Source organism: Mauremys mutica, chromosome 18 (assembly GCF_020497125.1).
Source record: "Mauremys mutica isolate MM-2020 ecotype Southern chromosome 18, ASM2049712v1, whole genome shotgun sequence".
NCBI lineage: Eukaryota > Metazoa > Chordata > Testudines > Geoemydidae > Mauremys > Mauremys mutica.
In genome coordinates this window covers 28,028,706-28,100,794 of record NC_059089.1, presented here as the reverse complement: position 1 = coordinate 28,100,794, position 72,089 = coordinate 28,028,706, and positions in this window count along the sequence as shown.

Sequence of the window (72,089 nt, the reverse complement as noted above, 5' to 3'; positions counted from 1 at the left end):
GTGGGGGTGTGGGCAGTGATGAGCTGCCAAAACCTTAACAACCGGTTCCCTATAAAAAGTTCTGATTTAAGGGGAGGGGAGCGGAGGAGGGGCCGGGTTAGGGGGAGACATACTCATGGGGCCGGGGGCCCCTGCAGGGCCTGGGGCAAATTGCCCCACTTGCCCCCTCGGCAGCCCTAGAGCTTGCAGCCCCCTCCCCCCTTACCTTGCCGGCAGCTCAAAGCAGCAGGACGACTCCAGAGCTCAGCTGAGCTGCCCAGCTGGTGCCGGTGGCTGGCCACGCTGCAGCTGGGGGGAAGCGGGGGAAGGGCCGGGGGGGCCTCAGCCTTCCCAGCTGGGAATCCTGGGAGCAACAGGATGGTCCGGCCCGTGGACTGGAGTTCTTTGCCCACCTCCTGGCCCTTTAACAACCGGTTCTCCACGGAGGTCTAATTTTAGCAACCGGTTCTTGAGAACCTGTGGGAACCGGCTCCAGCTCACCACTGGGTGTGGGCTAATACGAGAATGTAAGGAGGAAGCCATAACTCACTGGGGATGACTTGTTCTTCCCCCCATATGATGGGTGGCGTGAAACCTTTTCTCCTTTCCAAGTGGATGGTAGAAAATGAAGCGCTCCAGCTGCCTGTGCCTTGCTGCCCTTGTGCAGTTGTCTGCCAGTTGTGCGTGCCGATTGCTATGAATGCCACCATCTGGTGTGCCACGTGGACATCATAATCTTTTCTTAATTACATTAGCAGTGCAATCAGTTACTGCATTACAAGGCCGGCGATGAGCTTTTAAATCTTGGTGGAAATCATAAATAATTGCACTAAGTACCAGGCGCCAGATGTGAGTGCCAACGTCAGTTGCTCTAGATAAATAGTAACCTTACAACAGTGTTAGATAACAGTCCAGCCACTGCTTTTCATGGCTTAACAGGGACTGCACTCACATTTTTTTCCACAGTCTGTATCCACTGTGGGGGATAAAAAAAACACAAACAGGATTTTTCAAAATGTTAAAAAAAACCCAGCAACACAGAAGAAAAACATGTTCCCAGTTTGGTGCCTTTGAGCGCAGCGCGGCCAGGTTCCCAGGCAGCCTGCATTCCACCTGCCTCATGCTTGGGAACGGACATGCTCTCATCGCTGCCTGCGGGCAGCCGCCAGGGACCAGCCAAAGCCCAGAGAGATGCTCAGCGACTTGCAGCCATTTGCAGCAGTGGCAAGTTGGTAACTCGGCCCTAACTGAAATCCAAGCATGGGTCTGTAAAGAATAGAGAGGTCACTGTTAGCTTCCTGGCGGCTGGGGGCTGAGCACTGCTTCCACTTGACCACTCCTCGCCACCCCACCGCCATTCCAGAGTGAGTTTCTTAGGTCAGATTGAAAACATGGACTCCTGGACTCCCTACCCTTGGCCTTATCCTAACACACGACAGCCTTAGTGCAAGGCAGGCTGCAGCAAGCTGAGCTCCAGAGAACCAGGCTGGGTTCTAAGCCCCTGCTGCAGCCTGCCATCATGGTGACATCTGGCCATGGTGACAACAGGGCCCCTGGCCCATGGAGTCAGCAGCCTGGCTGGGGCAGTGCAGGGGGATTCCCTTCCCACCTCTGAATGCCAGCTCCAGGGGGCACTGGAAGGTTGACTTTCCTCAGGCCAGCCACGTCCCCACCACCAGGAGGAGGCAGAAGCTCCGTCATTTTGGAAAGAAGTGGAATCAGCCCATTGTCAGTTATTGCAGGACGTATACGCTGCGAGTGTAGATAATTTATTGGATGCCATTGAGAAAACATCAGGTGGCTGGTAAATCTCTCCAGGGAGTTGGCTCTCTCTCCGTGTGTGTTCATACTAGCATGGCTTTCCGCCGGTGTGGGATAGAATGAAACACACATGGCGTAATCCAAGGGGAGATAGTAACAACCGGTGCCCAAAGAGAGGGAGAGGCTGTGAGGCTGCGATGTACAGCAGAGCTGGGACTGGCCGAGCACTGGCCCTGGGATCAGTTCCTTCCTGCCCCCCACCAGCCACAGTGGGGGCTGCTGAGGTTCTAACCCATCATATTGCGGAGAGAGCGTGTACAGTCTCTATAGAGTGGGGCAGGAAACCCTACACAATGTTGTCATTTCCTGTTGCATTCTGCAGGACTTGCCCTGGGGCAGGTGGGGAGCTGTAGCATTCCTGCTGCTGGGCTCCATCCTGCAGCCTTGGGGCCACCACTCCTGCTGTCTGCCAACCTCCCTCCACCGAGGCTGCTGGGGATCCTGGGTCAAGGTGATTCTCCTGGGTCCATGCAGCTCATATGTTGGAGGGAGAATACTCAGGTACAGCTATTCAGTGGGAGACAGACCCAGAGAGCAGCAGCGCTGACAGAGCTGGGGGCCTGCAAACAGCACACTAGACACGAGTTTGCAATGCAATAGCTGCAAAAGAGGCGGAGGTGATTTTTGTACTGGAAATGGACGTTACAAAGCGGGGAAGTAATAGACCCTCACAGTTGGACCTGGGGAGGCAAACTCGGGCATCCTGCATTCAGTGCTGGGCTCCACACTCCCCAGACTCAGGGGCTCGGAGACCAGCAACCGGTGGAGTGGGATGGAGAGAGTTCTGAGGGGAGTTCTCAGCCATGCCAGCACGAAGGGGGCAATGCTGCAGGGGTCCTGGCAGCAGAAGGAGAGGGTGGTGCAAAGGGGACCACCAGGAACAAAGGGGACCGCTGGGAGCAAAGGGATGAAACTGAGAAAAGTAAAGGGAGGCTAACGAGCTCCATGACAGTGAGCCATTTGGTCAGGCTGGGGCACTGCCAGGGCGTGGGGTAACTCCATTGCTTGGGACGTTAAAACTAGACAGGACAAAGCTGCAGCCTATGCTGTGTAGGAGTCACTTGGCTCACTCAGGCCCGGGGGGCTGCTGGGGGAGAACCTTCATGGAGGACATGGCATCTGAAGAGTATTCATCTCCTGAAGAGCCAAGGCAAGGCAGAGCTCTCACCCTGCTGAGGTCCCCAGAGTGGGAGCAGTGGCATTGGGGATGCATCTCTGGAGCAGCAGGGGATGGAGGTCCCTGAAAAGGGGGTAGCAGTTTGGGTCGACAAGGGGAGCCCCTCCATCAGCTGATCCCCACTTTGAACCCTGAGGAGTTGGCATTAATTTCTGTAGCGTGAGTAAGATCTTCTGTTAGCTCCAACTGTGTGTTTCTTGCGGCATAATGCAGTGAGGTAGCAGCCAAGCCATGTGGGATGGGATGACAAGATCTTGCAGTGCAGAGCAGTGAAGATAATGGCACTGGCACCAATAGGATTGCTGGGCTTGGGCCCCCACAAGGGGCAGGGTGGGAAAGCCTCAGAGACACAAGAAGCTCTTTTGGGAAAGCAGCTACTTCCTACACTGCCTTGACCCTTTGTCCCTGGCAGGCTCTTTTCAGCGGTGACCCTGCAGCTCACTGTAGCAGGGTTCTAGAAACAGACAAAGGCCACTCAGAACTTCCAAGTGCAGGAAACGTCCCAGCTGGGCAGAAGAGGCTGATGAGCGACTAGGCCAGGTTGTCCAGGGACAGGAATGGCTGGTTGCCACGTGTGGAAGGAACTTGAAGCTGAATGGGAACCAAGAACCTGGCAGTGTTTAAATAAGCAAAGGTTTTGAGCAAAGCAGAGGTTAATGTACTTTATTGTTCAATGTCATGTTTATAGTGGATGTTGGAGAAAAAAAATGTGATTAATTGCCCAGAAACCCACGGATCTACAATTATTTGGTTGTTGTGAACAAATAAAGGACTACAGTATTCATCATATTCAAATGAGGCAGTAAAATAAATGATGGCATGCCGTTTATGAACAAAACCTAGCCGTGTTCCCTCACACTCTGAAAATGTACTCGAAAAATTGTAAATGAGATACAGCCATTGTCGAGGGCTCACTGGTGATTTGTCTTGGTGGAATGTTTTGCAGTGCTGACCCATCAGTTGCCTGTTTTAATTTATGTCACAATATGCACCTTCATTATGCACTTTATGAAAACGAAGTGCCAATTTGTAATAAAGACTTGTTTTCAATGAAATCTCCTCTTTTTGGTAGGTGTTCTGCTTTTCATTAGCACCCATTTCACCAGGCCTAGTTAAAGAGCACAGGTACAGACTAAATATGTCCGATCATTCATCATAATTTTGCTTTCCACTTTGTCACAGCTTGGGTATTTAAGGAAGATCGATGATACAAGATGTTGTCTCCTTTTCAGACTCTTTATGCTCTGGTAAGTGTGTCCGATGCAGAATTATTTTGCCACTTTATTATTTTCTAGTGAGTGTTTGTCAAAGCCCGCTTTACCTCTTGCTATGGAGTTGGTTGTTTGCTGTCACTCATGTATGTCTCAGAGACTGCAGCAGGAGCCAGGCGCAGCCTTGCATAGTAGCTCTATCAAGAGCTCACCATAGAATGTAGCAAGCGCTCTGTGTGAACTCCTGGATCCACCTTGAAGTTTCCTGGATCTCACAGCTCAAAGCCAAGTAGCATATTTCTCAGGCACCTCGTTCTTCTTTACCTGCGTGCAGAGATCCATATGCAAACATACATTTCAAAGTGACACTGCCAGGCTGTCTGGCCACACCTGGACCAGCACCACAATGGTTAGCTAAGCGCTCATACGAGGAACTGGGGACAGAGCTCTTCACTTTTACCTCCCAAGACACAGGCCTCGTCCCTTGACCTAAGGACTATTGCCCCACTGTGACGGGTTGGATCACAGAAAGCCTCTTGGAAGCTGCCACCTGATGTGCCAAGACTACCTCTGCTCCTGCCTTCCCTGCCAGCTCAGGACTCCAGCACCCTGTCTTGCTGAGCCAGACACTCCCGTCTGCTCCAACACAGACTCAGGGTCTGAATTACCTGCCCCAAAGCTGCAGGTTTACCTGAAAACAGCTCACAGAAGTGTGCTTGTCTTTAACACTCAGATGCCCAACTCCCAATGGGGTCTAAACCCAAATAAATCCGTTTTACCCTGTATAAAGCTTATGCAGGGTAAACTCATAAATTGTTCGCCCTCTATAACACTGGTAGAGAGCTGTTTGCTCCCCCTGGTATTAATCACTTACTTTGAGTTAACTAATAAGTAAAAAGTGATTTTATTAAATACAGAAAGTAGGATTTAAGTGGTTCCAAGTAGTAACAGACAGAACAAAGTAAGTCACCAAGCAAAATAAAATAAAATGCGCAAATCTATGTCTAATCAAACTGAATACAGATAAGATCCTCACCAGTTCCAGAATGCTCCCTTTTACAGGCTAATCTCCTTTTAGCCTGGGTCCAGCAATCACTCACACCCCTTGCAGTCACTGCCCTTTGTTCCAGTTTCTTCCAAGTATCCTGGGGGGTGGAGATGCTCTCTCTTTAGCCAGCTGAAGACCACCATGGAGGGGTCTCCCAGGGGTTTAAATAGACTTTCTCTTGTGGGTGAAGAACCCCTCCTCAATCCTATGCAAAGTCCAGCTCCAAGATGGAGTTCTGGAGTCACCTGGGCAAGTCACATGTCCATACATGACTCACAGTCTTTACAGGCAGAAGCCATTGCCCACATGGTATCTTGTATGTCTCCAGGAAGACTTCTTATGTGGACTGGAGCATTCCAAGGTGCATTGTTGCCCAAGAGCATCCTGATCGGGTACTTAACCCTGAGAATTCCTTCCTAAAGAAGCTGACCAAATGCCTCACAAAGCTTACTTAGAAATCAAGCAAGTATACAGCCAATATTCTTAACCTCAAGTACAAAATGATATATGTGTACAAATAGGATGAATAGATACCGTAGACCATAACCTTTACAGAGAGATGCTACATGGCGCAGGCAGCACAAACCATATTCCAGTTATGTCATATTCCCATAAAGCCTTATGGGGTACTGCATCACACCCACAACCATCTAGTTGGGGCTCATTTCCCTTTTCCTGTGACAAACACCAATGGGGGAATGTGGGATCTACATGGCTTACACCAGAAAGCTGGGAGACGCTGAGGCTGGCTGTTAACCTGGCAGCAATGCGGCTGCCTCCATGGTGATGTATTTCCAGCTCTGGACTTACAGGTCTAATAAAACGAAGAGCTGATGAACACTTCACTCTCTATTAGCTGTTTCTATTAGTTGTGTTTCTTACCCTGGTTGACTTGCGTCGTTAGCCAAAATTTGGGGTCTAGCAAGTTGTTTCCATCAGGAGAAGAAATTCGTGTTGGCGTCAGGTATTTCATTGATGCAATCCTGGTTATTTACAAAGAACGAACGCAGTTCCATTTCCCTGCACACACCAGGAATCAAACAGCAGGAGAGAGTTTCCTGGCTCACAGTTCCAAGCCCCTTTCCAGCCAGCACTTAGCACAACAACTCTCTGTCTAGGATTTTCTCAGGGCCACGTTCCCAGTACTTCATCTGACTGTTCCTCTGCCCTTCTGTTGCTTCTCTCTCAGCTTCTCTGCTGTTTCTCCTGCTTCTCTCAAAAAGACAAACGTTCACAGCCTCAAGAAACAATACCCAGCCAAACCCCTCTGGCCTCATGGGTGCATGTGTTTTGGTGGAGGCTGCTATTGTTTCAGATATCTAGTTCCATAAAAGAGCTTAATTGTTTCTTACACGTATCAGTAATGAAAGGCAGCTGTTATGCCCACCAGTTTCACTGAGCTTTAACCCAGCCTGCTGGTCGGAAGCGTCTGCCGTCTGAACAGGCACTTCACGGAGCTCCGCAAATAAAGAGCCCAGGCCAGCAGTGAGCGACAAGGCCCAACTGCACATCAGCAGGGGCTGTGCCACCAGAGCAGCTGTGGTGACCCCGAGGTGCCTGGCAGCTGGAACGCTACAAGCCTGGCGTTTGGGCACCAGGCCTAGAAAGCATGTAAGTCAACTCAATAGGGCTTAGTGGTGCCTTGGGCTGGTGTGCACGCCCTGAGCAGGGGGAGCCATCGGCCTGAGCGTAGCCACCACAGTGTGCAGCCCTCCTCCCAACGCACGGAGAACATGCTCCCCCCACCCCACTGAGCACCAGCAGCAGAGCAGGGGAGACAGCCCTGGTGCGTGTTAGTGAAGCTGTGCAGGGGGAGGCGGGAGGGAAATGGCTGGCTGTGCTGGGAATGGCAGTGCTCTGGCACATGGTCTGTACCTGTGCTGGGTACAAGGGCAACGCTACACTCAAGAGCTTCCCACAAGCACCTCCGTCATCACGTAAGGTCATCCTCCTGGTGGGCCCAAACCACCAAACCCAACATTCCCAGTCAGCTCACTCACTCCAGAGAGCTCAGCCCAGACGCCGGCTCCATCTCCCCCTGCTGCAGCACAGTCGGGGCTCCATCCGCAGCAGGAGCAAGGAGCTCTGATCTCTGATGTGGCTCTAAGCGGACAGGAGCTAGCACTATGTTGCAGGGGTTGCTGGGTTCTCCTAACCCACCCCACCTCTCAGAGAGCAGCTTGTCCCCGTGGAAACCATAGAAAGGAGCATACACTCTGGCAAGTCAAGTGTAAAAGTACAATTTGGCAGGCCAAAAAGGAATTTGAAGAGCAACTAGATGAAAAGACACAAAAACTAAAAACAAACAAAAATTAAGTACATCACAAGCAGGAAGCCAGCCAAACAATCAGTGGGGTCACTGGGTTATTGAGGTGCTAAAGGAGCACTCACAGGAGACAAAGCCATTGCAGAGAAGCTAAACGAATTCTTTGCATCAGTCTTCACTGCGGAGGATGTGTGGGAGATCCCCACACCTGAGCTATTCTTTTTAGTAACAAATTGGCGGAACTGTCCCAGATTGAGGTGTCAATAGAGGAGGTTTTGGACCAAATCGATAAAAAGTCACCAGAACCAGATGGGATTCGCCCAAGAGTTCTGAAGGAACTCAGATACGAAGTTGCAGAGCTACTAACTGTGGTATGTAACCTATCGCTTAAATCAGCCTCTGTACCAGATGACTGGAGGGTAGCTAACGTAACACTGATTTTTTAAAAGGCTCCAGAGGTGATCCTGGCAATTACTGGCTGGTAAGCCTAATTTCAGTACTAGGCAAATTGGTTGAAACTATAGTAAAGAACAGGATTATCAGACACATAGATGAACACAATATGTTGGGGAAGAGTCAACACAGTTTTTGTAAAGGAAATAATGTCTCACCAATCCATTAGAATTCTTTGAGGGGGTCAACAAGCAGGTGGACAAGGGCGATCCAGTGGACATAGTGTACATAGATTTTCAGAAAGTCTTTGGCAAGGTCACTCACCAAAGGCTCTTAAGCAAAGTAAGCTGTCATGGGATAAGAGGAAGGTCCTCTCATGGGTTGGTAACTGGGGTTAAAAGATAGGAAACAAAGGGTAGGAATAAATGGTCAGTTTTCAGAATGAAGAGAGATAAATAGTGGTGTCCCCCAGGGGTTTGTACTGGGTCCAGTCCTAGTCAACATATTCATAAATGATCTGGAAAAAGGGGTAAACAGTGAGGTGGCAAAATTTGCAGAAGATACAAAATTAATTACTCAAGATGGTTAAGTCCAAAGCTGACTGCAAGAGTTACAAAGGGGTCTCGCAAAAGTAATGCACCTTGAAAAAAATAAGACTAACTATAGATATAAAATGATGGGGTCTAAATTAGCTGTTACCAGTCAAGACTGAGATCTTGGAGTCATTGTGGATAGTTCTCTGAAAACATCCACTCAATGTGCAGCGGCAGTCAAATAAGCTAACAGAATATTAGGAGCCATTAGGAAAGGGATAGATAATACAACAGAAAATATCACAGTGCCACTGTATAAATCCATGGTACGCCCACACCTTGAATACTAGGTGCAGTTCTGGTTTCCTCATCTCAAAAAAGATATATTAGAATTGGAAAAAGTACAGAAAATCGCAACAAAAATGATTAGGGGTCTGGAACAGCTTCCATATGAGGAGAGATTAAAAAGGCTGGGGCTGTTCATGTTAAAAAAAGGACAACTAAGTGGGGGACATGATAGAGGTCCATAATATCATGAAAGCTGTGAAGAAAGTGAATAGGGAAGTGTTGTTCACTCCTTCACATAACAAAAGCATTAGAGGTCACCTGATGAAATTAATAGGCAGCAGGTTTAAAAACACCATAAGGAAATGCTTCCTCACACAACACAGTCAAACTGTGGAACTTGTTGCCAGGGTATGTTGTGCAGGCCAAAAGTATAACGGGGTTCAAAAAAGAACTAGATACGTTCGTGGAGGACAGGTCCTCCAATGGCTACTAGCCAAGATGGCCAGGGACATGACCCCATGCTCCGGGTGTCCCTAAACCGCCAACTGCCAGAAGCTGGGACTGGATGAAGGGGGTTGATCACTCGATAAATTGCCCTGCTCTGTTCATTCCCTCTGAAGCAGCTGGCACAGGCCACTGTCAGGAGACAGGCTACTGGGCTGGATGGACCATTGGTCTGAGCGAGTGTGGCCATTCTTACCAGCAGCGTCCAAGAAATGAGGGCTCGGTTCCTGCTCCACCGAGCTCACTTTTGACGTAGGCAGGGCCAAGCTGTGTGACCTTCACTGAGCAAAGCTCCCAGGTGCTCCGTGTGGCTTCAGGGGAGCCTGCTGGATGGAAGCCAGCAGGATTTGGCCTCGTCGTGAGCACAGGGAGGCTGGAAGCACCCAGGGCAGCCGTGGGGACCCCTGGCCTGACTCTGGTTTAGGGAGGGATTCAGCATGGTACATGGGTGACCAGCCCAGCCACGCTGCTACTGACCTCACTGTGTGGGTGCCAATGCGGGACTCTCTTCCCCCTCCCACAGGCCCCCCTCACGCCCTGTCCGGAGTCGAATACCTGGCCCTGGGGCCTGCCCTGAGGGAGGGCAGTGACACGCGCCTGCACCCGGAAACCGGCCTTGACTCCTGTGCTGGCCCCTCACCAGCGGGTCTCAGGGTTCGCAGAGAGAGACATCGCAGCTAGGAGAGCTCCCGAGACGAGCGGGTACCCTGCGGTTCTTGCTAACCAGCAGAGCGCCAGAGCCAGAGCCCTGCCGACCCCACCCCCACCCCCACCCGAGGAAAAGGCCAGCCCGGGTGGTGCAAGTTCTCTGCCAGCCTCGTTAAACTCGTTAAACTCTCGGTCTCAGCTGTTGAAGAGTTGATTGTGCACAGCTGGGCTCTGGCAGTTGTTCAGTGGCATTGCTGACTTCTCCTCAGATTGGCACCCAGCAGCCAAGGGGCACAGATGTGCAAGTGTAGGTAGGACCGGAGAGGAGAGGTGCCAGGGCTCATTGTTTCATGGCAAGGACAGCCTGGGCTGCATCCCTGATAAGCAGCTGCAGCCCACTCAGGGCATTTGCTCTCACTGGGTGCATGTGAGCCCAGGAGCTGCCCACTTCCCTTTGGTGTTTTATTTGCTCATGCTCAGATCCCAGACCTAATCCTTCCCAGCTCCTCCTCCGAGCGCCTGGCTGTGAAATGCCGCTGGGGTTCCTGGTGCGACACCCACTCAGACTCCCTGAGGGCTGCTCCCACCCGTCTGCTAAGTTCCAGCCTTCCAGCAGCTGGGCCTGTGCAGCAGAGGTGGAAGGGGAAGGACTGGGTGCCCAGAGGGGCTCCTCTCGCGGCTGGGGCCTGCCCTGATGCTGTGCTAGTCTGCAGGAGACACCTTGCTGGTTACTGGGGCACTAGCTCCGGCAGGCAGAGACCGGTGTGCACCCACAGGGCTGAACACGCTTTGTCTTTGTTTCACTTGCATCCAATTTGCATGAAGCTCTGCTCCAAGTGCACCCACTGCTGACATCTAGTTTTGGCCACAGGCAGTTTTTGTGGTCGCACAGCCCAGGCCAGGAAATGTCACAGACAAAGGGGAGCCCGAGGCATGAAGGGGGCACTCAGGAAGGTTCCGTTATTCTGGGCAGGGTTGGATGAGGACAGAAGTGCCAGGAAAGGGAAGATGGGTCAGTGAAACACCCCCCCCGCCCTCCAGAGGAGGGACACAAACTGCTGTGCAATGGTTTGTTCCACTTCTAAAAGGGTTTGCAAACCCCCCCACCCACCACAGCTTCCCTCTCTGCACTTTAAGTATCATATAATTTAGATTAACAGATATTTTGCAGGTGCCATCATCCCTGACAAGATGTAATTATTTTTAACAAGAAAAAGTTGTTTTTTTATGACTGCTCTTTGCATACAGAGCTGTTCCTGCGCAGCCTTCATGCTGAGGAGAACGCTTGCAACACGGCCTTAGAGGGTCCTTTTCTAGGTTGTGTATAATGTTTATGGTGATATTGTGACTTTTGAAGACACCCTTGAACAGACTCTGCAAATCATTTTGGGTGGTGAGGGGTGGGTATCGTGCAAACCGCTATTCTTTGGCACCCTGCTGCTGTGAGATTTCCGCAGGGAGCTCCTGGCACCCGCCCCTACCGAACACTGGGAATGGCGCCTTCGTATTCAGGGACAAATGCCCCATTAACTTAGCTCGACTGTTTGAAGTATTCAAACCCGGAATCCTCTCGTTTTCTGCTACAGAACAACAAAGAAAAGCTGCCTAAAATAAAACTTGGCTCGGTCGCTCCAGGAGCCTGGCGGACATCAGGCAGAAAGTTCCCGGGGCTACATGTGGTCCACGTGGAACAAAATGCAGTGGCCTCACTTCTCAGCAGGCAAGTGACTAATGGTTTGAGATGCCTCTGCTTTGGGCAGCTCCAACTTTCAGGGTTACAGCTCATGATTTTATCCCAAGTCTGGGGATATTTAGTGTTTTGTTTAGTGACTCCGGGCTCCTGGGTCAATTGGTTGAGAGAATCGCAGCGCTAAAAAAACCCCCCCAAAGCAAACCATGTCCCGGCCCCTGGCTGGACCACATGAGACCAGGGTCCACTGACGGCCTAGAGACCAGAAAGCAAAGAGCAAGTACCCACCAGTTCTCCGCTTTTAACGATCTCGAGATTTCTAAGCTAGATTTCATGCTTCTTGGGCCTGACCCGGGATCTCTGGGCCCCTCGGCTGGAGACAGAGTGAGAGACGCAGTGGGAGGGCTGCGTTTCACAGTGGGGAGGGGCACGCAGCAATGTCTGAGAACCAGGCCCCTGTAAAGGTGTCTGAAGCTGGGCCCCCCAGTCCCTTGTCACTTTGGACACCGTGGCCATTCTCCGTGGTGGACGGGGAGACAATCTGCTGTGGTTGTGCCAAAGAGGGTCACGATGGTGCATTGTCACAAGTGCTGCCGCTGTCAGAAAGTGTCACCAGGTACTTCACAATGTCAAGTTTTGGGTCTGGGCATCTTCGCTGATGAGCACAGAGGGGCCGATGCAGAACTCTTAACAAGGGCAAAACATCCCTGACCTCAGCGAGATCACCCAGCTGCAGCCAGCCCTGTATCTAGCCAGGCCGTCGCAGTCTCTTGAGCAGGAAGTGGTCAGCGGATGGTGGATAACTTCACAATAACCCCGGCACCTTTTCCCTTCTGAGCACAAGGCTTCCTGTTGCACAGGCTGTGGGGTTGCTTTTGAAACTCAGATCGTGTGTTCACCACATGGTGGTGCTCTCGAAGCCAGCGAAGGCCCATGCAGAGCCCAGCAGGCTCAGTGCTGTTCAGTAACAGTGCGAACAAACCCTGCCTGCAACAGTCACATTCCCCCCAATTTGTTTCTCTTCCCACCCATCCCTGAGGCTCCGGGCCAAGGCCAGCACTGCGTGTGCCAGCGTCCCCTGCCCGGCTCTAGTCACTGCTCCCTACAGCTTTACAACCCCAGCCAAGCCGCCCCCAGCTGGGCACTGCGATCCCTGGTTTGCTGATGGGCAAACTCTGGCCCAGCAAAGTGACTCGTCTCAGGCCATGCCCTGAGCCAGCGCCAGGATTCCCCAGCCCCGGGTTTCTCACAGTGCCAGCTCTGGACTAGTCATTCGCTGCAGCTCTGCAGAGGGGCCTGATGTCTCTGGGTAAAGCCCCCCAGGATGAGGCCCTGGGACTGGCTGGGTCTGTGATTCAAGGGAGAGAGAAGGTGCCTCGTCTGTCATCTGAGGGGACATGGGTTCCAGATTTTATTTTTCCTGCACCAGCTGGAGACATCCTTTGCACCTGGAGCTGAGCAGAGGGCCGTGCTCCTGAGACCGCTGGGGTGGTTGGCCCTGACTCAGCAAGGCTCTTCGGCACGGGGCAGTGCCACCCAAATCCATGGCACTACACCGGGCCGAATGAGCATCAGTATCTTGCTGAACTGGGGCTCCCCCATCACTGGGGAGTCATGCAGGAAAGGACCCTGAGCTCTGCTCATGGGAGCCACAAGGCAGCGAGGAGTCCCAAAGGTTATCTGTGGTAACGTGAGTCTCCCTCTCTGCCTGCAGGTGGTGAGCTGGGCAGTAATGGGCTAGGCAGCGCATCCGGGGGGTCATTCAAGTGACACATTTTGCTGATGTTTTCTAGGGTAGGTTTACACTTACCTTCCGGGTCGACACGGTGAGTTCGACTTCTCGGAGTTCGAACTATCGCGTCTGATCTAGACGCGATAGTTCGAACTCCGGAAGCGCCGCGGTCGACTCCGGTACTCCACCACTGCAAACGGCGGTGGCGGAGTCAACGGGGGAGCCGCGGAGTTCGACCCCGCCGCGTCTGGACGGGTGAGTAGGTGGAACTAGGGTACTTCGAATTCAGCTACGCTATTCACGTAGCTGAATTTGCGTACCCTAGTTCGACCCCCCTTCTTAGTGTAGACCAGGCCTTAGTGAAGTATTGGATTAATCTGGCTTTTGCTGTTTGCTCAGCTCCAGCCTCAGTCTTGCCTGGGCCAACACCATGCAGAAAACCCCAGTCACCCCTGTGCTCAGAGAGAGGGAGCGGATTCTTCCCTCCTCCAAGCCAGCCCTCGCTTGGTCTAGGCCCTGCGATATCATCTGACTCTGTCTCTTTTACTGAATGTGCAAACAAGGCCAAACACCGGGCCAGGGGCTGGCGACACTGAGATCCTGATCCTGGTCTGGGGAAGTGACAAGGCTCTAGGTCTCAGAAAATCAGAGACACCTCCCCTCTCAAGGGGCCATTCTCCTCTTGACTCACCCCTGGTAATGGGAGTTACATTGAGAGGAATCAGCCACAAAACCCAGAAACCCCTAATATCTTAATGGACACGGGCGTTGCGTAACCCTGGCAGGCCTGGGCACTCGGAGAGTTGGGCAGAATTTCTTAGACAAATCGTTTGTTCACTAGAAATGCAGTTTCAGTTTGACTTAGACTATTTATGGATTTGGGTTGAATTTGGCAAATAGTTTTAGCTGAAAATGTTTGTTTTTAAATAAATATGGTTTATTTGGACTTTTCAAAAGGAAACATTTTGACTTTTCATTTAGAAATGATGTTTCATTCTGAAATTTACCTAGATCTATTTAAACAAGCGAATGAACACACACGGTATGAAAACACCCCCAAACTTCACTAAATGAAACAAACAGACCGTGCTGGGTCAGCCTGAAACAATTTGATTTTCAGTTGAACTCTGGCACTCAGCCTCAGTAGTTTGCTTTTTCTCTCGGCTGCTTCACCAGATGCTGATTCTTCAGCAACGGCCAGTGGTTTTGGATACTTGGGTTCAGAGTGTTTTTTAGGCAAGAATCTCTAACTTCCCACCTGTTCCCAGCTGACAAAGATCTCACACTCACATCCTTACATTGGTGAACTATTAAACAGCTGCCAACGTCAGTAAGAAAAGCGAGGGACTGAAATGTAGATGGTGCCATTTGTAGAGGGCGGGCGTCTCACAAAATGGAAGCTGAGTTGCAGAGCGATGAAGGGACCGAGGATGGTTTCTTCCCTCCAATAAGGCCAATCGTACAATTGCTGTGAATTGACAATTCATACAGTAGTCAGCAGGATGGGTGTAGTGAGGTCAGCTGCCTCCCGGTGCCCCCTTGTGGCCCAATGTCACTTTGCAGGCAGTCGGCCTCACTTTCCCCATCAAGATGCTTCTTAAATGCCACACATGCTTTTCTTGTTCATTCCCCACCCCTCCTCAGGACCCCCTGTTCATGCACAGAAACAAAGCTCCATAATAAAACTCAAAGTCCCACCCCCCAGTCCCTGCGTTTTACCCTTTTCTGGGGACACCCCCGGGCTTTCCCCGGCCATAGTCTCAGCACGGAAATCCCACATCCTGGCTCTTTCTGCTGGATCCTGCTCACTGCCGGCAGTCTCCGGTTCACCCTTTCCTGATCCGAGAGGCCCTACCTGGTGGGAGCCTCAGGTTTCTGGCTCTGGCTTCCAACCCCCTGGTAGTAGGATTTTTCCTGCAGAAGCAAGTAAGCCCCCAGCCATTCTTGCTCCAAGCCAGCTGTGCCTCATCAGGGATCAGGGTTGGCTAGCCCAGGCCTTGCAGCCTCCAGAGGCAAGCCATGCTGTTCCCTGGCCTTAGGTGCTCAGACCAGGAGGAACTCATGATCAAAAGCAAGTGTTCCTTCCTCCCAGGGCCCCGAAGGGGGTGGGTTCCCCCCCACTTGTCAGGCTCCAGCAGTGGCATCAGCTCCCCCCGGGACTCCGAAAGGCCTGTGCATACTTTGAAGGGAAAATAGAGATACTTGTAATACATATGTTCACTGTGTCTTATGCTGAGTGCATGGGATGTTGGCTGCAGCAGGATCAGGCCCATGTTGTGACTGTGCATTTGTAAAACGTTATTTCCAGCTGAGGCCAGTTAACCCGGCTTACTCAGGGGCGTGGGGGAGACTCCTGGCTCAGCGCGGCTCCAGCCGGCTCAGCCAGAGAGGACTGTGTGTGGGCTCACAGGGCAGAGCTTGGGAGCCGTGTGGGGCAGCACTGGCTATGCATGTGCAGTGACATCAGCCCCTGGCTGAGGGAAGCGGCTGCTTGGCCAGCTCAGCCACGGCCATGCAGGATGCACAGCTGATGCCAGCGGGGGCGGACTCGGTGAGCTGCAGCTTACTGGGACTACGCTGTGTGCCCAATAGCAAGCGGGCCTCGCACTGCACGGTCCGGGGCGAATGCCCAGGCTTGAGTGCCGCGGTCATTCCAGCCTGGACTAATCTGCCTGTCGGGGGCTGGCTGAGTCTCTTTCAAGGCAGTTTTTATTTACCCCCAATAGGCAAACACACAAACAGTTCCTCAGCCTCCCTGGCCTGCAGCTCCCCAGAACTCTCCCCTGGGCCCCTCACGGTCCTTCCTGCTTCAGGGCCTCCGGCAACGTTCTCTGTGCTCTTTGAACTGAGCATCAGCAGCACCCAGGGCCGGCTCATCCCTTTCCCAGCATGTTCCCACTGCTTCCTTCCCAGGGAACCAGACCCAGCTCCAGCTGCTGTTTCCTCACCGAGGGCTTGGCTCTTTATAGCCCCAGGGGCTCCCCCACTGAGCTGGCCAGACTGCGAGCACCTGTTCTAGCACAGGGCATTGCACCTGCGTCACTTAAAGGGGGTGACCGCCCTTGACACTGCTGCTTATTGCAGGATACATCACACACTTCAGGACCAAGTTTATCTGTTCTGCACAAACCTGAGTGTTGTCTCCTGGCTTGTTGCTGGAGATGAGTGCCATCAGAACTGGTGACTCTAGAAAGGGAGATTACAGAAGACTTTACCCCGTCCAAGAAAGGTCCCGCATCAGCCTCCACTCCCCATGGACGGCCTGCATCAGCTGGGTCCCTCCTTGGGGCTTTGTGCTGAGCAGGTGGGGAGCGAAGGCCCAGGAGGCATAATTTGGGTTGGAGAAGGAGTCACAGAGAGGAGGTTCCAGGGGAGTTTCTGTACTCTGAGGCTTTTGGGAAAGAATGAGGAACCAGATCCACTTTGGAGTTGAACTGGGAGCAGCTACACTGATCCCAAGTCTTGTGGCTTGGTGACTGCTCAGTGCAAATTGCCTGGCAGTGGCAGGGCTCCTGACACTGAATTCCCCCCTTGGAGGAGGATTGTCTCCTTTGCACCAGTGACTAATCAGGTCTAATTTCTATTGGCTTTTGTATTTCACGGTGTCAGGCCAATGTCCCAGTGGCAGTTTGGGTAGCTCAGCCTGCGCCTGTGACATGCACCAGAGAGAAGCTGGAGAGAGACATGGTCAAGGAGCAGCCGAGCAGGCCCTGCACTTATGGCCGGGTGGCACCAGGGAGCTGCTTCAGGAAACCCTTAATTCAGCACAGGACACATGCCAATCACAATGGGACTGGAGCAGATCCACTGGGTGCTGCTGCCCTAGCCTTACACAAGGCCTCTGGGCACCATGGCACGGTGGCACTGGCTGAGGGATGGAATTGCCCTGGAATACTCTGGCCTAGATTCTGCCCCGACACTTCCAGAGCACTGCGGTGTCCTTGGGCCACAGCAATAGGCCAGGTCAGACCCAGGGTTTTCACAAAACTCTTGTGTCTTTCACCAGGACTTGGTCATTTCATGTTTTTATCAGTGTCCAGAGCTGCTTTTCTGCTCCCATCTCCTGGCTTTGCAAAAGGGACCTAGCTGGGCCGTGGGAGAATCTGAGCTAGTCAGAAAGGAAAACCAATGGTGGAAAATGCCCAACATTTCACACTCATTTTTGCTGCATTTTTGTGTGAAAAATTTTAATTTTTTTTAAATCAAAATGATTGTTTTTTATCATTGTTTATTTCTCATTTTCTGCTTTCGAAATAAAAATGTTCTTGTAACGAATCATTTTATCAGCTTAGTCCCAGAGCAGGATTAAAAACAAAACATTTTAACATTTTAAAAAAAAATCTGATTTGAAAAATTGAAAGCAAAAATTGAGGAGTGAAAATGGCCAATAGAACATTCCATTCAAATAGCTCAAAAGATGTAGCTAAAAAGTGAAAAAAATCAAGAAAAAATTTGCTTGAGAAATAAAGAACATTTCTGAACAAACTAAATTGTAATTCAGACAATTTGGATCAGCTGTAGGGAGCCCCCTGCCCTGCTGCCCCAGGCCAATTGCAAAGAAAACAGACAACTGCTCTTTGTACAGCACCTGGCCCGCTGGGATCCTGAGCCATGACATGGGCCCCTGGTGCTACGATGGTGATTGATAGTAATTAAACATTAGGTCACATTCGTTAGTCCCGTGAAAACATTATGTCCTGGTAGGTTTTTTGAAGGGATGGAGATTTTCCATACAGGCACCACCAGAGAGGCCACAGAAGTAGCACGTGATGCAAAATGTCGGTTCTCCCCCCTGCCAAGGTGGGAACATGCACGTTTCCACCAGCGCTAACAACTCTTCACGTTCCAGAGCTAATCTGCTTTATTGACTAAAAGTACTTTGCATTTAAACCTTTCTAAATAACAAACTGAGTGAGTGCATGAGAGGGTGCTGGCAGGAACAAGCACGGCAGGCCTTCGAATGGAGAGAGCGAAAGCAATCCTTGCAGAGGGTAATATCTGGGAGTCAAAAACGGTCCATGCCTTAACCCAGGGCAGTGCAACCAGCGGCAAATAGCAACACGGAGGCAGGATTGCAGATTCCAGTGGCTCAGACCTGCATAGCTGAACATCAGCTGCACGGCTGAGCTGCATCCCAACCCATAACGATTCCGAAAGGCCATGAACATTTTATTACGTAAGGAATAAAATCTGAGCGGCGCAAAGGAGGGAAGGGAAGAACAGGCACACGTTCTGTGCCCAGTGAGAGAAGGGTTGGGGGAGCCCTTAGAACAGGGCCTTCCTTTTATGATTGTGAAAAGGAGATTCCTTCCTTGAATTTGCACAGGACTTCCCTAGTTCTCTATGTCCTCTCATGTCACCTACAGGAACTCCCCCTTCCCCGGCCCACGCTGAATCCTGCCTGCCTGTGTCAAATTTCCAATGGAAAATCACTGCAGATAATCACTCTGTGTACATGGCAAATAATAACTCTGATTAAATAACATCATAGGCCAGGCCTAGCTCATGGAAATCCGTGCATCTGCATTGACTTCAGTGGAGCTGTGCTTGTCGACCTGAGCAGATGTACATGCAATGCCTTAAGCAGAGCTGGCTGAAAGTTTTTTGACACAACAGTTTCATCAAAACAGAAACATTTCACAGAAAGATGAAGATTTCCATGAAAATTTCACCAGGAGAAAGTAGAAATAAATTGTTTTGACTCTCTTGTTTTGTTTCAGTGTCAAAATGTTTCATTTCAATAAGGTAAAAATATTTTGTTGTGAGGTTATCCTTTTGATTCATTTTGTTAAATGTTAAAAAATGTAATATGTTGTATTTATACCTCTTATATTTTATATCATCATATTTAAGATTTCTTATTATATTGTAATGTTTCAAAATTATCAAAAGAAAATGTTTTGATGTTTTCAAGTCAGAATTTTTGTTGGAATTTCCATTCTGGGGCAAATGTTGACATTTTGTTATGATTGGGAATGCAAACAAATTTTAAAATGTCAGAATTTCCCCTGAACTGAAATTCCATTTCCTGCCTAGCTCTCGTCTGAAGAATTCAATTCAGTCGGAGGGTCTCACCACCATTTCTAAGTCCACAACAACTCGTGCTCTCTCGGCTCCCATAGCGACATCCCTCAATTCCTGTACATACCAGCAAGGCAGGATCCCTGGCTTTCTTGTGACGGGGCCAGAATGTACAGTCTCACTTGTGCCCTGCTGTTTGAGCTCATTCTGGACTAAGAGGAAATATCATGCAGCACGATTTCAAACGATTGCTTATTAATAATTGTGTATTATGTGAGATTCACTCGATTGATTTAAACCCATGGGGCAGCTTTGGTAAGAGAGGGTTTAATTTATAGAAACGCTGCTGTCTGATAGCAATAAATAATTAGGGCGATTGCAAAAAAAGGGTCATAAGCCACTGCCCTCCAACTCCAGCTGGCTGCTCTTGTCCTGCTAATAAATTGGTTAATAAAAGGAGAGAGCGAGAGCCCGGATTGTGGGGTTATAAAAACAAATGACATTTTTATGTTTAGTGGACAGGAAAGAAATCGAGAGGCAGAGAAGTCAGGTGGGTGTGCGAGGAAGCTCTTTGTGGCTTGCAGACTGAATTCCTTAATGACATTCTCATTAAAAGTTCTTGCTGCCAAATGCTGTTTGCTTTCGCCTTCAGAACTGTCTGCATTAATAATGAGGAACTCCACTTGGAAGTTATTTACATAAAGTATTGTTCTCCTGTCACTGCCTCGACAGCAGCCCCACGCTAGCAGGAGGCAGAGCCAGCACCCTAGGAATCCAGCACTCTCTGCTATCACAGCAGCAACTAAAGCTCCACAAAGAGAAGGTATTAAGTGCTTTAAAGCTGCAATTCCTCTCCTGCTAGATCTGGGGAGACATTAAAAATAGGCTATTGTATTAGAGACTGGAGAAAAGTGAGATCCTCAGAGAGCTGCATCCGCTGTGGTGTGTGCGTGGGGGATGCAGAGCAGATGAGCTTGTCACCCCAGCACAGGTACAGAGGGTCAGGCCCTCACTTGATGCCAGTGGAGTGATGCTGATTTATGCCCACTGAGCATCCAGCCCAGAGCTCTCTCTTTACATGAACTGTTTGCACCTTGCACTGCAAAGGAAGAGCAGAGGAAGCACAGGCCCCAGGCTGTGTCCTCAGCTCGCCATGCACAAAGATTTCTGGGTGGGACACTTCACAGAACACCAGGAGAACAGACCTTCAGTCCACACAGACCCCAGCCAAGGGAGCATGCTGACATCATCTAAACGGGCCATTTGTATGGAAACTGCTCTCCTTCCCGACATCTCAATGTAATTGCTGCAATGCCACACAGAGATACAGGGAGAAACACCCATCTCTCTCTCTCACACGCACATGGCCTCTCTCTGCTCCAAGGGATTAGCCCTTCTCTTTGCTCCTAGCCCTCTTGGATAAAGGCTTCCAGACTTCCTGCCTCTCCGTGCCCCAGAGACCCAGATCTTCCTCCTTGTGGCTCTTTTTCTCCATGTGGGAGATTCATGTTCCTTGCAGCCCAACCTCTCTCATCCCAACAGCACCCCAGGGTCTCCTTGCTAAAAGGCGACCTCAGCTGTGACACCAGCCATGGGGAATCCAGAGCCATACCTGTCTGCATGGTACCCAACACAATAGGGTATGAATGCAACTGATGAATATTAGCAATTAGCAGGTTTCACTCCTGCTTTAATAGTGAATCCCCAGTTAAGTCTTTCATTTGTATTTGAAACACTGATGAGCTTGTTATGAGCAATAAATTAGTACTAAAGCCAGCAGGTGAGATTTTTGTGTTAGTTGACGATCTACCTCTGCCACTGCCCTCCTATTACCTGGTGTCCCTGACCGCGTCACTGCTGTGAGAAATGGCCACTCCATTACGAGGCCCAGGAACCCCAAGTGGAGCACAAAAGTTTATCATCAAATGTGTATTGGTCTTTGTAGCTACAGGATGGGCATTTTGTCCCATACATCCTCAGAGCCAGGAATTTGTGGTTCATCGGTCCTGTGGTGATTGGCACTACAGAGATAATATAGACAGACACATATAGATAGTGCAGATTGTTAGGGCATGAGTGATGTGATTGCTGCAGTCAAAGAGTTAACAGTCTGGAGTGATTCCTTGGGAGCAAAGCTATGAAAACCAACCCACGAGAGTGGATTTTGCCTTGTGAATTTACAGGTTGCTGGGCTGTGCAAAACAGGTGTCATTTTCTGTTAATGGGGTGCCATGGATGGGGGTCCTCTGGCCCAGATGGGCTATATGCAAGCTGTCCCACTGACCATACACAACAGGGCAGTACTGAAGGAGTTAATGCCATCATCAGTCCCAGGAAGTCAGATTCATGTTTGCCCCATTAAGTATAAAAACTTTTTACATTTAATTGAGAAGCTTGAAGATCCCCCTAATTGTTACAGATTTTTAATTGGAACAATCACTAACAGCAGAAAGAGCCTCAGGAATAAGGATTATCGAATAATTGACCTTGTCGGTACATTAGACACCCTTATCTTTGCCTCAAGAAACCGAACTGCCAGGTGCAGGCAATTATCTCACAATAATGCCCACTTTGTTGGGTCAGATCACTTGAATAATTCACAAAAGTTAGGATATTAGTGTCTAATGAAGTGATTTCAGGTATTATCTGATAATGGCAATGCCAGTAATTGAAGATGTTACCTCTTTGAATCACTATAACTACAAATACATCTCTAGCTATACATGCAGACCAGATCTTTTCTTTTCTTGGGCAGCTTTCTCTGTGCAGCGTGATCACTCCTGAGCTAGGACGCCATTCACTTATCCACTGCTGCACTGTTGTGTCAAGAATGCACAGCATTTAATGTGTCCATTTCTGGAGAAGGCATCTTATACCCTGCAATTATAGCAAGGGGGATAGTAGTAAACAAACCTCATTTTAAAAGGTTATGCAAATGACAATTGGTGCTGCAGCAGCATCAGTCTGACAAGCTGCAGACAGCTCAGCTCCAAGCACTACCCTCGGTTTGCATCTGTGTCTTCTGGAAACTCCTACCTACTCATCTGTTATTACAGGGCAGTGCAAAGCCAGCTATGGCTTGTATTCTCTCTTAATGGAATTACAACTCAGGGTAATGCCACAGCAATATTATGATTCTTATTACTTGTTTTATAGAGGTAGCTATAGGGCCCAGATGAGATTGGGGCCCATCGTGCTAAGCCCTGAGAAAATGCAGAATAAAAGCAGACCCTGCCCCGAAGGGCTGTGTGGAACCTGGAGTTCTTCTGTGGGGGGGCGTTTTGCAATTTTGAAATTTCTGCTGTTCCCAACCAAACACATTTCAAATTTCCCATGAAATAAAATTCTGGAAAAAAATCATCTCAGGTCGATCAACAAAACCAAAACATTTCATTCCGATTTTAACTTTTTATTTTATAATAGAAAATCTAACATAATTGCAACAAGCTGTCATGTTGAAATGGAAAATTGGAATGTTGCATTGTGAAAAGGTCAAAGCAGGACGCTTGGACCTTATCGAAACATATTTTTTCAATTTTCTAAACAATTTTTTGTCAAAGCTGACACATTTCTGCAAAGGATTTTGCTTTTGATAAACTGGCATTTTCTGATGGAAAAAAGTTGCACCAGCACATTTCCAACCAGGTCTGCTTACAATCTAACCAGACAAGGTGGCCACAGGAAAGGTCATCAGCCCCAGCGTAAAGAGGAGGAGCTGAGCAATGAAGGGGTCAGAGAGGGAGTCTGTGGCAAAGCCAGGAATTGGACTCATGTCTCTTGCGTCCTAGGACAGTGCCAGAACCGTAACCCAGTCCTGTCTCTGCAAAGGAGACAATATTTGAGGGGATGTGGCCCCACCCATGTCTGCTTTCCAATACAATGTTAGAAAAATACATGCAAAAAAGCAACAGTGAAATAATACTGAAGTTTCATCAAACACCATCTTATTCACACGATTGCTGTAGCTCCGGTACATGGAACATACACAGAAAAACAAGTCTCCTGCGAAGTTTCTATAACAGGGACACTACTGGATCAAAACTCAATATTTAAAAGATACTGTCCTTACCTGTGTTACTAACAACTAATATCAGACTCTGAATCTCAAAGGCAAGTTCAGTGAGTTAAGTGATGTTCAGTCATTTAGGATCTTGTAGGATGAGAACAGACCAGTCACTTTTGACTATAACCTTTTTGGGGGGACTTTCACTTTCAGGATCTTAAACAGTAACACCAGCCTACAATTTCTGAGTTGCAGAAAGTGCAGAGAAAAGTTTTAAGAAAAAACCTGCTTTCGCGTCAGGTAAAAATAAAATAAAGGAAACCTGTTAACGTTCGAGTTTGTGACACCCTTTTTACTCAAAAATTCAACACTGGGCCTGACAGTGTCACTCGAAGATCAAGAGTGTCCTCCAGAGCTGACGCAGCGACAGCCAGGGCACGCCTTAGCGTGGCACACAGAGCTAAGAAGCTGCGGGGTCCCCTGTTGGCTACATTAGCCACCAAGACATTTACTGCTCCAGCAGATGTTTGGGATTTTAATTCTCAGTAAATGTTGATGCATTGTGTTTACCCCGGGTTTGACTGGCAGAATTATGCCTGTTCCTCTGGATGCCTCTTGCATTCTCTCCTGAGGAACGTGTGCAGCTTCTTCTGAGTAGGACGCAGCTGATCACCAGTAGGCCAGTCCCCAGGTGACGGTGCGAGCCAAGAAGTTACTCTCTGCATCCTGCAGATGTTTTTGTTCGTGGTCCCGTTTGGCTGGCACAGCTATGCCCAATTGCCTCCGGATCAGAACACTCCCTAGTAATGACAGCAGCCCCTTCGGTACTTGTTATTTCTCTGCGTATCTGTGAACTGTATTGCTTCTGATAGTACCACGGCTGGCTTTGGCTAGAGGAGCCGGCAGTGTCAGCAGGTGCAGGAATGCTTTTCCCACACAGTTCTGCCAGCACACATCACTCCAGAGCTGAAATACCTCCAGAGGCAGTGCCTCCACCTGACCACAACAACAGCTGCTCTTCCAGTCCCGAGCCCCAGAGCCCTGCTATGCACTTGGGTCGGGGCGTGGCGCTCGCCCTGGTATTCCACAGCTCATATCCCTGCAATGCCCTGTCTGCAGCACGTCTGCCCTGCCCTGCCCTGCCCTGCCCGCTTAGCCCGGCCAACTCAGCTCATCCTTGACAGGCTGCAATCTTTGTAATCCAGTCTCAACACAGAGCCCTCCACCCACAGCGCTGCCCGCGCAGCTCGCTGATGAGCCTCAGAGCTGGTATTTCCAACAAGCTGCCTGCTGAGCAGAGCCCGCCCATCACTGGGGTATGCAAATAACAGCTTGCACCTTAGTCCAAACGCAACCAAAACACTAGAGGGAGATCGCGAGCGAGAGGCTCTGTCATATTCCTTCCCCGGCTGTCTAGGAAAATAAGGCCCTGAGCTCCCTGGCAATGCTACTCTTGAGCGAGGTGTCCTGTCTCTTCTTGTCTGGGTCTTGCTGCACGACCCATGTTATCCCAGCTGGGCTGCTGGAGCTGGAGGGAGAAGGCTCCCACTTCCCAGAGCTGGGATCTGAAATGACTAGGACAGCACAGTGAGCACTGCGGCTTGCTGACTCCGCGCATCACCTGCAGGAGAGCCGAAGCTTTGCCAATCCAAATGCTACGTGCAGGGTTCCCCCTGCATGGCCATGATGTCTCCTCAGCACCTGGAAAGGGCTCAGGACACCTCCCTCTGGAAAATGATGGAACATGTCCTAGTCTGGTGGTGTCAGGCAGGTTCCAATTTACTCTTCTTGCCATTTTTAGTCATAGGAACTTAATGTTGGGCACCTAGCCCCAAACTGAGAGGCCTAATATCAATCCAGTGGGAGCCACAGGTGCTCAGCACCTTGGACATTCAGGCCACTTATTTCATAACCTAAGTATGGGGTTAGGTGCCTGGCTTTCGAGCCCCATATTTGAAAGCTTTGGCCTAGATCATCACCATTTCCGAGTCTCCTTGCTGATGTCATGATTGGAGATGGCCAGGAAACAGCTTTCCCAGCTCACAAAAATGTTCCCATCCCAAATAGGGACAAAAAAATAAAAATCTCAAACTTCTTCCAAACCAAAAATCTGAAAAAAAAAGATTTTGATCAATTGTAACATTTAGTGTAAATAATTTTGAAACATTTCATTTTGATTTTGACCGTTTTAATTATTTTTTAAACTATAATTAGCTTAAATTTCAAAATAAAAATTCAATTTGAACTGGAAAACTAGAATTTTTCATTTTGAAAATGGTGAGTCTGACTGACAGTATGTGCAGACACACACACACAGAGTCTGGGTGACAGTATGTACCTGTGCGCACGTGCACACACACACACACACACACACACACACACACAGAGTCTGGGTGACAGTATGTACCTGTGCACACGTGCACACGTGCACACACACACACACACACACAGAGTCTGGGTGACAGTATGTACCTGTGCACACGTGCACACACACACACACACACACACACAGAGTCTGGGTGACAGTATGTACCTGTGCGCACGTGCACACACACACACTCACACACTCACACAGTCTGGATGAGCGTATGTATCTGTGCACACACACGCACAGAGTCTGGGTGACAGTATGTACCTGTGCACACACACACACACACACACAGAGTCTGGGTGACAGTATGTACCTGTGCACACACATACACACACACACAGAGTCTGGGTGACAGTATGTACCTGTGCGCACGTGCACACACACACACACACACACAGAGTCTGGGTGACAGTATGTACCTGTGCACGCACGCACACACACACACACACACACACTCACACTCACACACAGTCTGGATGAGCGTATGTACCTGTGCACACACACACACAGAGTCTGGGTGACAGTATGTACCTGTGCACACACACACACAGAGTCTGGGTGACAGTATGTACCTGTGCGCACACACACACACACACACACACACAGAGTCTGGGTGACAGTATGTACCTGTGCACACACGCACGCACACACACACAGAATCTGGGCAATAGTACAGCCATGCTTTCCTAACCACATTAGCAGGCCCTTCACCTGTCCATTAGTTACTTTTTCTTTGCCCAAATCTTTGAGCCTTAGCGGCGGCGGAGGAAGTGCCTGTGGCTCTCCCTCTCCCACGGAAAGCTGTGCACAAAGGGCTGTAAGAAATCACCCGGATGCAGGGAAAGATTTTCATGGCAAGAAATCAAATAAAATGTTCATGGTGATAAAGTGAAAAATGAAATACACTTTCAGAAAATGGCCCTTTTCCTCCTTGTGGATTGGGGGGAGGGGCGACACAGACAGACAAAGGTGCCGAAGGTCTCAATCACCTCACCGCTTAATTATTCCATCTCTCAGAAGGCATCTTCAGGCAATTAGAATAATCATTCATGCCAGTGCTTTATAGGGAACTCTCACATTCTTCTGTGAGGTGTCAGGGCTGGTTTGTAATTTCTTTTTTTAACTTTAGCATTGACCTGCAACTAAAGGAAAAATAAAAGTTTTTTGAAATATTAGTTTAATAAGACATGAGAATAATATTAAGGATATGAGTCTCCCTTATATATTATTTATATGTATAGTGTGATTTAGCGATACACTTGAACCAAACAAGTCACTTACAAAGAGTGGATCTATCTCTCTCTATATATTAAAAAACCTACAATATTCGCCTGGAGATTCTGTCCACATATTCGGAGATTGTGATTTAACATACACAGTTTATCAAGGCTGGTGTGCTGCACAGAGAGACTAGGGTTTTATGTAAGGATATAAATAATCAGTGCACATAGCAACTTTAAATTACTGCTAATGTGTTTTACTTATGTTCCCACTAGAACGATATGTGAAATAACAGGGAGATGCTAGGCACACACTTGACAAATAATATCCAGGCGTTTCCATTTTTATGATTTTTATACATTTCTTATTAAACCAAGTGGTAGAGTTCAAGCTTGTGCAGTCAAACCCTACTTGTGGATCACAGTAAGCATGTGAAATGGGAGGTTAATGTTGCATTGAAAAGCCGCCTGCCTGCCAGAGCCTTGTGATTGCCTCTGAAGAGGAGTCCGAAGGAGTCAGGCACATGCTTCCCTCGGTGGGGAGCAGCTCCACCACCCCGGACCCGGGCTTCCCCCGCATTGTGGCTGTGTATCTGAACCCAGAAATCTGGCAAGCAGCCGTCTCTCCTGATCAACCGCGGCAGCATCATTTACTGGGTGAAAGGTTTCTACCAGCTATTCCCCAGGCCTTCCTCTTTTTTGCTTTCCGAGGCCTGTCTCTTTCTGTGGTGTCACCGCCCTGGAGCTGAGCGCGTGATGCTGCTGCCTGCAAGTTGCCCAGGTGATAGTTCACACTTGTGCTCCTGGCTAGGGCGGTGAAAGCTCTGCTCTGTGCACTTTGTCTGGCTGTTTGTGCGAGGCTGGTGGGTCTGTGGCGGGCTTGCTGCCTAGTCTAGTCCCTGCTGCTGAGTGGATTTACGGGCACATTATTCCAGTGAGGGAGGAGATAGCCTCAAAATAGTCAGACCCTCCATTGACTCAGTAAGCAGCCGAAAGATTGGCTGCTCCAATCCCACGTTTACCCCAGCCTTTTCGGACTATAACTCGGGCTGGAAATCGTGTGGCTCTGCCTGTTCTGGCCACGTTGGGCAAGTGCCACCCTCTGAGAGGAACATGCTTTTGTGCATTGGGTTACTTCCCTTCTGGCACACACCGGGAAATTCAGGAACACAGTGGGACCAATCCACTGACTTGCTCAGGTGGCAGAAGAGCTCCAAGCGCCTGCTCAGGTTGCAATTGTCTTAAATTCTATTTCCCGGTGATGTTTTCATCAAATTTTTGAATTTCAACACAAAGGAGATGAAACTTGGGACAAATTCTCCTATTTTCCAACCAATTGGCTGAAAATTTTTCCAAATGTGACATTTTGGTGAGAAAAAGCAGGACATTTTCACAAGAATTTTCACAAAAGTGAAGCCCTATGTCCAACCAACTCTAGGATGAGTCTTAGCCAAGGCTCAGGTCAGATGCATTTTATCGGAGCCATCTGCCCCGCCCGACCTGAAAAGCGAGTCTGTCTGAGTCTGAGGTCAGAGCTTAGCACCTACATCTCCCCTTAGAGGATGGGAGACTTTGTTCCCTCATGTGACATGCCCTGAATTAAGCTGTCAACAAACCCCAGAGTTTGCCTCGGTCAGCCGCTGAACTATCTGTCCTTAACACATAATTTACCTTTTCTCCTCTTTAATTTTTACTTTTCACATTATCCACAAATCTCTGTGTTGAGGCAAAGTGAGGGCCCAACGAATTCCCTGAAATCATGTGGTGGATGGTAAAGAGCTTGGTGAGAACAACACAGCATCAGTGCCGTGCAGCACGATCCAGGCTGAGGTCGCCTCTAGAGCACAGAGCGATTTGCCCACTAGGCAGAGCCCCAATGCTGGGTCTACGCAGTGGCTGCGGAGGAGAGAGAGCCTGCCGGCCTGTCTCAGGCGTGCATGCTGGAGCCTCGTTCACAGTGACAGTGACAAGATAATTTATTGTGAAATGTCCCTGGAAATGGACAATAGGCACCAGTAGCCTGGAATGGGCTGTTTGTCCATGACAGCCACAGCCAAAGGGGTCAAAGACAGATGGTGTTTTGGGTTTGGTCCCTACCCCTGATAACTGCAAGTGCTGGAGCTGGCTGGTGCTTACGCTGCCCTGAACACGGGGCTGGGGACCTGCCAGCCTGTTTCGGATGGTGCTAATTTGCTCTTTGGAGCAATGGGATCCTTTCCAGTAACAGGTGTTGTGGAGACTGCCAGGCATTGCCATTTGTAGAAACAGTTTCATTATGCTAACCCGATAGATGAAGTCTGTAGCCACCCAAATATTAAACCTGGGCTCAGACACCCTCCAGCCCCAGGAGGAAAACTATTGCTTTAAAGCATGCAATCATCAGGAGGAGGCTCAAAGCCTTTTTTGTACTTCCCTAACTCATACACAAGCAGCAAAGGGTGCTTGGCACATACACAAGGCCCAGTATAGTACATATGGAGATATACCTGTCTCCTAGAACTGGAAGGGACCCTGAAAGGTCATTGAGTCCAACCCCCTACCTTCATTAGCAAGACTAAGTACTGATTTTGCCCCAGATCCCTAAGTGGCCCCCTCAAGGATTGAACTCACAACCCTGGGTTTAGCAGGCCAATGCTCAAACCACTGAGCTATCCCTCCCCCAAGGATAAGCCCCAGCAAGGAGCATTGCTGTTTTTCCATAGAACCTATTTAGCAAAGAGAGTTATTTCTTTGTAAATAAGTCCTTAGGTGTTTATTAGTCTGTCACTGTCAAAGCCCTGTAGTTTTTGTTCAATATTTAATGGAAGAAAATTAACAGAGTGCATTAAAAAGAGGCAATTCTCCTCTACTAAGACCTGTTAAAATACTAAATGGATTTCCAAGGTAACAGCCACATCCGGATTGTTTCTGGCTTTATGGCAGGGAGCAGGAGTCTCCATTTACCCCTCCACAGCCTTTCCACTGAGGCAGATTCCTGCTGCCATGCCAAGTAAACAAACAATTATTTACACAACCAGCCAGCAGACATTGCACCGTGGGCCTCGCCAGAAAACAAATGCCATTTTGAGAGGTGAATAGAAAGCCCAGTCCTGCACCATTGATGTTAAGTGCAAAACTCCCATTAATCCAGGTGGGAGCAGATCCAGATCCATAAATAAGGGATTCAAAGTAAATGATTGTCAGATAGGACCAGTAGCTTGCAAGTCCTTTTTTGTAGTAGAAGGAGAAACACCAGTGACTAAGGGGCACAGATAGCTAATGCATTTGGTAACAGAGTCTTTAATTGGAGTGATATTGTTTTCAAGATTGTTCTCAAATCATGTTTCCGAAGAGGGAGCAACCAAGACTGTCCACAATAGCAAAGCATCATCCGAAAAGCCAAATGGAAATTGGAGATAAGGCTGCTCCAGAGCTGCAGGAACATCTGTGCCACCAGATAATATAAATTCCCCACTGGCTGCGGTGCACAAAGCGCTCTGGAGAGACAGAGAAGGTACCAGTTACATCATATGGTGCACATGCACATACACACACGCACACACACACACCAGAGTAAAGGGAAGTTTTCCATTACTACGGGATTTGGGAGAAAAAATACCCTATTCAAATAAAAAGCCGCTTTGGATCTTTAATTAAAAAACAGGGTTCATAGCACCAGGGCATTGACTTCCACTACTTAATCTCCATCACTTCATTTCACCACCAACTTCCATACTCTACAAAACTGCTGAAGACAATTTTTATTGATTGCTCTTCAAGCCGTCAAAAGCGTCCCTGGCTGATCATATGTTACCCCCAGACACCTTGTGCATTTCAGATAATAACTTGGTGCTCTAGAGAAGAAATGAATTGGATGTGCAGTCAGTAACTGTCCAAGTGAATCATGTTACTATATGTCAGCGGCCTGGGCTCTGGCTATCATTTTAACAGAGAAATCCGCTATTTTCATGGCTGTTTACAATTATTTTCTAGATGAATAAGATATAACAACAACTATTTACAAACAAAGAATAATATGGAGCATCTATTTGCTACTTGGAAACAAATCTTTCAAACATAATACTGTTAACTATTATTTAATCTGTAACTACAAATGTGAAATTTTGCAACTGGTTTGTTGTCAGTAAAACAGTGTTTAGGAAATTGGACTCATTCTAGGTGCTGCTGGCATTTCGCATCATTTAATGTCAGTGATAAGAATTTATATGGGAAACGGAATGTCACTGAAATACTGTTGAGTTAAGATGTATCATAATGTCAGACATTAGTAGCAGCAGTTCATTCTGCATAAACAATTACCATGTTCACAGATACTCCCCATTTTCAAATTTGTTCTTCTGCGTGCAGTTCATTTGGAATAACTGCAGGAAGACAGACAACTTAAAGGGACAGTATCAGGTTAAAAATCAAATCATTTTGAAGCTCAGGTGTCTTTAGCTGTGTGTTGCTGATAACTCTTTAAACTGTTCAAGCAAAAATAGTTTTTAATACCTACAACACTATTAAACCCGTTTGTTTATTTTTTTGCACTTCATGGCAATGACATTAGACTAGTCGCATCGCTGGTTTCTAGTGAGTTTCATTTATTGCTTTTTGGGCACTAGCAAAATGCTGAAGCATTTGGGTTGCAGACATAGCAGGAGGAATGTTTAAAAGCCAACAAAAATAGTTTCCCAGAGATACATTTTTGAAAATGGTTAAGCATTTTGTAATATATTAGTATGGCCACTAGATAATGTGTAGACACACACTGTGTGTGTTGACCCTAACCTGACAATGTCTTCTTTAAAATGTGACATGGTGGGGGAGGTAATATCTTTTATTGGACCAACTTCTGTTAGTGAGAGAGACCAGTTTTCCAGCTTTCACGGCGCTCTTGTCCTGCAATGCTTTTAGCAAAATGTTAACGATCTTTGAAATCCCAAAGCAGATCCAGCCATAAATCAAGGTGTGAATACCCACATCTCACAACAACATATCTGATCATTATTCTCTTCTATACTCCCCTGCCAGGACCAGCGCGCAGAATTCCATGTGTCCTCTGGGGCTGTAATAGCAGCCCTCTGATCTCCCGGGCTCAGCCTGGCTGCAGGCTGTTAATGGTGCCATCTGCTGGTGCAGGGGAAACTTGGGACATGGTCTCGGAAACATGGAAACATTGCTAAGGAGGAGAACAAAAGAACAGCACAAGCATGTAGGGACAAAGGCTACGTCTTCACTACCCGCCGTATCGGCGGGTAGCAATCGATTTCTCGGGGATCGATATATCGCGTCTCATCTAGACGCGATATATCGATCCCCGAATGAGCTCCTGTCGACTCCGGAACTCCACCAACCTGAACGGCGGTAGCGGAGTCGACATGGGGAGCCGCGGACGTCGATCCCGCGCCGTGAGGACGGTAAGTAATTCGATCTAAGATACTTCGACTTCAGCTACGTTATTCACATAGCTGAAGTTGCGTATCTTAGATCGATTTCCCCCCGTAGTGTAGACCAGCCCCAAATCAGAGTGGCTAAGGCACACGGTGAGTTACACCTAGAAAAGCACAAAAAAGACAATAAAAAGAAGATTCTTTAAATACAATTGAAGCAAGAGAAAAACAGAGGAGTTCACCACTCAGCAGGGAAACAGAGCTAATAACTGATGACATCAAGAAACCTGAGGTGTTTAACGCCCATTTTGCTTCAGTCTACATTAAAAAGGTTAATGGTGACCAGTTACTCCACACAATTAATATTAACTAAGGAGAAGGAACGCAAGCCAAAAACAGGGAAAGAACAGGTTAAAGAATATTTAGATACATCAGATGTATTCAAGTCTGCAGGGCCTGATGAAATTCACCCTAGGGTACTTAAGGAACTAGCTGAAGCTACCTCAGAATCGTTAGCAGTTATCTTTGAGAACTCCTAGAGGGGTGAGGTCCCAGAAGACCAGAGAAGGGCAAATATAGTACCTGTCTTTATAAAGTGAAACAAAGAAGGAGTTATTGGACAGTCAGCTTAACTTGGATACCTGGGAAGATACTGGAACAAATGATTCAACAATCAATTCACAAGCACCTGGAGGATAATAGGGTTACAAGGAATAGCCAGCATGGATTTGTCAAGAACAAATAATGCCAAACCAACCTAATTGCTTCTTTTTCTTGGAGAGGGTTACTGGCCTAGTAGATGGGGGGAGCTGTAGATGTGATATATCGTGATTTTAGGAAGGCTTTTGACGCAATCCCATGGCACAGTCTCATAAGCAAACTAGGGAAATGTGCTCTAGATGTAATTACTATAAAGTGGGTGCACAGCTGTTTGCCAGCCCAGACTCAAAGAGTAGTTATCAATGGTTTTCTGCCAAACTAGGAGGGCGTAACTAGTAGGGTCCCTCAGGCATCAGTTCTGGGTCGATTACTATGCAATATTTTAATTAATGACATGGATAGTGGAGTGGAGAGTTTACAGATGACACGAGGCTGGGAGGAGTTGCTAGCACTTTGGAGGATAGGATCAGAATTCAAGAGGACCTTCCCATAAATTAGAGAATTGGTCTGAATTCAACAAAATGAAATTCAGTAAAGACAAGTTCAAAGTACTTCACCGAGGAAGGAAAAAGCAAACGGGCAATACCTGGCTAGGTGTTACTTCTGAAAAGGATCTGGGGGCTAGAGTGGATGACACATTGAATACGAGTAACAATGTGATGCAGATGTGAAAAGGGCTGGCATTACTCTGGGGTGTATTAACAGGAGTGTCATAGGTAAGGCACAAGAGGTAGTTGTCCCACTCGACATGGCACTAGTGAGGCCTCACATGGAGAACAGTGTCCAGTTCTGGGCACCACCCTTTAGGAAAGCTGGGATCAAACTGGAGATAGTCCAGAGGAGAGCAACAAAAATGAACAAAGGTTGAGAAAACCTGTCCTGTGAGGAAAGGTTAAAAAATTGGGCATGTTTAGTCTTCAGAAGAGTGAGGGGGGCCTGAGGACAGTCTTTGGTAGGACAAGAATCTGCAGCAAGGGAGATTAGGTTCGATATTAGGTAAAACTCTAACTCTAGGGGGAGTTCAGCTCTGGAACAGGCTTCCAAGGACGGTTGCAGAATCCCTGTCACTGGAGGTTTTTAAGAACAGGCTGGACAAACACTTGTCAGGGATGGTCTAGATTTGTTGGGTCCTGCCACAGCCCAGGGAGCCAGACTTGGTGATGTCCCCTTCCAGCCCATCAGGTCTATGATAGGTTAGCAAACGAGGGAGATGTCAGCAGTTTTGATTTAAGATGCCCATGTCTCTGCAGTTTCTCAGCTATTCACTCAGGGTTCATGGCTGGAAACTAGATGTGCTTTCACCTTTGCAGCTCGGCTGCTGAAGCTCTCACAAAGCACAGTCACGCCTGGCACGTTTGGAGTTCCGGGTGTGACCTGTCCAGTGCGTGTGTGAAATGTCCAGGCAGCAGCAATGGCCTCCACCAGCTGGACGCTTACAGAATTGTGCTGGTCCTTCGGTAGGTGCATTCTGACCCTACGAGCTTGACTCACTGCGAGATGAGGGGAGTCACGTAGGCCAGCTCTGGGAGGAGGGAAAGGGCGGAGGAAGGCTCCCTGTGGGAAGGGGAATGGCAGCCTCTGAGCTGCAGGAGGAGGGTGCTGCTGGGGCGGAACTCCTGCCCCGTACCGCCCCCCCTGCCAAACGCTGCACACCACGCCTGGGTGGGGCAGGACAGAGCCTGACGGCTCTTGTATAAGTGTTTGTGGGGGTTTTAAGGCCAGTCCCCAGCTGTGCCTAGTAGGGGTTGAGAAAGCTCTTCTGTAAACTGAGCCGTACCTTGAAGAGCTCCTGAGGACTCCTGTGTGTGGGATTCCTTCTGTCACTGACAAATTTGCGACAGGAACCCCCCTTCCCCTCCGTAGGAGCAGCTGGCCCCTTCACCAGCTTATCTTCTGGTTTCCAGAAGACTAATGAGGGGGGATCATTTGACTGATACCAGCCGGCTTTTCCCTGTCCACAAGTGTGGCATCCTAGGGCTGCAGAATCGGAGACCGTTTTTCCACCACCCCGCACTGCCTGGGTATGAGAGTAGCACGTTCGCTGGTGCCCATCGGCCTGGCTGAGTGGCACAGAGGCCCCTCTGCACCGTGTTTCTCTGCCAGCCCATGGGAAGGGCCCAGCAGGAGCTGCCCCTCTGGGGACGACAACCCAGCCTGTGCTGAGCATTGACAGCAGCTCATTCCCCTCCTGCTGCCCCCACTCGTCCCACGCTTTGGGCTAAGCCTGTACGTGCTGCTGTTCGACCTGCTGGGAGGACGCTGGCTCTGGTGCTGAGTGAAGTGAGAGGACCCCAACCCGGGGGCCAGGTGTGCTCCCCCCACAGCTCCCTGCCCCGGCCTACGCTGACCCGGGGGGTGAAAGGGCCCAGCCAAGACTTCCCAAAGTGATTTTGATGTCCAGCTCATGACCCCTGGCATGGGCCTGATTCTCCGAGGTGGTGCTCAGCACTGTCTGGGAGTCAGGCCCCTTCTCAGGGTCTCAGGTCAGGCCTCCAAATTCACGAGTCACTTCGGAAAGTCTTGGCCACCCAAGTCTCCTCTTTAGGGGTGCAGCCGCCGTTGCCCTAGCCCATCCCCCCTCAGACACGACCAGCAGCTCCTTCTGTAGGAGAAAACCGACCCTACACCGACCCAGCTGGCTGTGTCAGGGCCTGATTCTCCTTGGTGTCCCCAGCAGCTGCTGGCACTGAGAACACCTCCTCCGGCCCTTTGGGAGGGAAGCCACAGGTCAGCTCTGCCACGACATGGGCTGCTGCCAGCTATTTCTTCAGGCCTGAGCTACAGAGCACAGTTTTTGTTCCAGAGTCCCTGCCAGCAGCTGATGCAGATGGGTTTGGAGCCAGACCCAGTGAGCTGTGACATTCATGTACTCAAGCGTTTGCCCACTTGTCCAAATCTCAGTTGTGATGTGACTGTGTTTACGCTCGCGCTGTCTCAGGGCTGCTTCTATCCACCTGACACAGCTCCAAACACACGCAGCATTCGGCGCTTTGCTGACAAGCACCGTGCACCTGTTTTTTTCTGTTCGAATTCTTCCCGTGCTGGTGAAAGGGGCATGTCAACAGCTCGGAGCAGGACCTCGTTTGTTTAGCTCCAGAGCAGTTACAGCGTGAGCTTTGCCCACTGCACCAGAGCGCGGAACAGCTGTCCGATGGGAAACGCAATCTAGGGCCACGTCCTGTGGGTGGCCGAGCACTTCCCCCCAGGCACCCCTCAAGAGGCAAATGTTTTGGGAGAACCAAAGCAGAGAGTCAGGATTGGATGTCATGTTAATTGTATCTAATGTTACCTCAACAGTAACATTTAACAGCATTTTAGTTTTGCCCTAACTAAGTAATCCTGAGGTTATGAGTCTTCTGCGTTCGATGGGGCCACTGCCCCTGCCTTCTACGTCTCAGAATGCTCTAAATCTACCTTTCTCCCTCATGCTGCAAAGTCCATTTTATAGTCACCCCCTTGCTGATTGGGGCAGCTACTTTTGTCTCCCTAAGAGCTAGGTGGGGTGGAAGTTTTCTTCCAAGAAGGATCCAGCAGGGATGAGAATCAGACACAATGTATTGTGCAATTGCGCTCCAGCCTTTACCCCAGAAATGGATAATGCTGTGAAACTGCTGGGCTCCATTTCCAATGAGAGGTAAGAAAGATGAGTCAGATGGTGACCACCTGGCTCACCCAATACTTTATGGGTAAGTGGCCGGTGCGAGCCTTTGTCTGCACAGATCCAGGTCTGGGAACCTCGTACATCTGGCTGCAGTGCAGTCAGTTCAGTGTGAGGAGTTACTGGGAACATAAGAATGGCCATACTGGGTCAGACCACAGGTCCATCTAGCCCAATATCCTGTCTTCTGACAGTGACCAATGCCAGGTGCCCCAGAGGGAATGAACAGAACAGCGAATCACTGAGTAATCCATCCCCTGTCGCCTGTTCCCAGCTTCTGGCAAACAGAGGCTAGGGACACCATCCCTGTCCATCCTGGCTAATAGCCATTGATGGATCTGTCCTCCATGAATTTATCTAGTTCTTTTTGGAACTCTGTTATAGTCTTGGCCTTCACAACATCCTTTGGCAAGGAGTTCCACAGGTCACTGTGTGAAAAAATACTTCCTTTTGTTAGCTTTAAACCTGCTGTCTATTAATTTCATTTGGTGAACCCTAGTTCCTCTGTTATGAGAAGAAGTAAACAACACTTCCTTATTTACTTTCTCCACACCAGTCACAATTTTATAGACCTCCATCATATCCCCCCTTAGTCATCTCTTTTCCAAGCTGAAAAGTCCCAGGTTTATTAAACTCTCCTCATATGGAAGCCGTTTCATACCCCTAATAATTTTTGTTGCCCTTTTCTGAACCTTTTCCAATATATTTTTTTTGAGATGGGACAACCACATCTGTATGCAGAATACAAGATATGGATGTACCATGGATTTATATAGCGGCAATAGGATATTTTCGGTCTTATTATCTGTCCCTTACTTAATGATTCCCAACATTCTGTTCACTTTTTTGACTGATGCTGCCCATTGAGTGGATGTTTTCAGAGAACTATCCAAAATGACTCCAAGATCTCTTTCCTGAATGGTAACAGCTAATTTAGACCCCATAAATTTGTATGTAGAATTGGGATTATGTTTTCCAATGTTCATTACTTTGCATTTATCAACATTGAATTTCATCTGCCATTTTGTTGCCTAGTCACCCAGTTTTGTGAGATCCTTTTGTAACTCTTCGCAGTCTGCCTGGGACTTAACTATCTTGAGCAGTTTTGTATCATCTGCAAATTTGGCCACCTCACAGTTTACCCCAGATCATTTATGAATATGCTGAATAGGACTGGGCCCAATACAGACCCCTGGGGACACCACTATTTACCTCTCTCCATTCTGAAACCTGACCAGTTATTCCTACCCTTTGTTTCCTATCTTTTAACCAGTTACCGATCCATGACAGAACCTTCCCCCTTATCTCATGACAGTTTACGTTGCTTAAGAGCCTTTGGTGAGGGACCTTGTCAAAAGCTTTCTGAAAATCTAAGTACACCATATCAACTGGATTACTCTTGTCCACATGCTTTTTGATCCCCACAAAGAATTCTAGGAGATTGGTGAGGCATAATTTCCCTTTACAAAAACCATGTTGACTCTTCCCCAACAAATCATGTTCATATATGTGTATGATAATTCTGTTCTTTACTATAGTTTCAACAAGTTTCCTGGTACTGAAGTCAGGCTTACTGGCCTATAATTGCTGGGATCACCCCTGGAGCCTTTTTTAAAAATTGGCTTCACATTAGCTATCCTCCAGTCATCTGGTACAGAAGCTGATTTAAATGATAGGATACAGACTACCGTTAGTAGTTCTGCATTTTCACATTTGAGTTCCTTCAGAACTCTTGGTGATACCATCTGGTCATGGTGACTTATTACTGTTTAGTTTATCGATTTGTTGCAAAACCTCCTCTAACAACACCTCAATCTGGGACAGTTCCTCAGATTTGTCACCTAAAAAGAATGGCTCAGGTTTGAGAATCTCTCTCACATCCTCAGCCATGAAGACTGATGCAAAGAATTCATTTAGTTTCTCTGCAATGGCCTTATCATCCTTGAGTGCTCCTTTAGCATCTTGATCGTCCAGTGGCCCCATTGGTTGTTTAGCAGGCTTCCTGCTTCATTTTTTTTTTTGCTTTTACTTTTTGAGTCTTTGGTTAGCTGTTCTTCAAATTCTCTTTTGGCCTTCCTAAGTATATTTTTACACTTCACTTGCCAGAGTTTATGCTCCTTTCTATTTTTCTCGATAAGATTTAACATTCACTTTTTAGAGGATGCCTTTTTGCCTCTCACTGCTTCTTTTACTTTGTTGGTTAGCCATGGTGGCACTTCTTTGGTTCTCTTACTATGTTTTTTAATTTAGGGTTTACATTTAGGTTGAGCCTCTATTATGGTGTCTTTACAACATTTCCATGCAGCTTGCAGGGATTTCACTTTTGGTGCTGTACTTCTTAATTTCTGTTTAACTAACTTCCTCATTTTTGTGTAGTTCCCCTTTCTGAAATTAAATGCGACAGTGTTGGGCTGCTGTGGTGTTTCCCCCACCACAGTGTTGTTAAATTTAATTATATTATGGTCACTATTACCAAGCGGTCCAACTATATTCACCTCTTGGACCAGATCCTGTGCTCCACTTAGGACTAAATCAAGAATTGCCTCTCCTCTTGAGGGCTGCAGGACTAGCTGCTCCAATAAGCAGTCATTTAAGGTGTCAAGAAACTTTATCTCTGCAACCTGTCCTGAGGTGACAGGTACCCAGTCAATATGGGGATAGTTGAAATCCCCCATTATTGAGTTTTTTATTTTAATAGTCTCTCTAATCCCCCTGAACATTTCGCAGTCACTATCACCATCCTGGTGAGGTGGTTGGTAATATATCCCTACTGCTATACTGTGCACTTAGGCACTGTAGAGAAGGTACCTTAGAAAAAGTGACTGGCTGGTGAACTGGAGAATTAACTGCTTCCCCGATAGCTGTACAGCTGCACAACGCCCACCAGCTGTAATAACACCTAGCTGGCTTTGATAGTGTCCAGCCTCTGTAATAAGGCCTAGGCAGCAGGCTCTAGCAATGCGTAGCTGTGTTAAATGGGGCTATGTCGCTAAATCCCCAAGCAGCATTTGTTACCATCATGGCTAATACGGAGCAGTGACCCTTTCTGCCTGTTATGGGGCTTTGCAATTCAGGCTCCTCAGGTTGGTATGTGGAAATCTGCAGAATGCTGCTTGGGCCATTGCCTGAAGAGTCATTGAGAAACTGGAGGCAGCAGCTTTTTATCAGCATCATCAACGTTCCCTTATTCTCATGCCTGGGGGCGGCCTGTAAGTGTACATGATGCTTAGACAGACAATGGGCCAAATCCAGCACTGGTGTAATGAGCTACAACCACTGATGCTACCCCCACCAACATACAGTGTCCCTGGAACATGCAATCACACGTAGACTTTGGTCTCCCTGGTGGAAATATGAAGCCACCTGGCTTCTGTGCATTCAGCCTACGCTCCCCCCGCCCCGACCAGCACGGCGCTATTACTTTCGTTAACAAGCACTGGCACAGGGAGGTTCTGAAGACATCGTTTTGTTTCTGGTGGTGGGGCCGCAGCAATGGCAATGAATTAGCTCAGAGCCCCTAGTGAGTTTTGGTTCATATCATAAAATCCTAAGTGACGAGCACATTGGGCTCAGGAGAGGCCCAGCCCTGGGGCGGTTTCAGAGAGAGGCAGATAACTGAGCTGTGCAGGCCCCGGGCCTGGAGTGCCAGAGCAGTGATGGTTAGCATGGGCTCGTGCGGTTCATCACCAGGGCATTGGATCTGCATTCATTCACGTTCGCACAGAGCAGCCCTGGGAGGTGTTGTCCCAGGCACAGTGACAGGAACGGACGTGCCCAAGCTTCACCGTGAGTCACTCCCAGCACCAGGATTAGCTCTCTGAGATTTGCGGAGCCCAGCCGATGCTCTGGCTGCTGGAACACTCCATCTCCAAACGGCGCAGAATGCAGAGACGAGTCACCAGGCCTGGCCTGGAAGAACAGGGGCCTGAAAGGGTATTGGCACAGCTGTCTGGGAGTAAGATAATTTGCTGCTCCCTGGCCTTTAGAATTTGGGTCACCACATGGCGCACCGTCCTCAGCTGCAGCAATTAGGTCACAGACATAGCTATTTTGAGCAATGATGGAAACGATGTTCAGGTGTTGACTGCAGTGAATTCCCAGCCTGTCCTCAACAGCACCCGTAAGAGCAATCTGTGCCAGGCCCAGCCAGCGCCTGGCCTTTAGCACCGGCAAACCTTTCCTTCCCCAGACGAGGGTTGGCTGGCTGGTAACTCGAGCCTGGCTCTTGTGATGCTGCTAACAACTAAAGTGACTCTGAGATGGGAGGCTGAGGGGCACGTGAGCTCAGGTTATTGTTTTCCTCTTATTTGACAGCGTTCACAGACCTGCAGGTGCCTCCCCTTAAGACCGCAGCTTACAATCTACACCAGGACTTGGCCAGCCAGCGAGCCGACGAGATACCTCAGGGAGGTGCAGGCAGCCATGGCTGCGGGGACTCCATTTGGCAGATCTGCATGTGAGGCACACATCCCTCTTGCCAGTTCAAATCCCTCTCTGTGCTTTAAGGGCAGATAGTCCTTTCTTGTAGCCACTGCATTAAAAATCATGTCTTGGGGAGGTTGATGAGGAGACGGTGGGGGGTTAATGAATACATTCTGGAAAGCAGTTTCAAGCATGGCAGTCAGCTCAGGGCTGTGTGTGAGAGGGGGTGAAAGGGGCAGGAGGCTGGAGCACAGAGGGTAGGGGAGGTTAAAAGGGACCAGGCCAGGGTTGGTATTGTTGCAATACCCTGGTTATTGCCAGAGTGGGGTGGATATTGTAAAACAGGTTCTGTGACTCTGCCCAATCTTCTCTGTGAATGTGCTCACGGTGCTCTCAGCTCGCTTGTGCCAGCTGTCGGCAGACGTGCCACTGGTCTGAACGTGAATGTCCAAGTCACACGCATGAATATTTGGGAAGACTGAATTTTAAATTTGCTTGGCATGTGTACTGGTGCCAGAAATGTTTGCACCCTCACCCAATCATTGCCGGTGACTTTTATGACCAATCAAAATAAGCAACACAGGTTGAATAGCAAATTCTTGCAGAGAAAATAAATGTTTATGGGTTAAAAAAAATTCACACCAAAATCTGTCAAATGTTTGTGACCAGCATACAAACCGATACCATTAACTTAGGTTTGAACAGAGACTGGGAATGGCGTGGTCATTACACTAATTGAATCTATTTCCCCATGTTAAAGTATCCTCACACCTTCATGTCAACTGTCCGAAATGGGCTATCTTGATTATCACTTCAAAAGTTTTTCTCCCCTGCTGATAATAGCTTCTCTTAATTAATTAGCCTCTTATGGTTGGTATGGGTACTTCCACCTTTTCATGTTCTCTGTATGTATAAATATCTTCTTTCTGTATGTGTCATTCTATGCATCCGATGAAGTGGGCTGTAGCCCACAAAAGCTTATGCTCAAATACATTTTTTAGTCTCTAAGGTGCCTCAAGTACTCCTGTTCTTTATACAAACTGGAGTAAATCCTGCTATGGCTGCAGATAATGCCCAAGTAGAGAAAGAGGCAAAAATCACTGTTTAATTATTAGACACTTCAGTATAATTGTAATTTGAAGATGCTTCCAGCAGCATAATAAATAGAGATGATCATCTAATTCACGACAAATAATTTAAATAGTTTCTTAAATATAACTGGATTAAAAATATTGTTTAGTCCTCAGAGGGGGGAGTCCTGAGGTCTTCTATAAATCAGAGTGCAGGGATTTGCACACTGATTTGCATACTGCACCTTTACTGAAATCTAGCATATGGGTTGTGAGTCCATATCTGTCCATTGTTCCTGGACAAAAGCAGTTGGAGAAATCCCATATTTCAAGAGGTGCCGGAGGAAAGTGAGGAGAGCTGGGTAATGTGTCCTCTCTGGGCAGGGCTAGAATGCATGAAGCCAACTGTATAGATGTGAGTGGGGGGGGAATTCCCCCTGCCAGGTGCTCTGTGCTGCTCACCACAGCTCTGCACCCACACTTAGCAGGAGGGCTAGACTCAGCTGTGAGCCCTTAGCGAGAGGGGCCAGTCAAGGCCCCAGGAGAGGTTGAGATGTTTCCCTGATGTGACAGAACAATCAGGCAGCATCAGCATCTAAGTGGGCCTTTTCGAACCAGCGTTTCAGAGGATGAAGCTAGTGTTAGTAATGGGGCGCATGGGCAACCTCTCTTCAAAACGTTACCGGTACGTATAAAGAAGCAACCAAAGACAACAGTTCTTCAGCTAAAATACAGAAAGGGGGTGTGTATGTGACAGCGAGTGAGCACTCTCAGCTGATGTGGTGATGACACTTCCCCTGTCTTGGTGGCTATGGAAGGGGAGTACTGTGTGTGGGGCCCGGTCCAGAAGTAACACCCAACACACCTGTGATGATGGTGCCCAAAAGCGCTCTGGAGTCAGGGAGATAATGTTTTTTCTTCTAAATCTGGGACACGATTGTCCATCCAAACAAAAATTAGGCAATGTGCAAAAACTGGGGAATCACAGGCAGTAGGGCAGGGCTTGCTCCCAGAGCCGGGCACATGGGCAAGGGGAAAATGTTTTCTTCTGAATCTTTCCTGCTGGCACAGAGATCACATCTCCAAAACAGCCTCTCAGAAACCCGGTGCAAACGGCTTCCCCAGCTACTTCACACAGGACAGGCTCCCCCAGCCAGAGATGCACGAGAAATTCCTGTGACTTCTACCACGTGGCTTGTCACATGTGAAACCGATCCCTCCAAACCAGGCTCGCTCCCCAAATACACCATGAGCACCAGCCAGAAAAGTCTACAACATTCGGCCTGGAGAGGGGCAGGGAAAAATCTCAAGGAACTTCCACAGGCTGTGTGCAGATGGGAACAGATCTCGAGTGAAGCAGGCTGCTTGGCAGACACCTGCACCCAGGTTGGCGCCGAGTTCTTTGCTTCTTGAGTTGAGCACTTTATACAGCTTTAGAGCCAAACTGGCCTGGAAATAAGCACTCTTAACCAGCCTCCCCCTCTCACGGGGTCTCATCTACAATGGAACAAGACTTGGCCAGGGTTTGTTTTGGCCTTCCTTGAGTGGTCTCCTGTTTCTCCATCTTGCTGGTGGAGTGTGATGCCAGGAACCTGGCTGGTAACATGTTTGCTACCTTGGCAAGGGTTGCAAACTTTTCCCCACTGACTCTGGCTAATTTATGTGCTGTTTTTAGAAATAGAGTAACAATAATTTGCCACCATCTTTTTCCAAACACTGGGTTTACTGAAGCAGAAGAAGATGCAGAGCAGGTCCCCTGGCTGGGTGTGGGCAGCTTTAAGGTGTGGAGTTATCTAACCCTCCCCCCACCTTTCCACCTGAAAAGAAGCTATTTGCTCGACATACCGTCAAAGGTACTGGCTTTCCGTAATGAGTTCTCGTCCTCAGTTTCCTGTCTGTGGAATGCTGCTAAGGTTTCCCCCCTAGCTGGCCGCGGTGTCAGGTGGCTCAGGGCTGACAGTCACACAGCCCTTTGCAGACGAGGGGCTCTGTTTCAGGCAAAGTGATAGTTTTGTTATTAGTCTTGAGGGCTCTATTTTGTAATTCGACTCTAGGAATTTCTTGGGGCACCTGAGCTTGTCCCCAGCTTAACTTGTGGCCTTTTCTGATGAGAACCCAAGGCAGATCAAGCTGTGAAGCGTGTCAGGGTCCCAGGAATTCACCTTACCCTAAGTATAATTATTATGGTTTTTTTAAAAACCAGTCGATTTCAGCAGGTGCCAGGGCGTAGAGTGACTGAGCTGGAGACTGCCCAGTGCACGGTGGGCTTCTCCATCATTTAATCTAGAGTGATGCATATAGAAATGTAGATCAGGCAGCCTGACACTCCATGACTGCTGAGGCTGTGAATCAATGGCCTCAGGGGGAGATCGATTCCCCATGCAGAATGGATTGGTTTCATCTCTTTGGTTTCACCTTGTCAAAGTCATGTCTGCTTTACTTTAGTCTGGAGGGGGGATTTCAGGTATTTCAATGCAGTTTGTAACCCTGCGGTGTGTCTTACTAATTACCCGTCCCTAGTCCAAGGCAGGGAGAGTTGGGGGCCCTGCTTTATAGAAGAACCCTGCACATAACACATTTGTCCAAAGCAGGCAGTTTGCACAGGTCCCAAGGAGGCTTTTCCCACATTGGGCTCAGACACTCAGCGGGGTCATCGCAGCACTCCATGGAGCTTGGCTGCTTTACCCCACTGGAGGATTTGGACCATGGACATAAATATTCCTTAACCTGCACACATGCTTAGGGCCCAATTCTGTCCTGACGTAAAGAGCTGCAGCTCCCTTTGTGAGGGCAGAGCTGAAGCCAGAGGCAAGAGGTCTGTTAGCACCAGGTCTAACGTGGGTGCACTCTGGTAGGTAGGTGCTTTTTCCCACTACTGGTTTGCATGATTTCCCACCTGAATTCTGAGGAGCAGCTGCACAAGCTGGTTTCGATAAAACGAGCCTAGAGCTGACCCTTCTTCCACACCGTGATGAGAAATGAACTTTCGGGCGGCTCAGAACCGAGAGGGAAATTCCCGGGTATTGCAATTCCTAGAGCAATCTGGGACTGGAAGCAGAAGAACCCAAATACCACAGACAAGGACCTCAGAGTATTTCTGACCTGGCCAGTTTTAAGCAAGAAACATTGGCAGTCTCCCATGGACACTGGTTATTGACCTGGCAAGACCATGGAGGGTCAGAATGCTTTCAGGTGAGCCTCTCTGCTGACCCTTCAGAAGGAAGGGGGTTCAGCCTCCCTGGAAAGGGGACTCCCAGGGCAGAGCCCGTCAAACCCTCCCCTAGCCTCCAGCAGCCAGTGCAGCCCATGCTGGCTGCTCTCCAGCACGAATGTGAACAGGTGCCACCTGTGAGCACAGCGCTGAGTCTCAAGCCTCGTGCGGTGACCCTGTGCTCTCCGCCCTCGCACCGATGTCTCAAGCCTTGTGCGGTGACCCCGCACCCTCAGGAGCTCGGGGGGCCTCTCTGAAGAGACAGGCCCCCTGAAGTGCAATTTGCATCTCCGTCACAAGCATCCAGCGACACGCTCCCCTCCCTCTGGCTACGGGGCAGTCCTGTGCTCATGCAGGACTGGCTCCACCATGGCACGCTGCTGGCAGTGCCAAGGGGGTGAGGCACAAAGAGGAAAAGTGCCGGGACAGGGTCCTGGTGGTGAGCTGCATCTCCCGTGGGTCCCAGTGCACCTGTCCAGCAGAGAGGGGAGCATGGTTGCATGGTCTGGGGAGAAAAGCAAAATATTTTGCATCCATCCACTCCTCCTCCTGTCAACCTGCTGCATCCTGTGGCTCCCAGTGTGTCGAGAGCATGGCCAGGCTTTGTGCAGCCTCTGCTCTGAGACACTGACCGAGGAGGCAGCTCTCATTCATTGGCTGCGCACCACTCGGCAGTGGCGCCTCTCCAGTCTCCTTTGTTATCAGTGACCAGACCGTTCTCCGGGGCGGCTCTGCTCTCTAGGGAGGGCCACGCCCTTCCCTGGACCGTGAGACTTTCTGAGGTCGTTAGGAGGAAGAAGCCATGACCCCACCTATCACAGGAGGGGCTGGTTTGCAGGGCTCTGAAATCTTGGAGCAGTTTGATGCTCAAGAAACTGAGTGCGGGAAGTTCAAGTTTCCTCACTGGGTTCAGTCCTGCCCTGAGCATCCCCTGATCCCCTTCTCGCTCCCAGCCCTGAGCCCCCCCAACTCTGCCAATGCACCTCAGTCCAGCCCTGATCATCCCCTGCTCTCCCAGCCCTGAGCCCCCCAGCTCTGCCAGTGCCCCTCACTCACTATATGACATTCCAGCTTTAAGCAACTCCTGTGCAGACTGCCAGTGATGTCAATGCTGGAACCGTGACGCAGTCTCTTGGGGCAGGAAGATACCACCTAGGGTCTTGGCTGTGACACACCAAACATTTTTATTTTCTTCAGTTTGCTGCCTCTCCTGTCTCTCGCCCCCGCTCTGTGCCCCAGTGTCCCGCCCTGGCCCCACACACGCAGCATACACAAGGAAGCTGCTGTCCTGGCCACGCAGCAATGGGTCCCCTGGAGCCACTTTCCTTACAACCAAGAATAAAAATTAAGGATGTGCCTATTACGAGTGTAGCTGTAATCTGAGCTCAGGGGAAACGAGGACGCTCTTGCTGGCTTCCCAGTGGGTTGTTCTTAGCAAAGTTATTTCTCGGTGCTTTGCTCTGGCCCAAATTCTGCTTTGTCCAATTACACTCCTGGGGGAGGCTCCTCAATGCACAGAAGGGATCAGTTGTCAGGCAGGGTTTCCGCCTGGTCTGCGCATTACCCCGGCTCTTTTTCAGGGAATCAATGCAATTTTTACAGCTACGGAAATGAATCAATATACAGTAGCTATCTGAACTGATTTGTCTAAGGCTTCAATCTGGTGGGTTATCAATTATCTATCATGGCACCCGTTGAATTGCAGCTACAGCAGAAGGGATCCCTAACTGTGCACAGGACCGAGCACAAACAGCTGTATCGAACAGCGTCCAGCTTGGGATGAGATTCCCGTCGTGGCTATCCCACCGCCCCCCCCGGCATTCCCAGTGCCCCCCCCCGGCATTCCCAGCGCCTGCCCCCCCCCCGGCATTCCCAGCGCGGCTATCCCAGCGCCTGCCCCCCCGGCATTCCCAGCGCGGCTATCCCAGCGCCTGCCCCCCCGGCATTCCCAGCGCCCCCCCCGGCATTCCCAGCGCGGCTATCCCAGCGCCCCCCGGCATTCCCAGCGCGGCATTCCCAGCGCCCCCCCGGCATTCCCAGCGCCCCCCCCCAGCATTCCCAGCGCGGCTATCCCAGCGCCTACCCGCCCGGCATTCCCAGGGCGGCTATCCCAGCGCCTCCCCGCCCGGCTTTCCCAGCGCGGCTATCCCAGCGCCTCCCCCCCCGGCATTCCCAGCGCGGCTATCCCAGCGCCTCCCCCATTCCCAGCGCTGCTATCCCAGCGCCCCCCCCCGGCATTCCCAGGGCGGCTATCCCAGCGCCTCCCCCCCGTCATTCCCAGCGCGGCTATCCCCCCGCCCCCCCCCCGGCATTCCCAGCGCGGCTATCCCAGCGCCCCCCCCCGGCATTCCCAGCGCGGCTATCCCAGCGCCCGCCCCCCCGGTGTTGACAGTGCAGCTATCACTGTGTCATTGAATTGTTCATGTGAACCTGCCCTACACCAAAAAAAAAAAGTCCCCAACTTCAAAGTGTCTTGAAATGACTTTTCATGTCAACATTTCCTTCAAGCTTATTTTACAAAATTTTCAAAAAACAGTTAAAAATATTTGAAATTGAAATGAAACATTTTGTTCACCCCAAAGGGTTTTCTCCTGCCCTTTTGGAATTGGCAGCACATGGAAACATCCAGTCTTTGCTCAGAGTCCCAGTGCAGTGACTAAGGTTTGTTGTGTGCTGCCAGCTCATTCCATCAGCTTGTGCCTCCTGGCATCACTCTGCTTCTCTCTGGTCCCTGTCTAGTTCCAGCCACGTTCAGCTAGAGAAGCACAGTTCATACTTTGCCTGCATTCTTGTTGCCTTATAATTAAATGGATGAGTGGGAGTTTTGACACTAACTTTTATGAGAACAAACACACTGGATTATAAGGACATAGGCTATTATCCAATAAGGTCTTAGGGGATTTGCTAGCATTCATATTTCATTGGTGCAAAAGAAGATCCCATTCACTTTTCCAGAGGATATGGATTCAGTAGCCAGCTCTAGCCCTTCAGAAAGCCCGTTGTCACAGCCCAGCATGTGAACGCTATTGTGGATGGAGAGAATGTCCTCTATTAACCATGGATCAGCGGCAGACGGGAAGTGAGAGACATGGTCACTTCACCCTCATTGATGCTTTGTCTCACTCAGTCCTTCTGAAAACTAATTGAACTGAAATCTGAGGAAAAGGTTTTCCACCATGTTGTCGTTCTACAAGTCCGTTTTGGGCTTTATTGTAGCAGCGTGGTTGTGTGCAATTAGAAGAGGCCAGCGGCAGTGGAAGAGTCACAGCATGCTGTCCAGCCCCTGCCCAGCATCCACCCACTTGCTGAGTGGTCATGTTCATGATTTTTTGGCATTATTCGCCTACGGCCTAAGAATGTGCGTCTGCACCTTCTCCAAATGCCGCCCGCAGCCAGGAAGGCAGAACCAGTTTTCTTTACTCCGCTTTTTAGTGGGAAATTAAAGAATCATAAGATTTGCTTCAGCAGCCACATGGCCTGTTTTCATGGCATGGAGTCCTGGGGCCAAATTTCTTTTCCACACAAATTAGTGAATCTCTTGTTATAACAGACACTCTGGGCCTCTGGGCAGGGGCCAGTCACAAGGGTCCCTGCCCAGAATCTAGCATTCCAGCTGCTCTTTCCGTGTGCCGTTATGGGCTGGGCTGGGCAGGGCAGGGCAGGGCCAAGCCTGACTGCCAGCCTGCCTGGCTTTGTACAGAGGTGCGTGTCGCCTGTGCACTGCTTACAACCACATGCTGCTCTGCAGGAGAATTGCTGCTGGCAGTACCGTAAGGAGACGCACGGCCAGTGATTTCCCGAATGTTGGCTGGGGGATCCTTGGCTGGGATAGGACCCCCTCCTTACGCAGGACGGCTGGTGAGTCTGCAGCATGTCCCTGGGGGCTGCCAGGCTCCCCATTGTGGCCTTAGCACTGATGGGCATGTAGGGGGCAGAGGTAGCAGCATGTTTAACTCACGTAGTTTGACTGGGAACAAAATTTGCCCAGAGATGCTCCTTTGGCCTTGCTATGAACTAGTCACTTCCAGGACAAGCAAACGAACCAAACTGATTGTGGCAAAGCTCTTATCGGCCTTTGATTCTGAGTCCTGGGCTCCCCCGGCTCCTTGGCCCGCGGGGACGGGGACATGGAATACCTCAGGGGCCAGGGCTGCCCTCCCTGGCACCACAGCTGGGGTGGCCCAAAGCCGGCAGCAGCCATGCTTGGGCAGGAGGACATGGTTCACTGAGGGAGCAGTTTCCAGCCAGGATGTCACTAATCACCCTCTCTTTAGGGAGTGGGCCCGTGTCTCAGACCAAGCACCAATGTCCAGGCTAATTGGCCATGGAGGGGGTTAGTTTAGGAAGATTCATGATGATGATAAACTCCTTTTGTCTGGCTAAGCTACGGTAGGAATATTGTTGCTATGACAACAGTGTATCTAGTAAAAAACCCTCCAACTATCTGTCATTGGTGTCTGGTGATTTCCCCCCGGGGGGCTGGGCTGGCCACCCCGCCCTGGCCAGCTCCTCGCAGGACCTTCTAAGTCAAATATTTAGCCTCAGGCTGGAGCTGCTAACGTACCCGGGGCTCAATGCACTGTCCGGATGAACTAACCTCCACACACACCTAGACCAGCTTCCCTTCACCGACTGCTCGCTAAGCTGCTTTGTCATATGTGGAAGGAAGTACAGGAAACTCACTGAGACTTGTAGCTTGCAACAAGCAGCCCTTCCTGTCGGCTCTGCACACGAGACACTTTGTGTAACAGTTGCACCTTTGTGGCATTTTTCATGTTTCATTTTATAACTTGGATTGTAAGCGCCAGGGGACAGGGACTGTTTGTGGGGGCTGTGTTTGCACAGCGCCTGGCACAGTGGGGGCCTGGCCCCTCCCTGGGCTCCCAGCTGCTACTGCAATGCACATAATAAACAGTAACTCTTTCATCCCTGGAGTCTGTCTAGGTGGCAGGTCAGCGCTGGTGCAAGATGCTGGACAGGCAGCCCCAGTGCCTGTATTTCCACAGAACAGACACAGCGCAAGCTGCCCCCACCCCCACACTGCTCAGCTCTGATCGGACTGACCCGCGTCTGGGGAGGAAGAGGAGGCCAGTCCCTGGAGCCCGGTTCACTTCTGCCTTAGTGCCCTTGCCAGAGCTGCTGTGCTGATGGCAGGTTTTTGTGGGGAGGGGACGCATTGCTGCCCCTGTGTGGAATAGGTCAGCAGAGCAGACTCCCCTGGTCCCAACTGGGTTCACTGTCACAGGATGCAAAGACACAATGCGGCATGGAACCCAGTGCAAGGGCAGCGCATTGCTGCAGCAGCGTCAGTTCACTGCCAGAGCCATCCTGGGGACTCTAGGTTTCTGCCCCGGCTTTCCGTGTTTCTGTACCATGCATCCCACTGAGCTCTCTGCCACTGCATCTTCTGCCCCTTTGCACTCCAGCACACTGCAGCCTGCTGGGCTTACCAGAACCCCACTGCTGCTGCGGGCAGCTATGGCACACCCATGCGACCCTGCACTCAGCACAGAGCTGGAGGAAGAGACGTCCTGTACACCCTGCTGCCTGCACAGTGCACACTCACTGCTCAGTCCCCTGGGGCTGTGCCGCTCACGCACACTGAGCGCGTTCATTGCACAGACAGTTTGGGTCACTAAACCAACCCCCCAAAGCTGCCCACTAGTGAAAGGAAAGTCAATTCTCCACTTTTAAACATGAAGCTTTAAAAGGCTTTAGTTGCACCCAAACAAATGCCAGCCATCTAACCCTAGGGGAGGGGGAGCGTGGGGAACGGCGGCAGGGCCCGTGTGCTCCATACCAAACAATGCCTTCTGTCTGAAAACACCTCCCAGCCGCTAATAAATGCTAATGACAAAATAATGGATGGGGGTTTAACGCTGGATGCTTTTTTATCAGCAAATTAGCAGTTATTATGCTGTAAATGCATTTAACAATAATTTGTTTCAATAACTGTAGAACTGGTATTTTAAAAATATACATTATATTTAGAGTACTTCATCCATGAAGGCCCATTATTGTTTTTTTTCCTCCCAAGAGAGTTATAAAGGTCTCTCTCACAAGTGAAAGAAATACAATCACCACCCCTCACAGCTCAGTTATTCTCTTTCAATCTGTTCAAAGACATGTAAAGTTTGGGTGTTTAAAGGGGGAGAGAGTCTCTTCACAAGAGCTGGCATTGGAAAGTGCTAGGGGACTTCCACGTGATGCTCTGATTTACACTGCGGACCAGATCCCTGGCCGGTGTGAATGGGTCGTAGCGTCATTGAAAACAAGGGGTTAGGTCAACATCTGGTGTAAATCTGAGTAGCTCCATCCCCAGCTGGTGTGGATCAGCACTTCTCTTTGGAGTCAATTTACACCAGCTGAGGATCTGGTCCATTGAGCGTCTGCCTCCCCTCCAGCCACGAGCCACCCCCAGAAGGGAGCCAGCTTTGCTTCCAGTGTGGGCGTTATTTCCCAGGTCCAGCTGGGGGCAGTGGTACAGACCCCGCAGGAACTGGCAGGCTGGTGATGGAGCATGTCTCCTTCAGCGGAACTCCTAGGGAAGCAACCTGGGTCAGCAGCCACCTCTGGGCTGGGTTCTCCACCGCCTGGCCGCTTGGGCTCTAGCTTGTGACACTATCAGGGCAGGAAGTAAATGCTGACCCAAGAGGCCAGGCCGTGGAGAGTTGAGCCCAGTGCGTGTGGACAACACATCCTGAACAGCCAACCACCTCAGCTTCATGGCTCCTTCTGGTTACCTGGATCTTCTCGCTCCCAATAAGCCATGCTCAACGACCCGGGCTTTCTCTAGTCTCCTTTTGCTCTGTGAGCTCCAAGAGGGTCTCTCTTCTCTCTGTCTCCCCTGCTCAGGGCCTCATCAGTGCAGGTCTGCAGTGCACCCCTCACCAGGCAGGGGGATGGAAAAAAGGAAGTGCATGTGAAGAAACGGAAAAGGAGCCTTCAGGATGGGGGAACCTGGCCTTTTCCTCATGGGGGAGCACCCCAAATGCCCCCCAGATCACACACAATGACTCTGGAGGGCAGGAGACTGGGGAGAGGTCACCTCCACCTGGGCTGTAGGGATTCTGGATAGACTCAAGCAAGCAAAGGTTCCAAATCCCATGGCCATGACTCTGCCAGTGCCTCGAGGAGGCAGAATTAGAGAGGGGGCCAGGCTGGGGAAGGGCAAAGGAGAGAAGGGGAGGAGCCAGTAGACCATGGCACAAAGAGAATGACTGTTTGTTAAAGGCTCGGCTCAGGTTTGGTTTGCAGGTCTAGCAGACAAGGCCTCCTCCTGGGTCAGGGTTGACGTGTGTTTTCTGCTAAGCCAGGAGCAGTGTGGCAGGGTGGGAGATGTGGGGAGGATCGTTAATCAACGTTTGTGTTCATACTTGGCAGCCAATTCATGACTTCAGCTATTGGCTTTGTGCAGGAATTGAGTGTGGCATGTGGCCTGAGTCCCTGTCTCTGTGGTGATGGGACGAAGGGGATCTCCAAGTGCTTTAGGTCATCATCCCACGGCTCCGCAAACCTGGGCAATGGACTCTTCCCCCAGAAGGAACATGGCAGAGGGGCTCGGCTGCAGACATGAAGTTTTATGAACTGTTTGCGATACACTGGTTTAGATGGAAACATATGTCCTCAGAACTCTGATTCCAAGGGCTGTGCAGACGGGCGAGTCACCAGGCACGTGCGTCCCATAAACAACATTGCATTGCATGCCGTACTGCTGGGCCTGGCCCCGCGACTCCGCAGACCCCTCGTGTCAGGCTCACAAAGAGGCTCCTCACGCAGGGTCAGGAATGGCCTGAGCGCTGGGGAGAGCTCGGCCGAGTGTCTGGGTTCAGCCACAGCCTGATGGGCCTTGTAGCTCCTCGTCACGGCCTGCTGCTGGCCAACCAGGAGCTGTGCACCGTCTGGGACTGACCAAAGCTGTGACTCCTGGAAATGGCACCCGCCAGAGAGGGAGTGTTGTCCAGGCCAGTGGTTCTCAGCCTCCGGATGACTCATGAAGTTTGTTTTCGGGCCTCTGAAATCCTCTGCAGAATCTAAGGTTTCATCAGGAAAAATACATGTTTTTCTAGCCCTTCAAAATTCAAAGTAAATGTCCAAATGAGTGAAGTGTGCATGGGGGCTGGGCAGCCCGTGGATCTATAGTGAGCGTACAGCCCGGGGCTGGGCAGCCCGTGGATCTATAGTGAGCGTACAGCCCGGGGCTGGGCAGCCCGTGGATTTATATTGAGTGTACAGCCCGGGGCAGGGCAGTCCGTGGATTTATATTGAGTGTACAGCCCGGGGCAGGGCAGTCCGTGGAGTGTATCATGAGCGTACAGCCCGGGGCAGGGCAGTCCATGGATTTATATTGAGTGTACAGCCCGGGGCTGGGCAGTCCGTGGAGTGTATCATGAGCGTACAGCCCAGGGGCAGGGCAGCCTGTAAAACATTCCCTTGGTGTGATCTCAGTCACGTCCTTTCCCTCTCTGCACCCTCGTGCTGCATTCACCAGCAGACTTTGGTCCAAATACCCAGCCTGCAATGTACTGGGCTGCTGCAGGTGGGAATCTATTTCCAGGCACAGCCCCCTAGTAATGCGGATTGTAGATAAACAAGCTGCTGCTGGGGTGTCAAGGCAGAAATGTGGCTAAACCGAATGATGTTCAGAGTTCTCGGAAGTCAGCAGCACTATGGTATTTATGTGCCATTGTCTGTCCCTTCTAGTTGTCTCTCCTGTGCTGGGTAGGGCAGGGGGTCGTAGCTGACTCTGCTGTGCTGCCGCAGAGAGAATTCTGATCTCATCCGAAGCAGCAGAAAGAGGTGGTGGGTTATGCACGGGGAACCTCTGGTTTACAGGGTTCATCTTCAGTCACAAGCCATTAAAGAAGAGAAACTGCTACAGATGCACACACATACAGAGCAATGGATTAATGTGTAAATCAGCTGTTTCTAAAATTTCACTGAGCATGAAAGTTCACCTTTAAAATCTACATAAACCACAGCTGTTCCCAGTGCATCTGACACTTAATCCCATTCAGGAGGTGGAAGTATTTACATGTTTAACAGAAGTACGGGCTCATCAGAAAGCCTGGCCAGCTTCCCACTTTCCACTTTTAAACCCCTTGTGTTTACAGCACACAAGACAAGACTTGAGGCACAGCCGCTGGTTGCTGTCGTGGGCAACGAAGCTGGATGAACATCCAAAGACTCTGAGGTTTGGATCACCATCCACAAGGTCTCATGCTTAGCCAGAGACTCTGAGTATTATTTGCATTCGAGTTACTGTAGCACTTCAGAGCCTCAGCCAATCAGGCTACATTGTGTTGGGTGCTGTACACAGGCAGGCTCGGAAAATGCTTTGCTCTGGAAATCAGTCAAGAAAGCTCAGAAGATTTGGCTTTCTTTGGAGCATTTTCCAATTTTAGCCAAGCTGCCAGGACCCCAAGAAGAGCCTCTCTCTACCACGCATCTCCTTTGGTCTGAGCTGCAACTGGTAATTGCTGAGAAAGGCAACATTACAAATTCATGGAACATTTTCAAACCGCAAGCAGCCAGTTTGGGTTCAGGGTTCTGGTCCATTCGCATTCCATCCTAGCAGGTACCTCTTCTTTTATAAAACCAAACCATCACTTGCAGGACAGTCTTCTACTTTATGTAAATGTCTGAAGGAAAATCCATCTCTTCTCCATGCAAAACCACTGATGAGTTCGTGAACTATGCTGTACAATAAATCAGGTTAGCTTGTGCAGGAGAGCTGAGGTTTTTTAGGTTCCTAATAGGCATTCTGACAATGTGATTGCTCCATATTTCTTTGTGGCTGTCACCTTTGCAAGCCTGTCAATTCCCCTAATCTATTTTCATTGTGATGTCAAATTTTGGTAAAGTAAATAGGTGGGGGATAGAATGTGACTGATCACAGGAAGTGAGTTTGAAAAGTCCCTTGGAATGCAGTGTCACTGCTCCGGGTCTGGTTTTAGTGCCCTAGGAAAGGATGTTCTTTTCAGACCTTAGCTCTTGTCTGCACCTGGAAGAATTCTAACCTGCCTCCTCGAGGGGCTGATCAGACCGATAAGCTCTGGTTTGTACCATTCTGAGCAGATGTCGTGGGGCAAAACTCATCCCTGTGCAGAGGGCCAGCCCAGGGGCTCGGCAGCGCCTAACTCCCCTACACGGGTCGGTGATGGGCTTACAGACCCCACGCTAAGGCTGCGGGGTGATGGAGCAGGGTGGGCCAAGAAGGCCATGCCCCTCAGCAGCAACTGCAGAACATGCTCTAAATGGAGGAGCTGCTTCAAAGGGCACTTTGACAGTCAGGCGGAAGGAGAACGAAGGAGCTGTTTTCCGGAGAAAGGAAACCAGTTTGTAGCTCCTGGGACATGTACAGGGGCAGGGCCTGGCCTGACCCTTGTTCACTCCCCTCCTCTGACAAGGGGGAAAACAGGACGCTGAGAAGAGGGCGGGGCTGATCTGAGACTCGGCACTGGGAGGGAAGCAGCGTGCTGGGGCCGTGTCCGAACTGAACAAGAACAGGGGGGTAGGGAATGGCCCGGGGAGGCTGGTCTGGGGCATCAGCAAGAGGCGACAGACTCTCCTCGCCCTTTCCCCTCTGGCCTGACCCAGTGGCGAAGGAGGGCCCAGGTCCTCCTACCCTTCCCTCCCCGCATGCCCGACCAGGGGGAGAGCAGGGATGACGGACTATAACTGAGCCCCCAGGCCCCAGATTGCTCAGCAAGGCCAGCCCAGGGCTTTGGGACTGTTAAGCTGCGGCCTGCCCCTGGGTCTGCTGGCCCCCCAGTGACGCCTGCTGCCAGGGCTCACGTGGGACTGATGTGATGCCCAGGCCTTGTGTGGCCCCACATCAAGTCAACAGCAGCGACGGACTCCTGGCCCGGCGACAAGGCTCCGACCCTGCAGCTCGGCTGGGTGGTCGAGGCCGGCACCCAGGACAAAGGCTGGGTCTCTAGGCAGCATTTGTTGTAGAAAATAACGGTACCGCATATTACACATTTCTGACTTGCCCTTAAAACTCTGTGTCCGGAATGACACCGACTAGCTCTGCTAGTTTAAGGTCGATTTAACTTAGCCGGAGCATTGACGGGAAAGCCACGGGCCTCCAAATCCCCTTCCAAAACCCATCTGGATCAAGAGGGGAAAGAACCAAAGAAATTCCCCCTTTGGACAGAGCCCCAGGAGGAAACTGGGAACAGCCCCGCACAGCTCCTTGTGTCACGCGGCCCCTGCAAGGAGGTGCTGGAGAGCGCAGAGCAGCCTGTGTTGTGTGTCACAAAGGTACCGTTCTCCCATCGCTGCCCTCTCCGTTGTGATAGCACTGGGTGGTCCGGCAGCTGGGGGGATGCGAGTTCCAGACAGTAACGAAGCAATGTGACCAGTCTCCTTGTTTGTGCACATTAACGCTGCTTCCCCACTGACAGTCCATTTCTCTTCCAAAAATTGAGACATTTTAACTACCAAAAATACGGTAGAGAACAGGAGCAGTAGGCACCACAGCTGGGTAATAAAGGAGCAATTCCTGCTTATTGTAATGTTCTTAGCATGGCAGCCTTTGCTTTAACTGCAGCTGAAATGGGAAGGTAACAAACAAAGGGAATCGTGCCCGGAGGCCGAGGCCGGGGCCGGCAGCAGCATGCGACCGGGCGGGTGAACCTGGTCACACAGAACAGCACCACTCATCCCCAGGCCTCAGCCTCTGGGGCTGTTTTCTGAAGCTGACCATGTTGAGGCTCCAGGGCTGTCTCCTTCCCTCTTAGAACCGTTCTCTGGTGCACACCAGCGCGCACCACAAGCTCTGCACACAACAGCCTGCAGCGGGTGGGAGGAGACAGCCAGCTGCAGGGTGGTTGTGGCTGAGGGAGTGTTTGGCCAGGACACCCTTGTGCCCTTCTCCTCCCCTGCCCGCCCCATCCAGCGGTGCATTGCAGGGCCAGCCCTAAGGCTGAGCCCCAGTCCAGTGGTGGGAATGGAATGTCTGGCTGCTCAGAGGCAGAAGTGCTGCCAAGCAGCCACCCTGACACAACTTGCACCAACTCCCTCCAGCAGTGTCCTGCTTCCTCTTGATGAGTGTTTCCTGCTGAGACAGGGGCGCCACGGCGATGAAAGGCCACAGGTCTTCCCAGCCTGGTGCCCTGCGCTGTGTCTGTGTCTCCCATGCTCCTCGTCTGTCTGTCTGTCCCTCCCCACATCTGAAAACACAGATGCAGAAGTGCTGGTTTCCCAGGGGAGTCGGAGCTAGTTCTAAACTACTAATACACACACAAAAACATACTTTTAATATTCAGCATCTGGATAGACAATAAAAACTGGGACAAATAATCTAGTTGAGGCAATTACCTTAGCATAAATGTATATATTATTTATACATGGCTTTGAATATATAAATAATATTGATAAAATTTGCATGAGTAAAAAGAGACATAATTACCAGCCAATGTCTCCGAGCAGTTGCTTGCTGCTGGCTGCTTTCTGCCCTGATTCTGATCCTCTGGGACCCTACTTCTGGCCCTTTCTTGATGCTGAAGACAGTCCACACAAAGTAACTGCAGTTTAAAAAATCCAACTAAACCCACTAACCCGGTTTAGAAAAAGCAAGACTCTCCACACGGCCCGTCTGAGGAGGGCTTGTTTGGCTGGGTTTTTTAGAATCATGTATTTCCCCTGAGGATTTTCCTTCTCATTTGGAATGATGGATCCATAAAAGGCAAATGCAGAGTCTTCTCGGACATGAGACTTGAAAATCAATGGCAGGGACCTGCAGCGAGAACACCCCACTGCTACAGTTCAGGTCCATTCTGCAAAGTGCGATGCTGATGCTGAGTGTCATTGAGATGCAAGCAATCCCCAGTCCTGGGAGTGCACCATGGTAATCAGAGAGGTGCCTGGAATCCCCTAGCCAGTCACCCACAGGCTGCGTTCTCCTTTCATTGCTACAGGCCCAGACAGAATTTCCTAGCTCAGGAGTTGTTGGGGGCTGTCCTGGCCCAGAGTGCTCTATGAGATGGGGCCAGGAGCCGGGCTCCTGCAGTGAGGTGAAAGCAGAAGGGGGCACTGGTGCTCTGGCAGCTGGTGAAGAGGTTCTGATGGATACAGGAGGAGGTCAGGTCACCCTACAGGCTGCTGGGGGTGGGGTACAGAGAGCTCAGCTGGAGCTCACCGAGTTTGAAATCCAGCTCCGTCTCTGTCGTCCCCTCTTTCCCAGAGCAGCGCTAGTCACTATGAGGCGTGAAGACTCCGCTCTCTCCTTGGAGTTATTTTTAGTCACTTTCCTCCTTTACCCTCATGTTGTCCTGACTCTTTAACTTTCCCTGCCCTGCTTGACAACTACCTGGTGAGCTGGCTCTGGCGGCTCAGAGCGTGCTGGGAACGGCAGGCCTGAGGAGCGATGCTGCTGACAGCTGCTCAGCAGGTGTGATGTTCTGAGAGTGGGTGAGGACAGGAACGGATCTGGGAAGCAATGGTACATTCAGCCGGCTGGTTTGGCCTTTAGGCCTTTCTGCTTTGGGTGTGTCCAGGTCCCCTTTCTCCTCCAAACCATTCCCCTTGTGCTCCCGGCTTTTACGAACATCCCTGGGCCCAGCATGTTCTCGCATTATGAGATGCACTGTCTGCCCTACTGGGCAGGGGTCCCGCCCACCAGCCCCACAGTGTAGCAACGTTAGAAAGTTGGCAACTTAAACTTCCACTTCCACTTCTGAAGCCTTCTGCTAACAGGCCTTTCCGGGCAGGACACAGCAGTGACCAGGAATTATGCCAGCCTCATTGTTCAAGTGGAGTTTAACTTCTCCTCTGCGATGCTGGAGCATAAACCCCTCTCCCTGCTTCTATGTACGTGTCGGCATTTGCACTCTGCCTGGTCTTAAAATGGCAGATTAGCTGACCCACTTCTTGCATGCACAGTCACTAGGAAGCGTTTGCCAGCTTCGCAGAGATCTAACGGGAATAGAGGTGGCTTGCCAGAACAAACTCACTGTTGTGTGGCTCATGTTCATGATCCTTTCCCAACCCTGAGCTGACGGAGCTCTGTGCTAGAACTTTGTGACTGAAGACAACTGGAATAGAGCTGTTCTTGTACTTGCCCTTCTTTGTCTGATCCAGGTTGGGTGGGTTCCTGCACCAGCGACACTCACAGCACTCAGCTTCAGGCTGCTCCTTCAACACCCATAACTTGTAAACCCCCACAAAAAACCATGGACTAGATTTGGCAAAATACTACTGAAATGCAAGTCCCCTGCTAGTGCCTAGGAAACCCTCTCCCAGAACCAAGCTAGGGCCATGCCATGCCAAGCTGCTGGATCCAGCACTGATCTGAAGCATCTTCAGTCATTTAGTGTGTCAGGCACTGCAATACCACTGGAGACGTTCTCCGGCTGATGTAACTAGTGTTGTGCCAAGCCATCCCTTTTCCCTGCCAACTGTTTGGAGGGGTTGAAATTGAGATTTTTTTGGAGAATTCAAAATTTGGTGGCAGGAAAAGTTTCTCCATTTCTACCAACAAAACATGGAGTGCTTATTTCATCTGGCTAGCAAGGTACCTATAAAAGCCCATTTCCATGGTAGTCCAATTCCATTCTCAGAACAAATTGCCACTTACATAAAAGTCCTACAGAATATCACATAAAATAATAACCTTCAACAGGATTTTGTGGCCATCTTATAGACTTTAATAGAAAATTTAAAATTACATCATTCTACAGGATGGCTCAAAACTCCTATTGAAAGGAGGGGTTTTCAGTGCACATTTAGTCTCCACTTCTGTGAAACACTGTATTTTGGGGAGAAGAGCTTAAATGTGGAGGTGAGATCATATCAAGCTTTGCTTCTTGTGAGACAGGTGAGAGTGTGTTCTCTCCCTCCCGCCCACCTGGTCCCTTACTGGTGTGGACATATTTTTTTCATGCAGGACTAGCTGTAATTCCAGAAATAACATCTAGAATTGGTGGCACCAAACGCCACTGGATGTTGAGAGAAAAGGCAGGCTGTCCCGTGGAGTTGTCCTTAGGTGGCTCTGTTCCTAAGCAAGATATATTTTTTTTAAATCTCTTTGGTCCTCAATTATATTTCTAAAATATTGTCCAGGTCTGATTGTAGTGGCATTTATGTGCTGAGTTTTATATGGTATAATAAATACCAAATACTAACTAGCATATAATTATACATCAATCTACTCAATTACAGGATGGAGTCAGCTCTTTATGCAAAGTACAGGTTTGTGTGTTAAATGTACTACTGCCCTCCGCTGGATGGAGTGTGTAAGTCCAACACCAGCATTTCTCAGTTTGTCCTGCCCTCTAGTGGATGGAGGCCAGGACAACTGATAGAATTCTGGTGCTCCTGACATTTTATACAGACCCTGCTTTGCTCAAGTAGTGCCGGCCGGACCAGGGTGAGCTCTGTTTTGCATATGCTGCATTTCCGCAGATAGGCCGCACTTCAGCAAAGTAGTTGAACATGGACTTAAGTCCCATCGGCTTCAAGTTAAGCATGCGCTTGCCATAGTGGGGCCGCACTTGACAGCCTCATATGGTGCAGATAAAGAAATGAATCTGTTTCCATGGGGAATTCATTCTGTGCAAAATGATTGTTTTCCATTGACATTTCGGTGTGTTCATTAAACAGGTGCTTTGGTGATATGTTCCTGAATGATAACCAGTGGGCGCACAGAAACCCTTTTCCTATACCATGTTTTGCGTTATCAGATCTGGGGATTATTCTCCTTTGCCTTACTCATTGGCAGGGTTCTAACAGAATCTGCATGGTCTGGTGGCTGGGACACTGGCCTGGGGTCTATCACTGACTTGCTGTGCAGCTTTAGGTAAGTTCTCTCCCCTGATTCATAGCCTGCCCTTTGTCTGCCTGTGAGCTCTCTGGGACGGGACACTCTCACACGGTGTTTGTTCAGTGCCCCGCACAATGGGACCCCATTGGGAACTGGAGGTGCCAACGTGATATAAATAAATAATAAATATCCCAGAGCAGCAAGCCCCTAATTGCAGTTGCTCTGCTAACATCTGAGCTGTGTCTATAGTAAAGTGAACACAAACTAACAAGATTAGGCGTTAGTGCTGGGCGAGGCCCTTGTGGACTTACAGACATAGACAATGTAAGCACGTCTGGGGCAGAAGAGATAGTGTAAAGCCAACTTCTGAGGCAGTCCTGCAGCTCTGCATCTTGTTGGTCATTAACAGCTCCATACTTACCACTCCATATACATGTGGGAACCCTGGTATCTTCCTGTTCTTCCAAATGGGCCTCGTGCACAAAGCCAGCACTTCGAGAGGAGAGATCCCTGCATAAAGGGAAGCCTGCTAGAAACATGAAAGCCCCTGAAAACTTCTTGACGTGTGAATTGTTGATGCTGCAAGAAACTTTCATTTCTACTTTCCCAGCCTGTCACACAGATCCCAGCCCGCTGCAGATGCCCTGTCCATCTCGGACTCACAGACCAATTCAAATAGCACCTAGATTCCATCAGCGCCTTAGTCAGGATGGATTGCACTCTACTCCCTAAGCAGCTCCACGGGACTATTCAACATGAGGGAGGGGACCAGACTCCAGCCCTAAAAGAATAATATCCTGGAAATAGTATTTCTGTTTTTTAAATCATCCCCCTCGAAATGCTTGTCCTTCCCAGGTCTGTCTGGCTCTGCTAGCCAGGGACACAGGGTGTTATATATCTGTCTCCTCTCCCCCATGCATTCTGACAGCGAATCATTCGATGGCCAGTGCACCAAATCCCATTGGTTTGTTATTTGTAATCGCCATGAGCTCGCTGCTTTATAATTCTCATGCAGGAAAGATTTTCCAAATGTTTGACTCCAGCAAATCAGGGCTGATTGAATCGTCATGGGGGCGGGTGAGCGGGAGTAATTACCTCTGCACTAACTCCAAAGTGATTTACTACCCTAATACTGCTGCAAGAAACCACAACTGCTACATTTTACATTGCCCATGAACCACCACTTATTCATTGACAGACCTTATTATCCTTAAAACGGGATCTACCAGCTCCCCTCTGCTTCCTAACGGAATGGCGGGGGATGTTTTGGGTTTAACGTTTTAACCAGGCGCAATGGAAGTAAACATTTGTTAAACTTTAATTTGCCAGTAAACAAAACCAAAACCTGAACGCAAAGAATCCCAAACAAACACGTCCTTTCCTTCGGAGCTGTCTGTAAATAAAGTGTCTCTAACTGGCATGTTCCACACACCACACGCAGCTCCTTAATAAAATTGGCTTAGATTTGTTGATAAGCCTGAAGCAAAGTCAATGTGAAGTGTCAATCCTGCCGTCTGAGAGAACCTTCAGGGGTCAAGCTGTTTCCTGTATATGATCATTGTATCAAAGATATGTCAGCAGTGTGTTAACTGTTTTCTTATGAATCACTCTAAAGATCAGACATGAAACATAGATAAAAACAAAACAAAAAGGATGAAGTTTCATTGGTGCTTTTTAGCCATGGATCGTATTAGCCTCTTGGGCCCTTATAATCTTAAACCCCAGCCTACATCCAAGCAAGCCCACAATGACAACAGCAAGCGGATTTAACAGGGGACCATTCAGATGAGATAAGCAGGGGTGGCCATAGACATTAAATCCTATTGAGTCCTGTGTGTGTGACTGCATGTGCCGGCCTATTCTTTGCGGGATGAGCATCTAATGGTTGTACAGTCCCCACTAAGTGAAGCTGAAAGAGGAGAAATCAAAAGAAGTGGGTTTAATTAAGTATCAACTAAGATTTATGCAACTTTCTCTCCCCATCATAAATATTAATAAGGGAAGTGCAGCAGGCACTGCTGAGCCATGAAGAGATGTTAATTCCAGGCTCTTTGAGCTGGACTAAGCGTGACACAGAGCCTCTTTGATTTGGAATATTCCTTGGGTTTAAAAGTTAAATAACACAAGGGCGGGGGGGGTGGGGTTAGTGGGGAGGACCCATTAGTGAGTCCAGGATTTAAACTCCACTATTCATGCCATATATTTCACGATTGCCAAGCTGATTAGCAGGACGTGTTCCTAAGGAGTTGCCTCCACCTCCCTCTCCAAAAGCCAGGAGTGCGTTGTCAGGAGGATTTGCATTGCATTGGCTTCTAGTTGAAGGGGTGTGGGGGCCTTTAACATATAGACTGTAGGATTCCCAGGCAGAGGCCTGACCCTCCTTCTGCAAATGGCCAAGGAGGCAAGTGGCCCCAAGGTGAAGAAGCCTAAAAGTAACCACTGAGCGAACAGCATGTGGCATTTACTCACCCCTGTGCCGCGGGAAGCATGAGGACTGAGCCGTGAGTGGGTCACAGGCGGTGCCTGGTCTGTGCATAGAGGTGACAATTCCATCTGCACGTCAGCGAGTGCCCCTTGCTTTCCAGGAGAGCGAGTCCTTAGGGAGACCGCTCCCACGTCCGCACTGAGTGCTGGTTTTACCAGGCCAGGCTGGGTTCACCAGGAGAGCAGAGTAGTTGTCTCAGGTGGTTATTAGACGTGCCACAGAAGGCCTGGCGAGGACTTGCAGAGACTCCTAAGTCTCTAGCCATCCCTTAAATAAAAGTTTATGCTGGCCAATCAATTTTAATGCCACTTGTCAGGGCTTGATAACTGCCATCATTTACCAGGCGAGAACAAACCCTCTGTGTTGGAATGAACAGGTGGGCCTGGCGCTGCAGGCCAGAGCTGTGTGTTATTCCCAGAGACTGTGCGCTCGGTTAGTCCACACCTGATCTGCAGTCTCAGCTTTCATTTAAAAAAACTTTCCAACCCTTCTGGCTGCAAACTAAATCTTCTCAAGGGAGCCGAGTGCAATCAGACTCAGTGATGTCTTCCTGAATCTGCAAACAGCCTCAGAACTAGCCCTGAGAGAGCAGCAAATTGTCCCCTTACCTCACTGAGGTGTTTGCTCTGAAACTTAATGACAACATAACTGCAGACATTATTAACTATTTCACTGCTGATTCATTTTAGCTCAGTTGACGTGTGTATCCCTCATTTCCCAAACTGCTTCCAAAACATTGCCAGGTGTGGAAAGCTCTTAACCCACCCATCCTTTTGCCTCAGGCACTAGCTCCCCTATACAGGTAGTGTGACACAGGGCTGGAACTGCAGGACAAATCTGCCAGCCATTGAAGAATGAAAAACACAGCTGTGAAGGCAGGGAATAGCTTTTCATGCAACGTTTGTGCCGTGGGGCTCTGATCCTTGACTATGGCCACTCAGAGCCACTGGAATGAAGCACTGGAGTGGGTTCCCTAGGGAGGGGGTGGAATCTCCTTCCTTAGAGGTTTTTAGGGCCTGGCTTGACAAAGCCCTGGCTGGGATGATTTAGTTGGGAATTGGTCCTGCTTTGAGGAGCGGGTTGGACTAGATACCTCCTGAGGTCCCATCCAACCCTCATATTCTATGATTCTATTAATAATAAATAATAATAATAAATAGGAACAGCAGCAAATAAACAGTTTACTTTCAATAGTGATTTATTTTCATATTTTATTAAATAAAAAACTCAATTTTTTAATGTCTCTCCTGCTGCCTCAGAGTCTCCACTTTGCTACTGTGGGGAGCTGCAGAGTCCAGGGGCAGCACTGCAGGACAGGGGCCAGACTTGCTGCTGAGCACATGGGATCTGGGTGTGACATGTTTCTCTCTCTGAAACCTGTATGTGGTCTGTTCTCCACACACCCTCTCCCCCCATGCACACAGTCTGCCGCATAGGTTGGGCACAGACTGTTCTATTTTATTTGGCTTAAAGAATCAGAAGAACACGTGATCCTCTGCTACCACTCCTCGTCAGGTGCAGAAGTAATCCCAGTGCTATTTTCGGGGCTCACACAGCCACCTGTCTCTGCAGTGTCTGTGCTGGTAGTACCAGTGGGAAAGCTCGGTCTGTGTTCGTCTCTCAACAGTTCCATGAGGAATATAGAGGCTTTCACAGGAGAAACGAGCCATTTCGAGATGTATGTGTGTACAGTAGCTGTACCCACACAGTGCCTACTGGTGCATGTGACCAGCTCTGCACTCTATAGGCAGATGCATGAAGACTGTTCTGTCCTGTATGCACTGTGCCAGGGTAAATTTGGTGACCTACACTCTCTCTGTTTGTGAGACTATCTGTACAAACACACAGAAATCAGTGTTCAAATGGATGGGCAGAGATGTTCCTTCCTCTAGCGGCTAGCAGAATTCATCTCCTGCTCTGGATATTGCAAAAGGCTCCAATGTACATTAATGCCAAAGTAATGCAAAATTTTTCTTTAAAATCCAGCTGCTAATTATCCTGGCTTTAAGACTGTATGAATTCAATTCACCTCCACCTCCACCATCTATTTTAATTGTTCTAAAGCTAGAAAAAAAAATCAAGCCATTCAAAGCAAGATACTTGCATTGAAACTGAGAAATTGACTTGTGAATTTCTCTATCCCCTGTCAGCCAAGTATCTCGGAACACTTTACAAACACGGCCTGATACAACCCTAGGGGGTGGGTGTCAGTCAATAATATTGGCTCCATGTGGAAAGTGTGCCACATACAGGGAAAGTGACTTGCCCACTTCCCACAATGGGTCAGTAGCAGAACTGGCAGCTGAACCAAGCAGTAGAGGTGAGTATGAAATGGTTTCTCATTCCGTGAACATTTTCAAGAGTTCAAAATTTTTCTCATTCCACATTGGGATGAAACAGAGAGAGAGAGAGACCCGGAGCCCAGAATAGCCAAGAGCCCTGTGGTTAGGGCATTCACCCGGATATAGGACACCAGGGTTAAGTCTCTGCATCTCCCCATCCACGGTAAGTGACTATTCTGGGCTCAGGGTCTCTCTCAGTTTCAAGGTGGATCTCTCTCTGACCACCAATTCCACACTGACCCAAGAAACCTTCCCAAGGAAAGTTTCATTGAAACTGACCCTTTCCCATAAAATGTTTTGGTTTAAGCAAATCAGCATGTTCCACCAGAAAATCAGTTAGTCCCCAAATTCCCAGCCAGGTCTCCCCCGGTCAAGCCAGACTGTGCCATAACTCAGTAAGTCACAGCATCGCCCATTTCCCTCCCCTGAATGCCAGAGGCTGGGGGAAGCTGTGTGGCAGGCAAGCAGGCCCAGCCGTAATAACCTGCAGTGGCACTAACGACAGCAGGTAAACACCACTGAGCAAATGGCCTTTAAGTTTTGTCTACGTTTCCCAACCCAGCAACAGGTTTCTCTCAGTGACTGCGGGGCCTCTCCCCTGTACGTCAGGAGCAGCTGGTTATGCTAGGAACTGGCTCTGGAATTTGGAGCATGGGAAATGGTTGGATTTAGATTGTGGGGCATCAGCAACATAGCCGGAAAGTGTCATGCCAGCAGGAAATATAGGAGGGAAGGATCTGCTCACTTTACATAATTCCTCAGCTCGCCTTGCAAGCCACCTTGCAGCCTGGCTGCACACTGAGATTTCATGTAATTTTGTTTTAGTGGAGAATTTAATGTTAAGTTTAAATATGTAATTATCTTTAATTGAAATTACCTCCATGCTTTTCATTAACAAGACACAAAGCGTCAGCAATATAACACAGAGAGATGTAAGATTGGAGCTAAATGGCAGGCCTAGCCCAGGAGTCACATTTACCAGGGCTCCGCCCTGTGCCCATTTGTGCCACGTGAAGTCAGGTGAACTCCTACATGACGCTTTCAGAAAGTCTCACTGAGAGATTTATAAGGCTGCCCGCTGCCCAGGGGCCCTCAGCAAAGGAAGCCATTACAACCTGGCTCAACAGCAGGTGCCTGCTTCCTGCCATGGGAACTCCTGATTGGACACGTAAGTTTTGCACTGTGCCTGGCGGCTTAGCCACCAAGCCTGCATCCAGGAAGTCAGACAGGCAGACGGCTCTGGTATCCGGAACTCATGTCTGTTCCTGCTTTTATCTGCACTGCATCCTTTCCCTTTAAAAAATGACACTTTCTGTGGAGTTAAAGATGCAGAAACTAACCCCTTCTCGGCTTTTCCTTTTGCTCTCTTAGAGGAGAAAGCACAAATATAGAAATGGTTGCTCACTCCAAAGGGAAATAGCTGCAATTGTTATTCAGAATGAACCTATCTGTCACTGCACTGAAAAGCCTAAGCAATGCTAGCAGACATCGGTCTCCAATATTTCTGTTGTTCCAAATGTCCCTGCATCCCCAAGTGAAGTGATTCCCCGCACAATTGTAGCTGTCCTCTCTTTGAAAGAGAAAACATTAGAAGCACTAGTAGATTCATAGGTTCTGGTCACAAGGGGGTAGCATTGGTACAGCTCTGCAATGCTGTCAGCTAATGTCACTGCTTTGGTACACAATGGCTTTAAAATAATTGAGGTCTAACCCCTTTCAAGAGAACATATATTGGTTTCTTTTTTAAAGTAGCCAAGGAACAATGCATTTCCATAAGTGAACGTAAAATTGCATTTAGAAGCAACCACAGCCCCTCTGTCACGTTGTATGGAAAAAATCATCTGTTTCTAGATTTAGTGCTTTTCAGACCCTAAGGTCAGTGACTCAAGTGGACATTAAACTAATACACCAAGACAACATTGTTATAATGCTCTGGTGACTCTTCTGAAAATCTATTGGTCTTATAACCTTCTTACTTCATCTAGATCCTTTCTTTAGCTTTGTTGCTCATGGTGAACTCCAAGGTTTTGCCATGGTAGCTATTTATTTATCTATTCAAATGTTACTTTCTCCATGACATCCTCAGAATCTCCTTTTTGTTCTTTTAACCAAACAGCATCACCTGCTCCTTCAAAATGACACCACCAGGTGAGATGGAACATACAGGATCTGAAACCGGAAAGTCCTTGTCACAAAGGTCCCCCCAGGACTGGCTATTGTGATTTAGGAGCTTTGGTCTCTGTGACGAAAAGGCTTGTCAGAGTCAGATCTCAGCAGCCAACACTAGCCACAGACCTTGGTTCAGGCTGTGAAAAGCTTTCTACGTTTTTGATGCAATTTTTCCTAATGTTTCACCCAACAACCCATAAATTTAACAAGAACAAGCCTATAAAGGGTTTGTTTGAGGAGAAACGGGCAGATTGCTACAGGCTGTAACTCTAGAGTCTTTAAAGCCTTTAAAGAAGTGATGACAAACAGCACAACAAGTAATATTCATATACAAGCCCACTCCTTGGGACGCTGAGCACATCCAGTAAACACATGCACTGGGGGCTGGTGTCCCTTTTCAAGGCAGGGATTAAGGGAACACCAGGAGCCTAGGCAGATGGTGATCCCCACATCAGACCTTGGTCCTGAACATTTTATCACCCCACCCTCAAAGCAGCTTCTTGCAGTGGGTTTAGAAAATGGCGATGCCCACTTGTCATGAATGCTGCCTGACGCTTACAGTGTTCCACTGCTGGTAGGGGACAGGTTTAGCAATAACTACGCTAATTACAGTAGTGTTAAAAAATTAGTGTCACTTTTATGTAACAATCAGAATAGTATAAAAATGATGTAAATGCTGCTCAGCGTTTGGGATGTTTTAAAGAAGCGCGCGGGGCACAGTTAGTGCTGGTGCAATCCAAAAAGGTGATTTTATCTCCGATAATCTGCTAAACTCACCATTTTTTCTAAATAATTATTTTTAAAAAGTGAGAGGAAAGACTGTTCCTGATGGTGAATGATTGTATAACTGCTATACTCATAGCACAAGCACTTCCCTTCCATTGCTGCATATACTCAATTCACTGGCACCACCAAGTCAGGTTTCCGGGTCTTTTGTTTTACAGTTTCTATGGATTTATACTAATTGTTCTTCAGACATTGTAGTCATAGTCAGTGAAACAATCAGCACATGCTAAAGTCCTACTCTGACAGGGAAATCAATTAAATATCAATTAATCAGTTAATCAGCAGAGAGGATGCACACAACAATGCCAGGCGTTGCTGGTTTCCAACTCCGAATGTCTGCAGCCTGGCTTTGTGTCTGTAACTTGCAGTGTATTTTATTTTTTGCCAGGGAGGTTTCAGACAATGTGAGGAGTGGAGCTAGGCTGATACTGCAAATATTATTCCATACATTCATTAGAATAGTTAAATAAACCCCTTTACTTGTGTTTGCACCTCCTTTCACATTCCTCTCCACATTCTAGCAGTGAGATTTACTAATGTGAATACTCGTGAGAGGCACATTTTAAGCTCAAATGCTTGACTATTCCCTGAACTGCATAACTAATCAGCAGTGAAAAGATGATACTCAAATACACAATTAGAGATCCAGGCTGTTGTTTGCTAGTTACATAAATTATCAGGAAACACAAACACACCAAGTGTTCTGTGTAACTAACCACCCCAGCAGTGAAGTCTGAGTCTTTGCCACAAGCTTCCTTGGCTTCCAGGCTAAGGATTATTCAGGGCCGAAATTCACAAATAGCTGGGAACAATGTATTTTGCAATGTGCTTGTAGATAGAAAGAGACTAAATGCATCAGGCAAATTGTTTGTCCCAAATTCTTCTTTCAGCTGCAGGCAGCAGAAACTGAGCTCTTGATACCAAAATGTTGGCATTAACCTGGGCCCCAGCCCTGAGTTCAGCCAGGACGGCTCTTCACAAAGCAGGGAGGGCGGGAAGTCTCTGCTAGTACAATTGAGTGAGAAATACGATCACTTTTTGCAGTGTTCGCGAGCAGTTACTGCCAGGCTTGACTCTAAAGACAATGGGCTGGACCCTCAGCGGGTGCACCAAATCCATGCCGCAGCATTCAGATCTATGAAGCTACGCTGATTTCCATCAGCCACGGGTCTGGCCTGATTTTGCCAGCTCTCAACATAATTAACACTTAGCTGTCATGGCAGTGTAATGTGTTCTGCCTATGCTGTAATGGCAGTGTCAGACCCAGCAAGGCATGTGGGTGTCTTTCTGACACCCGTGCAACACACTGGGGTTTTTGCAGTGCAGGCTGGAAAGGCTTTAATGTGTCTGTCTAGCCAGCCGCCCTGTGTGGTGTGACATCCGAGAGAGCACTGCCCCACAGGAGGCTGGTGCTGCTCCGTGTAGGGAGACCAGATGTCCCAATTTTATAGGGACAGTCCCAATATTTGTGGCTTTTTCTTAAATAGGCTCCTATTACCTCCCACCCCCTTCCCGACTTTTCACACTTGCTATATGGTCACCCTAGCTCCGTGCATGTGCCCTCCAGGCACTCTGCCCTACTGAGGCAGGAGGTGATAGCCGCCCAGATTACCCAGAATGCTCTGGTACAAACGTGGCTAGACAGCCGGGTAGGTGCGGATGTGCAAACGGGGGTTGGGAGGTCCAAAAAACTGCTGCGTGGACACCAAGTAACCCAGGAAACTCACAACCAGGGATAGCACCAAATCCCAGCGCACAGGGTCGCCCTGTTCAGTGGCAGGGTGGGAGTGTGATCTCCATTGCTGGCATGCTCAATTGGAGGAGCCCACCACATGGATCAAACTGTGAGCTGAGCACCAGGGTAGCCCCAGAGCTCCTGTAAATCTCCACCCTAAGCCGAGTGTGTGCTTGAAATGCTGAGCCGCTGCAGAAACAGGGGAGAGTGCTTTGAGCATGCCAGCCCAGTGCTCCTCTCCCTTCCCTGCAGAGCCCAGACCTGACAGCCAGTGGAGTCATTCACCCAATGGGTATCTGGCCCAGGGGCCTTTGCACCAGTTCTCTCCACTGCTGCTGTTCTGTGGTATTACTGCCTCTTTCCTGTGGGGTTTCTCTGAACCATTTTATCTCTGTATCTCTTCGTACCACTTCATTTCCCTCTCCTGCTCCGTTCCTTCCTTCTCTTTCTGACCGCTCTTCACTTCTTTCCCTCCTGTTATTCCCAACCATTTTTCCATGATGAGTTAAGGCCGGGTGGCATTTGAGACCTTTTCACCCCTTATATGTTCTGCTCAAGCTTTAACCTGATTTGGGTGGACCAACAATGTAAGTCATATACCTCCCCAGATCCTGAGACCTTTAGAATGCCACGGCTTCTTTCCATAGACCTCCGTAACTGGATAACTGGCTCTTTTAATCTTGTTATTAAATTGTAATAGAATTATCCCTCTAATCCTTTGGAGCAAGAGCAGAACTCAGCTACCAATATAACATTTTAAAAAAAAACCCACAGTAATCATAGATTTTTAAAGTATTTATTTTTGTGCTGCTTGCAGATGAAATACATGCACTCTTTGATTTCAGAGGAGTAATGCCGTGTAGTGCACTCTGTGGCTGCAGAGTGATTGAGTCATTTTTAATCTGCTGTATGTGTAGAGGTGCAGAGTTTCCCAACAGAGCTTTCTCCATGCCAACTCTCTATTAATGGGGTTAGTGGCTTATCAGGAAGAGGCAGGAATTACCTTCCTACCTGCTGGTTTTTATTCGGATCTGCTTAGAACTCCTGGCCACTGTAAAGCAGGAGGGGCTCGGGGACAGTAGCAGAGTCTGTCTTCTCTTCAGCAGGGACCAGCTGCCCCTCACAATACCTTCTTCCAAATAATTTCGCTTCTAAAGCTATTTGAAATGAGTTACTCCTATTGCTGCTCTTAGACGCTTGCACAGCTAGGCCCCTGCTAGCTGCTGGCCATGGACCAATGGGCACAGGCCGGTGAGTCAGCTAGACCTCTCGCTAAGGTCTCTCATGGAGAGAGGAGCTCACCCAGTTGCTTGCATGGAGAGTTTCCTGACTTTGGACCTCTCTCTGCACCAACCCAGGGCATGGCTTAGCCCTTGGTCCATGAATTAACTACTCTGTGCCTAGATACTATGGTGAGAGACACAATGGATTGGATTAGATAGAGAGATAGATAGATAGATCATAGGATTAGTAAAGCATGGGTCAGGGTTGCCCCAATGGAAGGA